This window comes from Dendrobates tinctorius, unplaced genomic scaffold (assembly GCF_039654945.1).
Source record: "Dendrobates tinctorius isolate UK_male_01 unplaced genomic scaffold, ASM3965494v1 ptg000051l, whole genome shotgun sequence".
Lineage (NCBI taxonomy): Eukaryota > Metazoa > Chordata > Amphibia > Anura > Dendrobatidae > Dendrobates > Dendrobates tinctorius.
The window spans coordinates 25,795,202-25,867,290 of record NW_027361719.1 but is presented as its reverse complement, the minus strand read 5'-3'; the positions used below and the strand labels follow the sequence as shown (position 1 = coordinate 25,867,290).

At 45.5% G+C, this 72,089-nt stretch overlaps 1 protein-coding gene across 2 annotated transcripts; it reads right to left on the bottom strand.

The window, feature by feature from the left end:
- Positions 1 to 14,426: 14,426 nt before the first annotated feature.
- Positions 14,427 to 70,850, bottom strand: LOC141091342 (retinol dehydrogenase 7-like). 2 transcript variants are annotated; one of them, XM_073576876.1, is made up of 5 exons: positions 70,665 to 70,850; positions 34,259 to 34,584; positions 26,595 to 26,853; positions 23,760 to 23,923; positions 14,427 to 14,726 (listed from the first exon to the last, which is right to left on the bottom strand). In XM_073576876.1, exons 2-5 carry the CDS (start codon positions 34,572 to 34,574, stop codon positions 14,509 to 14,511), a joined length of 957 nt encoding a protein of 318 aa, XP_073432977.1. In that variant the 5' UTR covers positions 34,575 to 34,584; positions 70,665 to 70,850; the 3' UTR covers positions 14,427 to 14,508. The 2 variants fall into 2 exon arrangements, with proteins under 2 accessions (XP_073432977.1, XP_073432976.1); XM_073576875.1 differs by having other exon boundaries at positions 70,671 to 70,850.
- Positions 70,851 to 72,089: the final 1,239 nt, after the last annotated feature.

The following is a 72,089-nucleotide window of genomic DNA, read 5'->3' as shown; positions in this document are numbered from 1 at the left end:
AGAATCAATGCTGTTCCCTGTTGCTGTTGGGGATGGAGTCATGTCTGTTGAGGAGGGTACATAGAAGGTGTAGGAGGAAACGGATAACTGTTGACTGGTGGTGGAAGCAGCTGTAGATCCCAGTACAAAGGTTTCACCATATGCAGGTGGGTCGCCCTCCCAGGGCTGTGGGATACTCAGTACCGGGCCGGCAACGCGGAGGGGAAGGTGTCAGAGCAGCGGTGACCCGGTCCGTGGCCCTGGGCGCCCAATGTAAAAAGGTGGATTGAATGGTGGAATGTAGTGGATTAAATGAATAGTTCGTGACTAGTGTTGAGCGATACCATCCGATATTGAGAAATATCAGATCGGATTGGATCGGACCGATACACAAAAAGTATCGGGTATCGCCGATTCCGATACCGGAAGTCCCATGCAAGTCTATGGGACAGAAATATCGGAAGTAAAAAAACCCTTTCTTTACTTGCACATCCAGTTCGGGAGGGGGGAAGAGTGTGGGCGGTGCATGGGCGGACACTGTGCGTGTCTGTATGTGCGGGCGGGGTCTGTACGGGCCTCTTGGGGGTCTGTGCGGGCCTGCCGGGACTCTGTGCGGGCCTGCCGGGGCTCTGTGCGGGCCTGCCGGGGCTCTGTGCAGGCCTGCCGGGGTACTGTGCGGGCCTGCCGGGGCTCTGTGTGGGCTGCCAGGGCTCTGTGCGGGCCTGCCGGGGCTCTGTGCGAGCCTGCCGGGGCTCTGTGCAGGCCTGCCGATGCTCTGTGCGGGCTGCCGGGGCTCTGTGAGGGCTGCCGGGGCTCTGTGCGGGCTGCCGGGGCTCTGTGCAGGCATCGTCCGATGGGACTACAAGTCCCATGGGGCGATGCCTGCTACAATGACAATGATTGACACATTAGCCAATGATGGGACAGTAGTAGTCCCATCATCCGGCAAATGTGTTGAATGTTAAAAAAAAACAAAAAACATACATACTACATACATACTACATATATACAACATTCATACAACATAAATACATACTACATACTACATACATACTTCATATATACTACATTCATACAGCATACATACATACTACATACATACTACATATATAATACATTCATACAACATACATACAACATGCTACATACATACAACATACATACTACATACATACTACATACAATACATTCATACAATACTTACATATAGACATACAGTACATTTAACATAGAGTACATACTCACCATCACTTGTGACTTTGTTCCCTGAAGCCAGTGTCATCTACAAAAAATATTAAAATAACAAACAACCGATATACTCCCTGATCTGCAGAAATCCATGAGTGTCCCACGACGATCTCCTGTGGAGAACAGCAGCATCAGCTGATGCCACCACTCTTTAGGGGCCCCAGGAATATAATGACGGGAGGTAGGTATCCTTCCGCACTGTATTTCTCCGCCACTGTAAAAAAATAGTCCCTAGTCTCACTTTTGGCATTGCTGTGTGAGAAAGTTCCCACGCAGCTTTTGCCATAAAGTGAAACCAGTGAACTATAGTAACCTCTCAGTGATGCAGTGCAAGAGATCATCGTGGGACACTCGTGGATTTCTGCGGATCAGGGAGTATATTGCTTGTTTGTTATTTTAATATTTTTTACAGTGAGAATGACACTGGCTTCGGGGAACAAAGTGACAAGTGATGGTGAGTATGTACTCTATGTTATATGTACTGTATGTCTATATGTATGTTTTGTATGAATGTATGAATGTATTGTATGTAGTATGTATGTAGTATGTACGTAGTATGTATGTAGCATGTTGTATGTATGTTGTATGAATGTAGTATATATGAAGTATGAATGTATGTTGTATGAATGTTGTATATATGTAGTATGTATGTAGTATGTATGTTGCATGTATGTTGTATGTATGTAGCATGTTGTATGTATGTTGTATGAATGTAGTATATATGAAGTATGAATGTAGTATGTATGTAGTATGAATGTATGTTGTATGAATGTAGTATATATTAAGTATGTATGTAGTATGTATGTATGTTGTATGAATGTAGTATATATGTATTATCCAAAATAGCAAATGCCTAATAGACAAAAACGCTTCAAAAGTAGTACATCCAAAACAAAAAAAGATGAAGCAATGTCTAAAAATTCAAGCTTTATTAGAACATGATTATAAAATATCTCAAGAAAAACATGTTACAGATAAAATGGAGGACATAACAAATAGTCGCACCTTGGGGTAAACAGCAATGCTACATCTATATGCAACGATAGAGATGCTCTTATAGAAGTTTTTTGCAAAAAAGAGCCATATGCATACAAGCCTAAATACAAATAAAAGCCTAAAGTAGGACCAAAACGGTACATAAGTATGCTGGATATAATTATACGGCTATTATATGCATATGAAAAAATAGGACAATAAAAGAGCCAAATTGAAGATAACTAAGTGCTGGGCTATATGGAATCAATATGTGCTTATGCAAAAAAGAAGTTATAAAACCCAGTACATATCTCCAAACAGATGGTAAAAAGAAGCGGCTGCTAGAGCATATTTACCTTGGGGTGCGGGCAGGAAACCCCATGTAGTATGAATGTATGTTGTATGAATGTAGTATATATTAAGTATGTATGTAGTATGTATGTATGTTGGATGAATGTAGTATATATGTAGTATGTATGTAGTATGTATGTTTTTTTTTTTTTACATTCAACACATTAGCCGGACGATGGGACTACTACTGTCCCATCATTGGCTAATGTGTCAATCACTGTCATTGTAGCAGGCATCGCCCGATGGGACTTGTAGTCCCATCGGACGATGCCTGCACAGACCCCTGACAGGCCCGCACAGAGCCCCAGCAGCCCGCACAGAGCCCCGGCATCCCGCACAGAGCCCCGGCAATCCCACACAGAGCCCCGGCAGACCCGCACAGAGCCCTGGCAGCCCGCACAGAGCCCCGGCAGGCCCGCACAGAGCCCCAGCAGGCCCGCACATAGCCCCAGCAGCCCGCACAGAGCCCCGGCAGGCCCACACAGAGCTCCGGCGGGCCCGCACAGACCCCCCGGCAGGCCCGCACAGAGCCCCAGCAGCCCGCACAGAGCCCCGGCAGCCCGCACAGAGCCCGGCAAACCCACACAGAGCCCCGGCAGACACGCACAGAGCCCTGGCAGCCCGCACAGAGCCCCGGCAGGCCCGCACAGAGCCCCAGCAGGCCCGCACATAGCCCCGGCAGCCCGCACAGAGCCCCGGCAAGCCCGCACAGAGCCCTGGCAGGCCCGCACAGACCGCGTATCATGATGCGCACAGACCGCGTATCATGATGACATCATTTCAGCAGCCAATCACAGCCACAACACTGGCTCATTGCATTATGGGAACTTCCGATTCCGGTATCCAATATTGTAAAAATATTGGTACTCGGTATCGGAATTCCAATACAGCGAATATTGGCCGATACCCGATATTTGCAGTATCGGAATGCTCAACACTATTCGTGACGCCACCTGTGGTGTTCGGCAATAGAGAGGTAAGCTGATGCTGCAGACAGATCCTCTGGGACTGATGGTGTGGTGCAGCAATGATGCTATAGCCCTCCACAGGCAGGGCTGTAGTCCCAGGGCAGAGTAGGAGAAGTGACACGTAGATGGTGTAGTGTCTGGCGCAAGGGATGTGGCAGTGCTGTGCAGGTTCTCACAGGAATGAGTGGGGGACACCAGGGCATGTAGTTCCAAAGCTTTACTCACAGTCTGTTGTACAAGCAGGTGCCTGCCTCTGTGCCATGTCCTCCGGGTCAGGGACCCAGTCAACCTCCAGGCCAGATGGAATACTCCTTTCCAACACTCCGCCAACATGTGCCTTTCTGAACATCTCCTCTTATAGCGCCTTTAAATGAAGTACTCCTAGTACTGAGTTAAACTGGAGTTCCTCCTGTCCGATGTTCCTATGAACTCTACTTGTACTGCAGACAGCTGTAGCCTGCTTTGGGGACTCCTTGCTACTAAGTCCCGGCTCACTATCCAGTTGCTGTTGTGCCCCCAAGTCTTGTGTGGGAATAAAGTGGTCACTACTTCTATTCCTCCGGTGTCTGCTGCAGGACCATTAATATCCATACAACCTCGGGGACCGGGCCCCAGCCTTGCGCTTAGAACTTCTAGGAAGGGTTCTCTTCTAACCCACTTCCTCTGTTCTCTTTTACTCCTCACATTCCGTACTGATCTTCCTCTCTATGGAGAGTCAGGCTTTTAGTCTATGTTGCTCTCTCCCTTTCCCGTGCCAGCAGACCCAGGTCACTGGGATCTGCTGCAGCACTTCCATCCATCTATCCCTCTCTCCGGGGATCTTCTTCTCACTCCTTCCTCAGCGACTGCTGACTGACCTCTTCCCCCCCAAACTCTTCCCTCTCGTTGTAAACTAACTCCACCCACCTCCCAGCACGTTTCGTGTTCCAAGCAGGGAGCCACCAAGGGGTGCTTTGCCAAGCAGGTAGCCGCCGAAGGTGCTTTGCTACACTACTTTGTGGTGTGGGGTGCAGGTGTTGGAGTGTGGTCAGGTGTCTCCACCTTACCTGGATGGTGGGGCACCACACCTCAGGAGGAGGTGCAGTACCTCTGTGGTGACTGAGCCTCAGGGGTGCCACATACCCCCCCATTAAACACAGCACGTCCACGGGCTGCAAGGTAAACACAGTTGACAATACAGGAACATACAAAATTTCATATTGCATAATAAACATGTCTTATACTAAACTTCCCAATGTGGGAGGCACTGTTTCTTGAACGTTGCAAACAACTTAACTGTGTATCTATATTTAAAGTTATGCTACCTAATTTTAACATGCTATGGAGGCAAATTCACTATCAGCTTGGGTAACATATTTTCTAACATCACATTTCTTTTCTTTGTTAGCTGTCACACTTTCTACTTTCTTAATGAGTGACAACCGTCAACACCTGGTTTGTCACCTGCATACTTTTAGTCAATTCTCACATCTTTATTCATGTATTGTAAAACATTCTCTATATTTCTTGCTCAATCGAACCCTGTAAAATCTTTTATTAATACTGTTACTACACATTATCACTTTCTAGTTTCTTGTTCAAAAATACTAAGCATTATTCATAAGTGCAAAGAGTAGACATTGGTCTGGCCATCATGTCTGTAAATGTCCTTATAACGAGGTAGTCCTTGTTCCAAGGGAAAGGTTCCAATGTAAATCCAAGAGAGAGCACCTAAAGAGTTGCAAACTATTTACAATTACAGTTCTGGATCACTCAGCGTCCATGATCTCCACAGTTCAAGTATGAAAAACGCTGCCAATAAAACCGGGCAACAACAGGATCAACAAATAAACATCATAATCAAAAATAGAAAAACTGGACACTTGCTAATACCCTCCTGGGCAACAAAAGTTAGTTTAAATCAAGGGTATGGCTAGTGATCCCCTCCTGGGTCTCTGAAAGCTGGTTTCTTGGGCTGCTTCCAGGGGAGATGCTCTGGGTGTCCTCCAGATGCGATTGCAGTGGTTGAAGATGCTGCCTGAGATACAGCAGGGGTGGTGACTGGAACAGTTGCTGGCGGCGTCTCGGCTACCAGTAATTCAGTGGGAGTAGTAGCTGGTACTAAGGGATGCTGTTCCTCGTTGGTGGGTTGTGCTGTCGCTACGATCCTTGGTCTAACATCGGGAGAGGTCGCGGCCTGTTGGCGTTGGTAGGAGGCCACGCGGGGGCTTTGTGGCCAAGGGATCCCATGATGCGTTTCAATGTCCCAAAGCAGCCTAGACTCTTCCAAGCCCCGAAGGTGTCGTATGGTGCGCAGTGTGCACCTGTTCCAATCGCACCCTCCTCAGCAGGGATTTCTTCCATTTCCCCATCTCCGTCAGCCTAGGGCCCGTGGATGACTCGTCCAACACCCCTATTTCAAGCTCTAGCAGTCCAGCCTCTGACAGTGAGAATTCAGAGGATAGCCCGTTAGGAGTGCCAGCATCTATACCTGGTGCCTCCCGGTGGTGCAGTCCCATTCCCGGTGCATGCACAGTGCAGCCCCAGGTGGCAGCGGTAGTGGTTGTAGTTGTCCAGTCTACGGGGGTCTCCTTTAGGACCTGCGCAGCCGCGTCAGGTCCAGACGGGACCTCCGCTTCCTCTACTTCAGCTCCCAAAGCTTCACACAGCGGCGGTGGTAATGGAGAGATTGCAGGGGACGCTGCCGGTGGTAATGCAGCGGTCGCAGGCTCTACAGGGTTTGCCTGGGGTAGATCCGGTGCAGCGGCGGCGGGTACCGGTGACTGGGGTACCACGGGAGTTGGCCCCTCCAAGGTGGGCTGCCACTTCTTCCTCCAGAGCGCCTCCTGCTTCAGCTGCAGTTTGCGAGTCAACAGGGCAATCTCCTGTTCCAGCTGTTGATAGTCCATTCTGGAAGCCGGGTCAGAGCCTTCAGCCATTGCGCCTGGGAGACTCAGCTCAACCTCCTCGTGCTCCGCAGGCCTCCTCCCTTCTTCCAATATGTCATTCTGGCGTTCTTCCTCCTTCCTGGGCTCTTTTCCCGCCACCGGCTTTCGCTCCTCCTTCTGGGGGCGGCGTCTTCTTCCCACTCCTCCATACCAAGCCAGTATGCGAACCCCTCGGGGGGTGGGCCATGTTGCTGTCGCATAGAAGTTCAGACAGGGGAGGCCCAGGACAGTTTGCGGTCTTTTCTTAGGACCACTCCTGTTGTCACGCCCTTCTTCACCGCACCAGCGGCCATTTTTAGCGTTCATTTTACTGTCTATTAAATGGGGTCTTCTGCATATTTTCAAAAGATTTGAGTCTTAGGCACACAGAACCCGATGGGATCGGGTCTCGTCATCCTGTTCGTGATGCCAAGTTGGGTTGCCCTCCCAGGGCTGTGGGGTACTCGGTACCAGGCCGGCAACGCGGAGGGGAAGGTGTCACAGCAGTGGTGACCCGGTCCATGGCCCTGGGTGCCCAATGTAAAAAGGGGGATTGAATGGTGGAATGCAGTGGATTAAATGAATAGTTTGTGACGCCACCTGTGGTGTTCGGCAATAGAGATGTAAGCTGACGCTGCAGACAGATCCTCTGGGACTGATGGTGTGGTGCAGCAATGATGTTATAGCCCTCCACAGGCAGGGCTGTAGTCCCAGGGCAGAGTAGGAGAAGTGACACGTAGATGGTGTAGTGTCTGGCGCAAGGGATGTGGCAGTGCTGTGCAGGTTCTCGCAGGAATGAGTGGAGGACACCAGGGCATGTAGTTCCAAAGCTTTACTCACAGTCTGTTGTACAAACAGGTGCCTGCCTCCGTGCCGTGTCTTCCGGGTCAGGGACCCAGTCAACCTCCAGGCCAGATGGAATACTCCTTTCCAACACTCCACCAACCTGTGCCTTTCTGAACGTCTCCTCTTATAGCGCCTTTAAATGAAGTACTCCTAGTACTGAGTTAAACTGGAGTTCCTCCTTTCCAATGTTCCTATGAACTCTACTTGTACGGCAGACAGCTGTAGCCTGCTTCGGGGACTCCTTGCTACTAAGTCCCAGCTCACTATCCAGTTGCTGTTGTGCCCCCAAGTCTTGTGTGGGAATAAAGTGGTCACTACTTCTATTCCTCCGGTGTCTGCTGCAGGACCATTAATATCCATACAACCTCGGGGACCGGGCCCCAGCCTTGCGCTTAGAACTTCTAGGAAGGGTTCTCTTCTAACCCACTTCCTCTGTTCTCTTTTACTCCTCACATTCCGTACTGATCTTCCTCTCTATGGAGAGTCAGGCTTTTAGTCTATATTGCTCTCTCTCTCCCTTTCCCGTGCCAGCAGACCCAGGTCACTGGGATCTGCTGCAGCACTTCCATCCATCTATCCCTCTCTCCAGGGATCTTCTTCTCTCTCCTTCCTCAGCAACTGCTGACTGACCTCTTCCCCCAAACTCTTCCCTCTCTTTGTAATGTAAACTAACTCCACCCACCTCCCAGCACGTTTCGTGTTCCAAGCAGGGAGCCACCAAGGGGTGCTTTGCTATACTCCAAGCAGGGAGCCGCCGAAGGTGCTTTGCTACACTACTTTGTGGTGTGGGGTGCAGGTGTTGGAGTGTGGTCAGGTGTCTCCACCTTACCTGGATGGTGGGGCACCACACCTCAGGAGGAGGTGCAGTACCTCTGTGGCGACTGAGCCTCAGGGGTGCCACACAGGTACGGACTGGAGCTGAAATTCAGCCCTGGCATCTGAAGTCACACAGGCCCATGTTGTCCCCATTCCCAAGCACCAGATGGGATATCTTACTAATATTACCCTACATGGAGGAAGGCAAGATTTGCTACAAGACCAATATTTCTAATGATACCTGTGGCCTACTGGGGTAAGTGATGTAGTCAGCAACTTGGTGCTCCATCACAACTCTTAAAAGCATGGGAGTCTTGAGAACACAGATTCTGCTAACAATGTAGCAGACAAAGCAGCCCACGACCAGCCAGGCCCTTCTGGCATTTGCCAGAATTGCCAGATGGCCAGTCCAGCCCTGACCATATGTCTTTGTTGTGAAGGTGCATCGTCGCTGCCTTTCAAAACATTCCTCACCCAATAGGTCATGAAACTTATGTATGGTCCCTGCCCCTGCTAAAGGTGTCTATGGTGCAGTGGAGCTCTTGCAGAGAGTGGGAATCCCTTTCTGTGAGAAATAATGGTGACTGTTATCACCAAGCGGACACTCCAGGATGGTCTCCTCATCATCATGAGTAAGATAAATGCTAAGGACTGAACAGGGCTATTCTGCTGCTTGACCAAAATTAACCCCTTCTCAACAACTACTGTACATGTACGGCGCAAGTCAGAAATGGATTTAAGGAGCCATCAGGTCATGGCTGCGTGTCGCAGCCAGGACTTGTCTCAAACAATTGTGATTTGTTACCCTGGTAAATGCCACTCTCAAACTAACAGCGACATTAAATTACATTTAGCATGTCAGCATTGGGACGCTTCGTTGCATGCACCCATCGGCCCGCCTGTGACCTGATCCCAGATCACTGATGGGTTCCTATGACAGCCAGCGATCTGCTGAAGACCCCCCGTGATTGCCAATATGAAGCTCCACTGAAAATCTGCCTATGGCCGTACTTCAAAGGAGATTGTAATTTTTGCTATATGGTTTCACAGTATTTGTTAGTCCCCTAAGGAGACTTGATGACCGCAGCATCAAGTCTCCTACGGGAGCTAACAAATACTGTAAAATTTTAAAAAAAGTTTTAACAAATATGAAAAAAAATTAAAATAAAATAAACGTTCGTCATCCCCTTTTCCCATATTTAAAAATAAAGATATTCAAAAAATAAAAATATAAGTTTTTTTGATCACCGCAATTCCACGAAAAATGCTGTAACAAGTGATTAAAGCATCACATCTGTCCTAAAATGGTATCAATAAAAACGTCTCTTCTTTTTTTTCACTACTAAACTAATTAAAAAAAAACAGGACATGGACATGTTTGGTATCGCCGTAATCGTACTGATGAGGAAAATCATATTGCAAGGTCATTCTTACCAAAAAATATACACTGTAAAAAATTCCCAAAAAACAATGTCAGAATTGCGTTTTTTGAACAATTTATTCTCATTTGGAGCTTTTCCCATTTTCCAGTACACTAAGTGGTAAAATGAATTCAAAAGTACAACTTGTTCCACAAAAAACAAGCCCCCATATATCTATATGAACAGAAAAATTTAAAAAAAATTATGACTCTGGGAGGAAGAAAAAAACAGAAGCGCAAAAATGGAAATTGGCCATGTTGCGAGGGGGTAAAGGGAATCACAGATTCAGTGTTGAAACCAAATACAGGTATGGCATGGACAAACATTTACAGAGAATACGTCAGCAGGTTTTTACTATGTAATCTGACAGCAGAATGAGGTAGGGACACAGACCCAGATTCCAGCGATGTATCACTTAGTTTACTTGGTTCAGCATCTATGAAATAATCACAGTTTTCTCTATTGCAGATTTAGCAGAGCTTAGAATGCTGAGCCCTGTATTACACTGCATACATCACTGACTGGCCGCTTTCTTTGTACAATGTATATTGACAGAAAAGTGCGTATCAGTGGGGAAGGGTGGGCATGGTTGGACTAGGACACAATAGGCCAACTTGTCCAATAGTGATAATTTCCACTAATAAACACTGATTGTATTGAAAATACGGCAAGTGACACATTGCTGGAATCAGGCTCTCTTCACCTACATCATGGTGCTCTCAGAATACATAGCAAACACCTGCTGATGGGTTAATTTAAGTGCACCTTTCCACCTACTTGTTTTCCATCTAACTCTACCTTTTTATGGCTCTATATAACAACAACTGTCAAAGAAAACGAGGGGGGGGGGGGTGTGGAGATAAAGGGAACATAAGTAGGTGGGAAGAAGCACTTAAATGTGTGTCCACAGCAAGTCATTCTGTGGTGACAGATCACTTGTTATACTGGCAAGAGTAAAGGGAGTATACAGCTGTTATATAGCTGTCTGAGTGAGCTGGTGATCTGGAGAAGATTGCTGGTGTCACAGTTCATCTTCAGATTGTAAATTCCATTGACTCTGTTGTATGACAGTGTTCACAAAGGTTTTTTGTCTCTTTCAAACTGCATGAACAGTTGCAGATTTCCAAAGTTTTGAGAGATTTTGATGTAATTTTTAAACTATTTCTTTTTACGCACCTTGTTGATGCATCATTCTGAGCTACATTAACCCCTTCACCCCCAAGGGTGGTTTGCACGTTCATGACCGGGCCAATTTTTACAATTCTGACCACTGTACCTTTATGAGGTCATAACTCTGGAACGCTTCCATGGATCCCGGTGATTCTGACATTGTTTTCTCGTGACGTATTGTACTTCATGTCAGTGGTAAAATTTCATTCAAATAACTTGCGTTTATTTGTGAAAAAAATGGAAATTTGGCAAAAATTTTGAAAATTTCGCAATTTTCCAACTTTGAATTTTTATGCCCTTAAATCACAGAGATACGGCACATCAAAAACTTGATAACTAACATTTCCCACATGTTTACTTTACATCAGCACAATTTTGGAACCAAAATTTTTTTTTGTTAGGAAGTTATAAGGGTTAAAAGTTGACCAGCGATTTTTCATTTTTACAACACCATTTTATTTTTAGGACCACATCACATTTGAAGCCACTTTGAGGGGTCTATATGATAGAAAATACCCAAAAGTGACACCATTCTAAAAACTGAACCCCTTAAGGTGCTCAAAACCACATTCAAGAAGTTTATTAACCCATTAGGTGCGTCACAGGAATTTTTTTGAATATTTAAAAAGAAATGAACATCTAACTTTTTTTCACAAAAAAAATACTTGAGGTTCAATTTTTTTTATTTTACCAAGGGTAACAGGAGAAATTGGACTGCAAAAGTTATTGTGCAATTTGTCCTGAGTACGCTGATACCTGATTTGTGGGGGGGAACGACTGTTTCGGTACATGGCAGAGCTCAGAATGGAAGGAGCGCCGTTTGACATTTTCAATGCAAAATTGGCTGGAATTCAGATCGGACGCCATGTCACGTTTGGAGAGTCCCTGATGTACCTAAACAGTGGAAACCCCCTACAAGTGACCCCATTTTGGAAACTAGACCCCCCAAGGAACTTATCTAGATATGTGGTGAGAACTTTGAACCCACAAGGGCTTTACAGAAGTTTATAACGTACAGCGGTACAATTAAAAAATCATATTTTTTCCACAAAAATGATCTTTTCACCCCAATTTTTATTTTCCCAAGGGTAACAGGACCCTAAAAGTTATTGTGCAATTTGTCCTGAGTACGCTGACACCCCACATGTGGGGGTAAACCACTATTTGGGCGCATGGCAGAGCTCGGAAGGGAGGCAGCGCCATTTGACGTTTTTGGCTGGAATTCAGATCGGACACCATGTTGCGATTGGAAAACCCCTGATGTACCTAAACAGTGGAAACCCCCCACAAATGACACCATTTTGGAAACTAGACCCCATAAGGAACTTATCTAGATGTGTGGTGAGAACTTTGAACCCCCAAGGGCTTCACAGAAGTTTATAATGCCCGGGCATGAAAATAAAAAAATCGTATTTTTTCCACAAACATGATCAATTAGTCCCCAATTTTTTCATTTTCCCAAGGGTAACAGGAGAAATTGGACCCCAAAAGTTGTTGTCCAATTTGTCATGAGTACGCTGACACCCCATATGTGGGAGAAAACTACTGTATGGACACACGTCGGGGCTCGGAAGGGAAGCAGTGACGTTTTGGAATGCAGACTTTGATGGAATGGTCTGCGGGTGACCCCATTTTGGACACTAGACCCCCCCACGGAACTTATCTAGATGTGTGGTGAGCACTTTGAACCCCCAAGTGCTTCACAGAAGTTTATAACGCTCGGACGTGAAAATAAAAAAATCATTTTTTTCCACAAAAATGATATTTTTGCCCCCAATTTTTTATTTTCCTAAGGGTAACAGGAGAAATTGGACCCCAAAAATTGTTTTGCAATTTGTCCTGAGTAGGCTGATACCCTACATGTGGGGGTAAAACACTGTTTGGGCGCATGGCAGAGCTTGGAAGGGAAGGAACGCCATATGACTTTTTCAACTCAGAATTGGCTGAAATTGAGATCAGACGCAATGTTGCATTTGGAGAGCCCCTGATGTGCCCAAACAGTGGAAACCCCCAATTCTAACTCCAACCCGAACCCCAACACACCCCTAACCCTAATCTCAGCACTAACCCTGACCCTAGCCCTAACCCAAGCCCTAACCCTAGCCCTAACGCTAACCCTAGCCCTAACCCTAACCCTAGCCCTAACCCTAACCCTAGCCCTAATGGAAAAATGGAAATAAATACATTTTTTTTTATTTTACTATTTTTCCCTAACTAAGGGGGTGATATCGGGGGGTTTGATTTACTATTAATGGCGGTTTTTATGTTTGGCGGCTGTCGCACGCTAAAAGACGCTTTTTATTGTAAAAATAGTTTTTGCATCACCACATATTGAGAGCTATAATTTTTCCGTATTTTGACCCACCGAGTCATGTGAGGTCTTATTTTTTGTGGGACAAGTTGACGTTTTTATTGGTACCATTTTCGGGCACGTGACATTTTTTGATCGCTTTTTATTCCGATTTTTGGGACGCAGAATGAACAAAAACCAGCGTTTCATGAATTTCTTTTGGGGGGGTGCGTTTACACCATTCCGTGTGCGGTAAAATTGATAAAGTGGTTTTATTCTTTGGGTCAGTACGGTTACAGCGATACCTCATTTAGGTCTTTTTTTATGTTTTGTCGGTTTTATGCAATGAAAACTATTTTATATAAAAAATAATTATTTTTGCATTGCTTTATTCTGCGAGCTATAACTTTTTTATTTTTTTGCTGATGATGCTGTCTGGCAGCTCGTTTTTTGCGGGACAAGATGACATTTTCAGCGGTACCATGGATATTTATATGCGTCTTTTTGATCGCGCGTTATTACACTTTTTGTTTGGCGGTATGATAATAAATCATTATTTTTTGCTTCGTTTTTTATTTTTATTTTTTAAGGGGTTCGCTAAAGGGGTTAACTAATGGGACAGTTTTATAGGGCAGGTCGTTACGGACGCGGCGATACCTAATATGTGTACTTTTATTGTTTTTTTTTTATTATTTTCAAAAAATGAATTTATTGGGGAATATTTTTTTTTTTTTACTAATTTATTTGGCGATTTTTTTTAATTTATTTTTACACTTTTTTTATTTTTTTTTTACATTATTACATAGTCCCAGGTGGGACATCACTGTCCTGTGACAGATCGCTGATCTGTCACATCACAGATCACTGTGACAGATCAGCAATCTGTCACAGGCAGTGCACAAGGCTTCCTCATGCCTGCGCTTTGCAGGCACTGAGGAAGCCAGCTTCCTCCAGGCCCCCGAAGGCCCCCGTCGCCATCTTGGATCTGGGGGCCTGGAGGAAAGGAGTCCCCCGCAGCAGCCCTGCACATTGCGCTGCCGTGGGGGGCTCAGGGAAGCACGGAGGGAGCCCCCTCCCTGCCGATGCTTCCCTTTAACTCCCGGTACACCGCGATCATGTTTGATCGCGGTGTGCAAGGGGTTAACGTGTCGGGGGCGGTCCGTGACCGCCCCTGACACATTGTGTCGGGTGTCAGCTGTGATAATCAGCTGACACCCGGCCGCGATCAGCGGCGCTCACCACGTGGGCGCCGCTGATCGCGGTAGACGTACTATCCCGTCCACGGTCATACGGGCCCGGGTACCATGGACGGGATAGTACGTCGGATGTCAGGAAGGGGTTAAAGAGCCCACTGAGTTTCAGAGAGCGCTTGCTTACCCAAGCAAAACACAATTTAAAAAAATGCAACTAAGTTAAATTGCAGTGAAATAATAGGACATTTGTGTATAGGGACATATTTATTATATCATTTCCGGATACATTTATTATGTAATGTGCTTTTAGAACAGAACAATCACGTTTAATGAGCTGGCGGATATTTAGGCACTCTTTGCTGGCTTAGGAAATTGAGTATCTACAAGAAAATCAGTAATCATTGCAGGAAAGTAAGAAAGGGGGAGGTAAAAGAGCTTGGCATCCCATCCAGCAGAATAACGCATCTTGGGGTGGACAGCAGTCAGCGCATGCTCCATGCAGTCTGTGACTAGAGACAAATTGGTGTTGGACGTCGACATAGCCAGATCAACTTTGCTACAATCTGAACAGAGAAATAGAAAACAAGATGTGTTACAAATATTACATTCAGAGCAGACAGAAAACTTTATTCTAAGGCAAACTATTATCTAAAACCAATCTACATGTCATCTGTGCACTTTGCGACTAAGGTCAACATTATATTGCTTGGCTGCCCTGTCTCTGAATTTATCATTTACTTTGTGGTATCGTTCAGTTTTTTTATGCATTGTAAAAGCTCAGATGACAGATAAAGATAGTAGGCACAGCTCCCCCATTAATATGCTCGGCTGCGTACGCTAGTATATATTAATTGGGAGAAAGGATATATGTGCTGCTAGACATCCCCAGCAACAAAGGAGAAGACATGTTGAAAGCCAACAATGCCAAACCTTTTATAATTTTAGTGCCAAGAGCTCAAAGACAGACGAAACCTTTGGAAAAGGTTTCCCTGCTTTATCTTGAAGGTGTTTAATTGATTGTCCCATTAAAATGGGCTTCTCAGAAACTGATGATGAACTGTCATTTCATCAGCCTGTTCCATCAAGAACATCAAGAACAAAGAGAAAATTTATTGACACGCTAATTAAATTACAATCCATATTTGTAAAAAATCTTGGCTGCAGCAATCAGGAAAATGCTGTGGAAATACAAGCGCGTCTCAATAAATTTGAATATCATCAAAAAGTTAATTTATTTCACTTCTTCAATACAAAAAAGTGAAAGTCATATATTAGATAGAGTCATTACAAACAGAGTGATATATTTCAAGTGTTTATTTCTGTTAATGTTGATGATTATGGCCAATGAAAACCCAAAAGTCATTATCTCAGTAAATTAGAATACCTTATAACATCAGCTTGAAAAATTATTCTAAATTCCAAAATGTTGACCTAATGGCATGTATGTTCAGTAAGAGCGCTCAATACTTGGTTGAGGCTCTTTTTGCATCAATTACTGCATCAATGCGGCGTGGCATGGAGGCGATGATCCTGTGGCACTGCTGAGGTGTTATGGAAGCCCAGGTTGCTTTGGTAGCAGCCTTCAGCTCATCTGCATTGTTGGGTCTGGTGTCTCTCATCTTCCTCTTGAGTCTCTATGGGGTTAAGGTCAGGCGAGTTTGCAGATTTTAGAACAGACCCATGGGGACCCAACCAACATGAGAGAGTTAAGAATCCGGTTGTTCAGTCGGATGCAGGGGTAGGGGGAGACCATCACCCAGTATATGAATGTCCTCCAAGAGTTACACACGCCCATCAAAAGAAAAGACGGCGTAGGGGTAGGACCTGTTGACATTACACTACGCGACCTGTTGGTGACTGGACTGCGGGACCCATTAATAAAGCAGGCATTACGGGAGCAGATTAGAATGAATCCACGTATAGAATTTTCCGAGGTGGGAAGTCAAGCACACGCTCGAGAACAGGAGCAGGGAATGGTGGTCCTTGTGGGGAAGGTCCGGAGTGTGGAGGCTTCCCTGAACGCAGTTGCGGAGCCTCAATGGGTAGAGGAAATGAAGCAGGAGTTGAAGAACATCCAGGGTGAGTTGGCTGAAGTGAAAAGAAGGACTGAGTCTGGGACTGGACGGCCTAGTTTCAACCCTGGTCCCTGGGGACCCCGCCCCACCTGGGGCAAACAGACCTCGCAGACCCGGTACTATGAGTGTGGGGAGCCGGGCCACTTCGCCCGAGAGTGTCTGCGGCGTGGGAGATACCCATCCCAGCGGCCATTGAACTAGAGGGCTCCGGGCTGCTGTGACGCCGCTCGGAGCCAGAAACCACGATTAGGGGTGGTGGAAGTCCCGAAGATTTGGTCGCAAAGTGTCCGGTGGTATGGGCAGAAGTCGAGGGCTGTGCCGTCCGGTGCCTGGTGGATACGGGGTCACAAGTAACAACTATGCCTGTAACTTATTTCTAGCAGAATTTCCCTGAGGCAGCGAGACCCCAGTGGGGGCCCATGATCAGACTGGTAGCCGCCAACCAACTACCGGTCCCTGTTGCCGGGGTGAAGTGGGTACAGGTGACGCTGTGCGGTAAATTCCTCGGCCGCAGAGGAGTGGTTCTGACCCATGGAGAAACTGATAAACAGCACCCAGTCATTCTGGGCATGAACAAACTGCGAGAGTTCGGCAACCTACTCCTCAATGATCCCACGCATGAGACCTTGAAATAGTGGGGTTCCCGCACGGCCCAAGGACAGGTATTCCAGCAGTTGGTGCGTGAAGCACGAGTCCTCCAGGATTGCCAGGAGGGTGAGGCCCTGGGCAAAGTCATCGTGCCAGCGGCTCCCCTGCTTGTACTGCCCCCTGGACAGACAGTGGTGGCCATGCCCATCCGAGCCCTGATACCATTGGAAGGCATGGAGATGCAGGTGGAGCCATGCTACTCAGAGCGCTTACCCCCTGGCATACTGGTGGCTCGCTCCCTGACCACAGTGCAGAAGGGGACTGTCCTGGTGCGCTGCATCAACTTTGAAGACCAAGACATCACCCTGAAGCCCCAGACAGAATTGGCCAAGCTAGTAAGGCCTTTTGAAGAAGTACTACTGGCCCCTGCAGTTCAATTGAGAGTGCAATCCGAGGACCCCTGGGCAGTAACTATCTGTACTCTACAGGCTACCGAAATTTCAACTCAGAAAAAGGGTCGAATCATCCTGGAACAAATGCGAGCCGATCTCTCCGGACTAACTGCAGCCCAGCTCTCTTAGATAAAAACACAGCTCGGACAGTACCACGAGGTATTTGCTAGTCATGAGGAAGATTTTGGATGTACCACCGCCATCATCCATGGAATTCCCACGGCAGGAGCAGCCCCATTCGTGAACGATATCGACAGATTCCTCCACAACTCTACCAAGAGGTGAAAACTTTGCTGGCCCAAATGCTACGAAAGGGAGTGATTCAAGAAAGCCAAAGCCCCTGGGCGGCTCCTATTGTGTTGGTCTGCAAAAAGGATGGCACCTTACGATTCTGAGTGGACTATCGAAAGCTGAATGCTTGCACTATCAAAGACTCGTACCCACTACCCCGATTAGAAGAATCCTTGTCCACCTTGGGGAAGGCGACATACTTTTCTACTTTGGACCTGGCCAGTGGGCACTGGCAGGTAACCATGTCAGAAGAAGACAGGGAAAAGACGGCGTTCATACTTCCTATGGGGCTATTTGAGTTTAATCGAATGCCATTTGGACTGGCCAACGCCCCGGGGACCTTTCAGTGGTTGGTGGAGCGGTGTCTGGGAGATCTCAATTTTGAGGCCACGTTGATATACCTGGATAATATCATCATCTATGCTGCCACTTTTCAGGACCACCTGAAGTGGTTGGGGCAGGTACTCGGACCGCTGCAAAAGTACGGGTTGAAGGTAAAACCCCAAAAATGCCATCTATTTCACACCCAGATCGAATATCTGGTTCATGTCGTCTCAGCGGAGGGCGTAAGGCTGTCCCGGGAAAAGGTTGCTGTCATTCAGGGATGGCCTACCCCCGAGACGATAAGAGACGTGCGGGCCTTCCTGGGGTTGGCCGGATACTACCGTTGTTTCGTAAAGAATTTTGCATGCCGGGCTCGAGCCCTGTACGACCTGCTGAAGGGGGCTCCCGCTGGGGCAAATGGACGAAAAATCCAGTGGTGACAACCTCAAGAAGAGGCCTTCCAAGACCTTAAGGCTGCGCTCTCAGATGCTCCGGTGTTAGCTTATGTGGATTTCTCGCAACCGTTCATCATGCACACTGACGGGAGTCTTCACGGGCTGGGGGCTGTGTTGTCATAAGTTCAAGACGGCCGGGAGAGAGTGATCGTGTATGGAAGCCGCTCACTCCATGATTCCGAGCGCAAACCTGACAATTACAGCTCCTTTAAGCTCGAGCTCCTCGCAGTAGTGTGGGCCATGATGGAGCGGTTCACAGAGTACCTGGTGGGCTCCGAGGTAGTGGTGCGGACCGACAATAACCCGCTGGCCCATTTGGAAAATGCCAAACTGGGAGCTCTGGAACAAAGATGGGTGGCCCGGATGGCAAAATTCAACTATAAAATTATCTATAAAAGAGGGGCCGAGAATGTACACGCTGATGCTCTCTCCAGGATTCGACATACAACCCCAGGGAAAAGTCGAGACGACGAATTAGAAGGGGAAGAGATACCGTTCGCCCTCACTGCTGCCGTGCTTACAGCTGCCTCCCAGGAAGTACCTCTCATGGAGACCCTAAGGGGCATGCTGGAACAATCCCGTGATAAGTGGATCCAACAACAGCACTAAGACGAAGAAATTGGGCTTCTCCGGAAATGGGTAACCGCTGGCAAACTGCCCACTGACTCACAAAGACAGACTTTGACTCAGGACATGTCGCTGATGTTACGACAATGGGAGAGTCTGGTTATCCGAAAGGGACTATTGTATCGTAAAATGACTTCACGAACAACATCTATGACGAGTTGGCAGGTAGTTGCGCCCGGAGCCCAACTTAACGAACTGGCTCGAGAAGCCCACGAAAAAGAGGCTAATTTTGAAGCTCAAAAGACCTTGCAATGGTTACAACAGAAAATTTACCATCCACACTTGCATGCTGTTGTGGACGAGACTTGCCGGACCTGTCACCTATGCGAATTAGCTAAACCGCCCGCACAGCAAGCACCAGTACAAACAATCGTGACCTCAGCGCCCCTTGAGCTTCTGACGGTGGATTACCTGACCATTGGTCCCGCATTCCAGGGGTATGAACCCTGCCTCGTCATGGTAGACCATTTCACTAAGTTCGCTGTGGTCACCCCCACTCGAGACCAGACAGCGGAGTCGGCCGCCTCCGCAATTTGCAGAAACTTTATACAAGTTTATGGATGCCCTCAACATTCTGATCAAGGAGAATGTTTTTTGGGAAAAATAATGGAGGAACTACACCGTCTCTATGGTATTGACAAATTCCGGACCACGCTATACCACCCGCAGGGAAACGGGGCCTGCTAGCGATTTAATCTGACATTAATTCAAATGTTGCATACTCTGCAGAGTGTCAAGAAGGCCTGTTGGCCCGAATATGTCCCTGAACTAGTATGGGTCTATAACAATCGAGTACATCGAGTTACCTGCTATACCCCTTACTCCCTGTTGTTCGGACGCGAGGGCAAGGTGATCACGGAGGAAGAGTTGGACCCAGAGGAACCTCAGCCGAGGACTGGGGTATCATCATGGGTTCGAAATCACCGGCACAGGCTGCAAACTCTTCATCGAATCGTACATACCAAATTTCAAGACTTAGAACACCCAGGAAAGAGTTCATCTCTACGTCCTGACCTCCAAAGTGGAGACCGATTACTCGTACTAGACCAACGTCCCCAGAACAAATTAGAGCCACGCTGGGAAGAGGGTCCCTATCGGGTCCTACGCCGTATAAACCCCGAAGGACCTGTGTACGAAATACGACCTGAGAAAGATGAAACGCTGCCTACCCGCATGGTGCATCGGATTATGCTACGCCCCTGTATTTCCTCCAACCCAAAGCAACCTGAACCTGCTCCTCAGGTCTCTGAACCATTGCCCGTGTTCTGGGACTCGGACGACAAAGAAGACTTCCCCATAATAACCAGGGGCTCTCTACTCAATGACAAACCAACTGACACAATTAGCCCTCCCGAACCAGCTAGCCCACCACCGGCCACCACCCCAGAAGACACCACCCTCGGAGAACTAAGACGCTCCGAGCGGTCAACAGCCGGCAAACCCTATGAACGATACAAACAGGACCAGTTCATATGGCAACGAAAACTGACACCTCCGCAGACCACCCCAAGTATACTGAGGCCCTCGCCCGAGGACTGGCGAGCTTACAGGATGGGAGAGTGTAGGGAGGAGGACCCCCACAGAGTGTCCAGGCCAGAACCAAGGGGACAGCCATCTGAGTTCCTAAGGAAACAGTACCTGGGGAACAGAGGAGGGTAGTGAACTGTTGAGTGTGACAGGACAGCAAGGGGAGGGGCGAGTAGAAAAGGGACAGGGAGCGCGCAGAGGAGTCAGTTGGTGATACGTCAGACACGGAGCAGGAGACGGAGGGGGCGTGAGAGAACGGGAAGGACACTGACAGTTGAGAGAAGAGACCAGCAGCAGAGGGTAGATACGCAGTGGCCCTCAGGAAAGAGGCGCCGAGCTTACCGACAGGGGACTGCCTCTTCACCCCAATCCCGGGTTACGATCTGCCCCCGGTCATCCTCGGCCGTTACTGCTGAGCTCGAGCCCTCCACGGCCTGTCTGCTCCCTCTCCTGGCTGCTGCCATCCCCCTTCAGCTCGCGGTTGCGGCCTGCTCGCTGCTAACAGCGGACACTGCCGTTTCACTTCAGCCCGTGGTTGCGGCCTGTCTATCACCGCTCACAGCCACCTTCACCCCGCTGCAGTCAGCAGTTGGGGCCTGTTCCTCATCAACAGAGACACTCTGCACACAGCCTCAGGTTGTGCGCGTGGCCAGTAAGCCGCCAGTCTTGAGCACTGCGACACAACCCTGCTTGGGGACAGGAGTCCCATTGAACTCGCTAACAAGCGTAACCCCGCTGTTACAACAGGGGGTTACTTCATCTCAGGACTCCATCAGGGCCTGTTGTGCCCCAACTCCTCCTGGGCGCTGGAACGCCCGAAGACTACTCCAAATCTTCAGCAGCTGGGCCCAGCAGCTGCAACGCCAAGGCAGCCTCATCAAAGACGCCACAGCAGCCTCATCAAAGACGTCAAAGCAGCTTCATCCGCAACGCAGCACCAACAGAGACGCTGAGGGACGTCAGGACGGATAATTGACATTATAGAGTATAAGGACCCATAGATGGCCATACCGTGGCCCCATAGTAACCGGCCTCGGCCGGGTTAGTCGTGGTCTTTTCAAATAGTGTTTGGTTGTTCTGTGTCCCTGCGAGGACAACTGTTGTTACCCCTTTTTGGTTGCTTAGTATAGCCCTAGCGGCTTCAAATGATAAAAGTTTGCTTTTCAAAGTTCAACAAGTCTCGCGTCTCGTCACTGCATCCTGTGAACCTGCTGTTACCTATACCTACAGACGCACTCTAAAATATCCTGGTAGACGGCTGCGCTGACTTTGGTCTTGATAAAACACAGTGGACCTACACCAGCAGATGACATGGCACCCCAAACCATCACTGGTTGTGGAAACTTAACACTAGACCTCAAGCAGCTTGGATTGTGGCCTCTTCACTCTTCCTCCAGACTCTGGGACCTTGATTTCCAAATGAAATGAAAAATTTACTTTCATTTGAAAACAACACCTTGGACCACTGAACAACAGTCCAGTTCTTTTTCTCCTTGGCCCAGGTAAGACGCTTCTGGCATTGTCTATTGGTCATGAGTGGCTTGACACAAGGAATGGGACAATTGTAGCCCATGTCCTGGATACGTCTGTGGGTGGTGGCTCTTGAAGCAATGACTCCAGCAGCAGTCCACTCTGTTATGAGAGGGTCACCGAGGAGGAAAACAAGACCAAGCTAAGTTACAGAAAACCAGAGAGGTTGGTAACTACGTGGATTGCAGACCCCTGATCCTAAGAATACAACTAACAGCAGCCATGGAGCATACCTACGATGATTCTAGATGCCTTGTCACAGCCGAAGGACTAAATAAGCCTAAAGCAAGAAAAGGGGAAATCTAAACCTGCCCCAGAGCAGACCCCAAAGGAATAGACAGCCCCCACACATGTATTGACGGTGAGACAAGATGAAAACACGAACACAGGTAGGAAAATAGGCTGAGCAAATAATGAGGCCCACACTAGCTAGAAAGGACAGGAAAGGAAAGATACTGTCTGCAATCACGCCAAAAAACCCTGTAAAAATGTCCAACACTTTTGATAGCAAAAATACCCTGAAGTCACTAGACTTCTCCCACTATATCAGCACTCTGGCATATTCTGAGAACAGAGCAAAAAGAGGCCAATCTAATATGGGACAAAAAGCTAACTGGCACATACAGTAACATAAGACTGGAAATTCAGCACAGCCCCAGCCGGGGCTGGCTGACCACACAAAAAACTGAATAGACCAGACCAAGACAAATGTGAACATTAGCAGAGAACACTTAGCTTGAGAAGACAGGAACTGAGCTGGAAACTAAGACCTCAGGAGCCAGAAAAAAATCACCAGCATGGGAATAGGGAGTCGGCTGTCTTAAATCCAGTCTGAGACTCCAGATGTCCACTCCTCTTCCTCATTGTCAGGTGGCAGGTCTCTGTTAATTAGATCAGCTTCACTACCTCCTGCCACCACTAGAGGGAGCCCGGAAAGAGAACTCACAACTCCTCTGTCAGCGCAACCAGCTCCCTCACCAGAAACCAGAGGCAGACCAGAAAATGAGTTCACAACACCACTCCTTGTGAATCTCCACCAAACTTTTGTGTGGCCTTTTCTTAACAATCCTTTCAAGGCTGCGGTTATCCCGGTTTCTTGTACACCTTTTTCTACCACACTTTTTCCTTCCACTCAACTTTCCATTAATATGCTTGGATACAGCACTCTGTGAACAGCCACCTTCTTTAGCAATGACCTTTTGTGACTTACCCTCTTTATGGAGAATGTCAATGACTGCCTTCTTGTAATCTGTCAAGTCAGCAGTCTTCTGCATGATTGTGGAACCTACTGAAACAGACTAAGGGACTTTTTTAAAACTCTTAGGAAGCCTTTGCAGGTGTTTTTTTGTTAATTATTCTAATTTACTGAGACAATGACTTTTGGGTTTTCATTGGCTGAAAGCCATAATCATCAACATTAAAAGAAATAAACACTTAAAATAGATCATTGTTTGTAATGACTCTAGATAATATTTAAGTTTCACATTTTGTATTGAAGAACTGAGATAAACTAACTTTTTGATGATATTCTAATTTTGTGAGAAGCACTTGTACATAAAGGAATGATAACCATGTTGACATTCTGACTGAGTGACTAAACTTTTTTCCTCTCTCCAAATCTGATCAAAATAATCGGTCCATTTTTCTCATATGTGAGAAAAACTGATATCTGAATGAGCCCCAAAAGATGATTAAAAATCTCTAAGTTCTCAGGACAATATACCCACATCTTTCATAGTATTGCTGCCCATAGCTCCTACGGATTTCTTCTGGTGCTTGGGTCCAGGCTTTTTGGGCGCTCTCCTTCATCAGTTTAGCATCTGTTACTTGCGTTGAAAAGAATCCAGGTTCTATAATACAGACCTTCACACCAAATGGATTCATCTCGCGGCTAGAAGATATAAATTCAGTCAGAAAGGATTCATGCACAATGGAATATTTTTCCATTATTAAGGTTCTTTTTTTTTTTTTCAAAAAGGCTGTCATAGAGATGCAAAAGGCATGAAAGAATTTATGTGTCATCCATCTGAAAGTGAATTAATTTTTTTATTGCCATCCATATGATGCATTCGTTCTGGTTGAGAATTTCTCCAACATACATCCCCTATGTTACCAACCTGAACATGCATTCTTATATATGACAAATACATAAGCATATGTTACAGTTTTTCTACTGGTTTAGGGCTCATGCAGGCATCCATGCAAATCAGTTCGAGCATGGACCAGTAATGCATGGACTGGCCAGGGTGAACATAACAGTCTCATAGAAATATATGAAGCTGTCACGCTTGAGTCAAAGCAACAGCCAGTCCATACATTTCGATATGAGGTTGGCCGATTTGCACAAAAGTCTGCTTGAGCCCTCAGTCCTGCATTTATCATTTCAGATAAACTGATCAGCCAGTAGGTTAAAACCACTGACAGGGGAAGTGAATAACATTGATTACAATGGCACCAATCAATTGATGGGATACATTAGGCAGGAAGTTTTAAAGATAATTTGCTATCTTACATAATCTGTCAGGTCCCTTGTGCCCCCAGAACCACCAGCTGTTGTGATTGCATGTATAAATACCCCGCCTAACAGTCCCTGCATCACATTACAAAAAAAAAAAAAAAGTATTTCTAAAGTCCGTTTATGACATGTAAATGAGGGTTTTGACTAGTCGATGGGCCGTTAGTGTTCCCAGAATAGTTGGCCCACTTTACTTAGATGTTATAACACCCCTGTGGTCATGATAACATAACTTACAAGTGCCGGCGTCACCGCTAGTGCTACACTGACCTCCGCATAGCCTCACTGCATTCATCCTCTGAAGCAAAGTGTACGAGTCCCGACTTCAGAGAGGCGCACTGCACATGATCAGAAGTTTTCTGCACACCCTATCATGTGCAGTGCACCTCTCTGAAGCCGGGACGCATACACTCTGCTTCAGAGGATGAATGCAGTGAGGGGAAGAATGCACGAGAAAGTATTGCACTCGAGATGACACTGGCACTTGTAATTTATGTTATCACACCCACAGGGGCATGAAAACATAAAAATGGTCTGACTAGTCTTGGTACACTAACGCCCCATCGACTAGTCAAAGATCTCACTTATATATCATAAACAGATTTTATGATATACTTTTTCTAAAGATATTTTTATTAATGTAATGTAATAATGGGACTGTTAGGCAGGGTGTTTACATATGCAGACACAACTGGTGGTTCTGGGGACATGTAGGACCTGGCAGGTTCCCTTTAATAACAACATAAGTGGGAAAGTGTAAGGATCTGCTAGACTTTGAAAAGGGCTAAGTTGTGATAGCTAGAAGACTGAATAAGAGCATTTCCAAAGTGGTTGTTCTCAGTATACAGTGACTAGTACACCAGAAATAGTCCAAGGAAGGAAAACCAATAACATTACAGCACAGTCATGAATGACCAAAACTTCTTCATGCTCAAGTAGAGTCAACATCGGTCAAAACTCTATAAATAACTAATGCTGGGTATGGAAAAAAGATATCTTAACTAGAGATGGGCGAACTCGAACACTAAAGTTTGGCGTGTGTACCGAACACCTACTGTTCACCAGGAAATCCGTGTTACTGTTCGGATTTGGCCCCTTGAGCACAGATGTTTGTTGCGCTGTTGTGTGCATCACAATGCGTCAAACACTGATCGGCGCTAGAATCATTACTGCCGGTCAGACAGGTGCGGTTCCCACACTGTCAAATGACAGCGTGAGCCCACAGCTGTGATCGGAGGTATAAAGTTTACCTACGGTCACTGGCATCGGCTGATGGAACTACTGCTCCCATCAGCCTATGCCTGCTGCCGCTAATAACAGAAAGTGCAGGTAGTGGTTGATGGGAGTATTCATCAGTCAGCGCCTGCGCTCTAAATAAATAATTTTTAAAAAAGTGGCATGGGTTCCCCTGTATTTTTGATAAATAGTAGGAGTGCCCACTCTCTGCCAAACTCCTTACATGCTGCAGTTGCTATTGACCATGAAATCCAAGGTCACGTCCACACGTTGCGTATTTGGTGAGTTTCTTACCACTATATTTGTAAGCCAAAACCAGGAGAGGAACAGTCAGAGGAAAGGTATAATAGAAACAAGTCACCACTTCTGTATTTATCACCCACTCCTGGTTTTGGCTTACAAATACTGATGTAAAATATTCACCAAATATTCAAAGTGTGCTCATTGCCTGTAGGGTCAACCAAACTCACTTCCTGTGACTAGGTATGTACTTTTGGAAGAAGGATTGGGCCATTTAAATATATATGGGTGATCCCTCTGTTTTATGGAGAGATAAACTGCTGCCAGATCTGTTTGGCAGGTGCTTTTTCCTTTCTCCCCACTGAAAACATATGAATGAATTGCCGAGAGCTAATGTGTATTTAGAAGTTGGAAGAGATAGCTGTTCGGGTGACAGTTAACACATGAATCAAAGAAAAGTCTTCACCCAAAAAATGGCTTAGCTGGCTTCCTTTAAAATCTGTCCTAGTTTGAAAATAAGATTGTGATTACACAAAAGCAATATAATAAAGAACAATAAAGCATCTCTCACCGAAGACTATCGGAGAATGATTCCACGCCATATTTTGACATGCAGTATGCCCCTCCGCAGATGGTAAATCTACCGGCGATGCTTGCAACATTCACAACACGTCCACGAGCTCTTCGAATTAAAGGCAGCATCTTAAGAGTGACATCCACAACACCCAACAGATTTACATTCAGGATTTTAGAAAAATCTTCTTTAGTTAGCCATTCATTTGGGGCAGTTGGCACAGAAATTCCGGCATTGTTTATCACACCCCATAGACCTAGGAAGGGAAACAATATAATGGATAGCTGAAAACCTCACATATTGGGGCATACTTATGAAAAGTGACAACGTTTGCGCTGTTTAAATCTTAAAGCACTACTCCAAAAAAATTTTTTCAGCACATAGGTGGCGCTTTAAATGTAAGCCCCCTGCTCCCCTTCCGACAACTTCACCTTTTACCGATGCCGCTATGCTCAAGCGGCATCATCTTATGCCTGTAACTTCTGGTTGGCCAGAAGTCAGAAGTTACGTAACAAGAGCTCAATGCAAGTCTATGAGACCCAGAACGAGGCTCTCTTAGAGATATATTGAAAAGTGACCTTCGTCGCACTCCATGTAACCTGTTATGAATGGGTCACCGAGGAGGAGAGCGCAATAGGCTATGCCACCAGAATACCAGAGAGGTTGGTCGCTTAGCGGATTGCAGACCCTTGATCTTAACAACACAACTAGCAGTAGCCTTTGAGCGTTCCTACGTTGCCCTAGACGCTTCGTCACAGCTGGAGGACTAACTAAGCCTAAAGACAGAAAGGTGAAATCTAAACTGCCCCAGAGCAGATCCCCAAAGGAATAGACAGCCCCCAAACATATATTGTCGGTGAGACAAGATGAAGCACAAACACAGACAGAAAATAATCTGAGCAAATGATGGGGCCCACACTGACTAGATAGGACAGGACAGAAAAGGCACTGTCTGCAATCACGCAAAAACCCTAACAATTCCAAAACGACTGATGTACAAAAATACTGAGGTTTGCACAAACCTCGCCCCCACTATATCAGCACTCAGGTGTGAACTGGCGGCTAGAAACAGGCTAATACAGCAGGGGACTGAGCAAACAAACACAAGATACAAAAATACAGGGCAGGAGCCAGCAGCCCCAGGGGGAGTAAGCTGACCCCTGACAGCAAGGCAAAATCAGATGCAAAGGGTTTAGCAAATGACACTTAGCTGAAAAATGCAGGATCAGGTAGGAGACAGAAATCCTCAATAAGCAAAGAAAGGAGTATCACCGGCAGCCACTGAGAGAAGTCTGCTCGCTTATGTAGTCCCAGTCACTACCCCCACTCCTCCAATTATCCTCTGCAGCTGTTGGGTTAACATCATGTTGACCAGCTCCACTACCAGCAGTATCCACCAGAGGGAGCCTTGCCTCAAAAGTCAGATTAAGAGGGTTCACAACAGTAACCCTGGAGCTGCCGGCAGGTCACTTTTCGCCGGAGACCGACTGGAGTGACGCTGGAAAAGGATGAAGGTAATGGTAGGTGAGTATGAGACAGGAGGCAGGGGAATTACATATAAAGCACCACTCCAGCTGTGCAATAAAATAAAACGCCAGAGTGGTGATTTAAGCACGTTAAACACATTAGATGGAGGTCGGTCAAATGAATGTTCAGTTAGTCAATTGGCCGGCCACCATATAGGCTGGCTATCTAATATAAAGGAGCACTCCATTTGGCCTAGCCTTCTAAGGCTTAAGGCTCGTAGTCTTAGTTTTTGACATATTTATGATTCTGGTACTTGCACATTCATAACATTTTGTCCAAAAGTAAGAAATGGTGGATATAAACCAAAAGTTATTTCTTTTGTTAACTCCTTCCAGATATGGCGATTTTCATTTTTTTTATCAGTTTTTTTTTTTCCTCCAATTCTTCAAAGGCCCATAACTTTTTTATTTTTCCATTCAAAAGGCCATATGAGTGCTTGTTTTTTGTGGGATGAGTCATAGTTCTGAATGACACCAATCATTTTACCATTTAATATACCGGATAGTGGGGAAAAAAACTCCAAACATGTTAAAATTAGTCAGAAAACACAATTCTGCAATAATTTTTGGATTTCATTTTTACGACCTTCACTGTAGTAAGAATGATCTGCAAACACGAGACTTTGGGTCACTACCATTTCGGCTATATATATTTAATTACTTTTCTCATTTATATAGTGCCTTTAATTCCACAGCGCTTTACAGACATTATCTATCAAACCTGTACAGCTTTTTTATTTATTTAAGTGGTGAAAAAAAATGCAGAATTTCTTTACGAAAAATTATTACTTATGTTGCCATTTTCCATGATTCATAACATTTGCATTTTTACTTTGAATGAGTTTTGTGACATCTTGCTTTTTGAGTGGTGAGCTGACATGTTCAGTGATATCATTTTGGTGAAGATACGTTTCGATTGCTTATTATTGCATTTTTTTGCAATTCCGCGGCAACCAAAAAAATGTAATTTTGGCATTTCAATTTTTTCTCAATGACTTTTACAGCTCAAATCAATACATTTTACATTTTCACAGATTGGACTTTTACAGACTCAGTATGTTTATTTTCAATTTTAAAATTTTTATTTTTAATGTGATAAAAGGAAGTGATTTAACTTTTTGTATTATTTTTGTACTTTATTTTTTAGTTCTCTTAAGGGGATTTGATCCAGTACCATCACTTATGTTATACACTACAATACCAGAGTATTGCAGTATGTAGTGAAAATCACAGTCTGCTATGAAACTGAGCTATAGGCCAGGGTCACACTTGTGAGAAACTCGCACGAGTCTCGCGTCTCAATACCCGGCACTGCCGCCGGCACTTGGACCAGAAGCTCAGCTGCATAGAAATACATGCAGCCACACACTCCGGTCCCGAGTGCCGGTGGCAGTCCCGGGTATTGAGAGGCGAGACTCGTGCGAGTTTCTCACAAGTGTGACCCCGGCCATAGGCTGGAGTCACACTAGCGATTATAAAATCGGCCCGATTTTGATGCAGGAGAGTTGGACGAGTGTAATGCAAGTGTCATGTATTTTTCATGCGAGTACAATCCGATTTTTACACTTAGCATCCGATTTACATCCGAATGCAGTGTGATTGCTATCGGGCTGCAATGCAATTTTAACATGAGCTTTTACATAGAGAAATTCTCTAAGTCATTTACACATCATTTTCAAAGGAAATACTCTTCAAAAGATATATAGATAAACAGATAGTTTAAAAGCCGGCAAATCATCTGCCGTGTACAGTATAATTACAGAGTGACAAGTTAGAATAGAAGATAGAGATATCTACACATACTGTAGAATAGATGTATATATACAGCTCTGGCAAAAATTAAGAGACCACTGCATAGTTTTATAAAAATCAGCTTCTCTACATGTCTGACAGCCATTCCATTCCAGTGTCAGTTGAATTCCAATCAGAGTACACCTCATTCTACTTAATGTGCTACTGATTAGGCCTCTTTCACACTTCTGTTTTTGACAATCAGTCAAGATCCGCCAATTTTGAAAAAAAACGGATCCGCCATTTTTCTTTGCGTATCCGTTTTTTCCCCATTGACTTTCATTATTGGCGGATCCTGACTAATTGCCGTCCGTTGCATCCGTTTTTTTGAGGATCTGCCGCAATGTTAGTGTCCGTCAACATCCTCAAAGATTTCCAAATGGAGCTTGCAACGTTTTTTTTGGCGGCGGATCCTCCAGACACTAAATTAACCCGAAAATCTGTCTGGGTGCCGGACAAAAAAAACCTCTCTCTCTCTCTCTCTCCCTCTCTCTCTCTCTCCTTCCCAGCCAGCGGTTCCTTTAAATTTCCTCATTTTCAGGATCCGTCCAAAAACGGATCCTGTGCCATCCGTTCACATCAGTTAAGAACGGATCCGCTTGTCTGCCTTTTTGGCGGATTTTAACTGATGCAAATAACTGAAGTGTGAAAGAGGCCTTAGGTGATCACCTGAACCAAATCTTATTTAATGAAGGAAAATATAAAAAACCCTACTGTGCTGTTCACAATCCTCTTGCAATATGACAAGCTGGATGGCAAAACAAGTGCTAGTAATATCCCAAAAGTAATAGGAATGAAAAAATAACTTTTAACCATGCCAAAGGAGTTGAAAAGAAAAGTCTTAAGTGAGGAAAAGAAGGGCTCAATTCTGGCTTTACTAGCAGAGGGATACAGTGAGAGTCATGTTGCCTCCATCCTTAAAATTTCTAAGATGGCAGTCCATTACAACAAGGTCAAGCAGCAGACATGGGGGACAACAAAGCTACAGACCGGCATAGGGCGAAAATGACTCTCCACCGACCAGGATGACCGTCATCTTATTCGAACGTCACTTTGCCCAACACCTGGTTGTCTAATGGTTAGACAGAGACCTGGAGAGGTGTACAAGCCACAGTGTCTTTCACTCACTGTGAAATTTGGTGGAGGATCGGTGATGATCTGGGGATGCTTCAGCAAGGCTGGAATTGGTCAGGTTAATCTTTGTGAAGGACATATGAATCAAGCCGCATGCAAGGTTATCCTGGAAAACAGTTGATTCCTTCTGCTCAGGCAATGTTCCTCAACTCTGAGGCTGGTTTTTCCAGCAGGACAATGCTCCATGCCACACAGCTAGGTCAAAGTGTGGATGAAAGACCACCACATAAAATCCCTGTCATGGCCAGCACAATCTCCAGACCTGAACCCCACGGAAAACCTCTGGAATGTAATCAAGAGGAAGATGGATAGTCACAAGCCATCAATCAAAGAAGAACTGCTTAAATTTTTGTACCAGGAGTGGTATAAGGTCACCCAAAAGCAGTGTGAAAGACCGGTGGAAAGCATGCCAAGACGCATGAAGGCTGTGATTAAAAATCAAGGTTATTCCACAAAATATTGATTTCTGAACTCTTCCTAAGTTAAACATTAGTATTTTTTGTTTCTAAATGATTATGAACTTGTTTTCTTAGCATTATTTAAGGTCTGAAAGCGCTGCATTTTTTTGATATTTTGACCATTTCTCATTTTCTGAAAATAATTACAAAATTTAGTGCTTGGAAATTCAGAGACATATTGTCAGTAGTTTATAGAATAAAAGAGCAATTTACATTTTACTCAAAAATATACCTATAAAGAGAAAAATCAGACAAACTGAAAATTTTGCAGTGGTCTCTCAATTTTTTACAGAGCTGTATATATGTCAGTGACACACACATATATATGTATTTAAAAGGGCAGCACGGTGGCTCAGGGTTCGAATCCCACCAAGGACAACATCTGCAAAGTGTTTGTATGGTCTCCCCGTGTTTGCGTGGGTTTCCTCCCACACTCCAAAGACATACTGATAGGGAATTTAGATAGTGAGCCCCATTGGGGACAGTGATGAAAATGTGTGCAAACTGTAAAGCGCTGCGGAATATGTTAGCGCTATATAAAAATAAAGATTATTATTAAATTGCATAGATAGATAGAAGAAAAGCCAGTAATTCATCTGCCCTGTTCTGTAAAATCACTGCAGGAGCCGTCAGGATAGAAGAGATGGATTACATACAGTAAATACGTATAGAATAGGTAGATATATAGATGTCAGTGACAAATACAATTAGTACAGTGTGTGTGCAGCTTACTGTACATGTATTTAATTATTAAAAGATTATTTTTGGGGAAAAAATGGCGTGGGTTCCTGCACAAATATCGTAACCAGCAGAGGGAAAGCTGACAACAGGGGACAGATGTTATGATTGAGTCACCGTAGGAGGCAAAAGCAGAAATACAAGCTAAGTCCAGAAAACCAGAGAAGTTGGCAACTATCAGATTGCAGACCCCTGAACCTATCAACACAACTAGCAGTAGCCGTGGGGGGTTCCTACGATGCCCTAGACCCCTCGATCACAGCCGGAGAAATACATAGGCCTAAAGAAAGAAAGGGGAAATCTAAAACTGCCCCAGAGCAGACCCCAAAGCAATAGGCAGCCCCCAACATATAATGACGGTGAAGCAAGATGAAAATACTAACACAGACAGAAAGATAGACTGAGCAAAGACGGGGCCCCAAAACTATCTAGATAGGAAAGGAAGGCTGCTGTCTGCCATCTGCCAAAACCCTATCAAAGACAAAAGCCAACCAGCTGATATGAAAAAGGCCCTGAAGCAGCTAGGCTTCAAAAACTGAATCAGCACTCAGGTATTTTCAGAAGATAGAGCTAAATGAATTCAGCACACCCCAGCAGGGAATGGCAAAATCCAGAAAAACAAAGCAAAAACAAAATCAAAGCACAAAAGCAAAAGGCTGAGCAGCAAACTTAGCTTTGGAGGAGCAGGAATTCAGACTCCAAGGATCCCACAGAGAAATCACCCGCAGGGCAGAAGGGCGTCGGCAGCATTATATCCAGTCCGTAACTCCACTCAGCCAGTCACAATCATCAGCCTCAGGTGTTTGACAATCAGGCTCACTACCTTTCTTTACCAGAAGAGGGAGTTCCTCGGGCCTCAGTAATGAAGGGGAAAATGAACTCACAACAGACAGATGTTTATAGCCTGGGAAGGGGTTAATACCCAAGGAGCTTCCCAGGCAATTAGTATCAGCTCACAACTGTATACTTAGCTTTTAGCGGCTATTAAAATGGGGGACCCCCAAAAAATGATGTGGGGTCCTCCTATAATTAATAACCAGCAAAGGCTATGCAGACAGCTGCAGGCTGATATTTATAGCCTAGGAAGGGGCCATGGATACTGCCCCCTGGCTAAAAACAACAGCTCTCACATGATGGCCACTACCAATGCCGACATCGGAGAATTCTCACAATGAGCGTTATGAGGATTCAGAAGTCTGAAGTTACATAGACTTTAACCTCAACCCCATTTTCGATCAGTATGGTGGTAGTATCAATACTGTATATGCTGGTAATATTTGGTTATGGTTTGTTGGTATTTGTCTGTAATATCACAATGTTATTATTTTGATATTATAATTATTTAATCTTATATATCAATATTATTGGTGCTATTACAAATATTGGCTTTATAGTAAATCTTGATTTCCTCCAGGCATGGTAATATTAGTAATATATCCCATCTGGTGCTCGAGGGTGACGACAGCACGTTCCTGTGTGATTTCAAATGCCAGAGCTGAATTTCAGTCAAGGACCGTCCCCTGGAGGCAGCTGAAGACTGAACCACACAGCAATCAACTGCCAGGAAAGGTTCAGGTTCAGTTCATAACCCTGCATCAAAGACAGGAAGCCAACATTGGATGTAACAATGTTGGTAACGGATTAAAATCATAAAGGAACAAAATTTATTTTTATTTTTTTTAAGTCATATAATTCACGCATAATTGTGATTTTTGTTCAGTTTCACTTAAATAACTTTACTTAGTTGCTTTCCCAGTTTCCATGTCATGAAGCATTTTGCACCATAAAATAGGTGGACTTTCGTTCATAAATATGCCTCGTTGTAGCTTATGACATTGTTGTTTTTCATATTTTGTATTTCATATTTTTTATGCAATGTATTAGACTCAAATTGTCATCAGTTCAATACTGTAGAGCTTTTTGTTATTTCTAGAAATGCGTGCTTTTGAATGTTACTTTCAATGCCAAGTAAAGGATTTTGAAAAAAGACTTTAAAAAAATCTTACAATCTCACCTTTATCTCTTACAATAGAAGAAACCCATACAGCTGCAGCATTCACACTCTGACTGTCAGTAACATCAAGGATGACGGTCTTCAGCCTACTGGATGTCTCCTTCTTCAGATTTTCAGCTCCTTTCTGCGTAAGACAAGCTGCAAGTACATTCATGCCACGTTTGTCCAGCTGCTTGGCAGCCAAGTTTCCAAATCCAGAGTCACATCCTGTGATCAGCACATACTTATCTGTGAGATTCGGGAGAATCAAACGTCTTTGGTTCCACCTGAAGAGATAGATCAAGACCAAAGCCACGGGAAACAGAAGACACCACATGACACAGGTCCTAAAAAGAAAAAATCAAGGTCATTAATCAGTTGGGTATCATTCAATGACAGCAAAAACTTTTTTCTTATTAGAAATATAGGACCTCATTTATCAAAACTGTTTATAAACTGAGACATCTACAGTAAAATAGCACCCGAAACCCATGAGAAAGAGACATGGGAACGTAGCTGCCAAACCACCAAAAACAATTAAATAAAGGCTAGAACACAATACAGAATTTGGCAGTTAAAAGGTTGTGGTTTATATTTTTTTGGGGTACCAAAGAATATTATTAAGCACTTCATAAAAGCTCCATAAAATTCAATACCAATAAATAACATATTAAAACTTATTAAAGTCGAAATATTCACCCAGAATTAGCTGGACAACCACCCACAGATAAACACCGCAACAAACCCACATATTTACAAGAATTAAAAAGGCGGCATGAAGCTCCTCTTCACAATCCTGCAGTAAATTGCTCAGGTAGCCAGTGCTCAGGGGGTTAAATACATGCACTGAGCCCGCCAAGTTACCCCACAGCCAATGAGAATCTTACTAACAGGCAGACTTTTTACACACAACCCTGTAAAGAAACCTAACAGAATCACATTAAACCATTTAACCCCTTGAAGAGACAGTAAGAAGAGAGGAAGAAAAATGCTACTCAGAACAGAGGGATAGAAACCATGAGGAAAGATAGCAAGAATGAGAGGAAAAAATGGGGAGAAAGGTGGAGGGCAGCACAATCCCATGGGTCCCTTCTATAAGGCATCACAGGGGCTTATCGTTACGAAGTGTGAGGAATAGTGTTGAGCATTCCGATACTGCAAATATCGGGTATCGGCCAATATTCGCTGTATCGGAATTCCGATACCGAGTACTGATATTTTTACAATATCGGATACCGGAATTGGAAGTTCCTATAATGCAATGAGCCAGTTTTGTGGCTGTGATTGGCTGCTGAAATGATGTCATCATGGTGCGCGGTCTGTGCGCATCATGATGTGCGGTCTGTGCGGGCCTGCCGAGGCTCTGTGCGGGTCTGCCGGGGCTGGCTGCCGGGGGTCTGTGCGGGCTGCCGGGGGTCTGTACGGGCCTGCCGGGGGTCTGTGCAGGCATCGTCCGATGGGACTACAAGTCCCATCGGGCGATGCCTGCTACAATGACAGTGATTGACACATTAGCCAATGATGGGACAGTGGTAGACCCATCATCCGGCTAATGTGTTGAATGTAAAAAAAAAAAAAATACTACATACATACTACATATATACAACATTCATACAACATACATACATACTTCATATATACTACATTCATACAACATACATACATACTACATACAAACTACATGTATACTACATTCATAAAACATACATACATACATACTATATTCATACAACATACATACATACTACATACATACTACATATATACTACATTCATACAACATACATACATACATACATACTACATTCATACAACATACATACATGCTACATACATACTACATATATACTACATTCATACAACATACATACATATATACTACATTCATACAACATACATACATACTACATACATACTACATACATACTACATATATACTACATTCATACAACATACATACATACTACATATATACTACATTCATACACCATACATACTACATATATACTACATTCATACATACTACATACATACTACATATATACATACTACATACATACTTCATATATACTACATTCATACAACATACATACATACTACATACATACTTCATATATATTACATTCATACAACATACATACATACTACATACATACTTCATATATACTACATTCATACAACATACATACATACTACATACATACTACATATATACTACATACTACATTCATACAACATACATACATACTACATACATACTTCATATATACTACATTCATACAACATACATTCATACTACATTCATACAACATACATACAACATACATACAACATACATACAACATACATACAACATGCTACAGACATACAACATATATACTACATACAATACATTCATACAATACATACATATAGACATACAGTACATATAACAGAGTACATACTCACCATCACTTGTCACTTTGATCCCCGAAGCCAGTGTCATTCTCACTGTAAAAAATACTAAAATAACAAACAACCGATATACTCCCTGATCTGCAGAAATCCACACGTGTCTCACGACGATCTCCTGCACTGCATCACTGAGAGGTTACTAAAGTTCACTGGTCTCCCTTTATGGCAAAAGCTGCGTGGGAACTTTCTCACACAGCAATGCCAAAAGTGAGACTAGGGACTATTTTTTTACAGTGGCGGAGGAATACAGTGCGGTAGGATACCTGTTATGAATGGGTCACCGAGGAGGAACAACAAAAATCTAAGTCCCAGAAAACCAGAGAGGTTGGTCACTATGCAGATTGCAGATCCCTGATCTTATCCACACAACTAATATTATCAGTGGAGCATTCCTACGTTGTTCCTAGACGCTTCATCACCACTGGAGGACTACATAAACCTAAGAAAGAAAAGGGAAAACTAACTGCCCCAGAGCAGACCCCAAAGGAAAAGACAGCCCCCACACATGTATTGACGGTGAAGCAAGATGAAAACACATACACAGGCAGGAAAATAGGCTGAGCAAACGATGGGGCCAGACTAACTAGAAAGGACAGGAAAGGAAAGCCACTGTCTGCAATCTGCCAAAAAACCCTACCAAAAATAATGTCCAACACGTCTGATAGCAAAATTAACCCTGAAGTCACTAGACTTCTCCCACTATATCAGCACTCTGAAATATTCTGAAACAGAGCAAAAAGAGGCCAATCTAATAGGGGACAAAAAGGCAAATTGGTAAATACAGATAAATAGGAGTGGAAGTTCAGCATAGCCCCAGCAGGGGCAAGCTGACCACACAAGAAACTGAATTGACCATCAAGCACAAGTGTGAACATTAGCAAAAAACAAACTTAACTTTAAGAAGACTGGAAGAGAGCTGAAGTCCAAGACCTGAGAAGCAGACTGAATCACCAGCAGCAGGATAGGGCGTCGGCTGTCTTATATCCAGTCTGATACTCCAGAGATCCAATCGTTATCCTTCTCATCAGGTGGCAGATCACTACCACTTAAACCAACCTCACTACCTCCTGTCACCACCAGAGGGAGAACGGAAGGAGAACTCTCAACTGGTGGAGCAGAAAATGAGCTCATAACAGATACCTAACTCCCGTCATTGTATTCCTGGGGCCCCTAGAGAGCGGTCGCATCAGCTGATGCTGCTGTTCTCCACGGGAGATCGTCGTGGGACACTCGTGGATTTCTGCAGATCAGGGAGTATATTGTTTGCTTGTTATTTTAATATTTTTTATAGATGACACTGGCTTCGGAGAACAAAGTGACAAGTGATGGTGAGTATGTACTCTATGTTATATGTACTGTATGTCTATATGTATGTATTGTATGAATGTATTGTATGTAGTATGTATGTTGTATATCTGTAGCATGTTTTATGTATGTTGTATATATGTAGTATGTATGTATGTATGTATGTATGTTGTATGAATGTAGTATATATGAAGTATGTATGTAGTATGTAGTATGTATGTATGTATGTTGTATGAATGTAGTATAGATGTAGTATGAATGTATGTTATATGAATGTAGTATATATGTAGTATGTATTGTGAGAATCATGTGGGAATAGTGGATGAGGGCAGGTATATCTCGCCCAGATTCCTTTCCTATGTGGCCTAGTCTGGTCAGTATCGCACCTGCTTACTAATGGATAATGGGAGGTGGATATAAAAGGATGCCAGGTGATTGTGTGAGTGTCTCAGCCTGGGAACACAGAGAGCTTGTCTGTGTGAGAGACACACACGTGAGTGAAAGCAGTGCCCACTGCAACTGTGGTTTGGCTGGACGGGAGAAGCCCGCCAGTTGGTAGTTAGGTTGTCCATTGTTTAGTTAGTGCCGGACAGGCAAGGATTTGTTTTATGTTTTATTTCCTTTTGCATTGCTTTCACTATTAATAAACCTGACCCAGGGTCAGTTACACCCGAATCCCAGCTCTGCGCCTGAGTTTCATGCGGAACGCACGTGACCTTTGACCCCAGCAAAGCCGATCCTGGAGTGTTTTATCACATTGTGGTGGAGAACGCGGGCATCACGTTGCAAGCATGAGCATGGAGGACGTGGTGAAAGCGCTGGTACAGTCCACCGCCGTCCAGCAAGAAGCTAATCGGGTGATGATGGCCCAGCTGAAGGAGTTGGTGGACATGACAGCTACCGATCGTTCGATTCTCCAGCAGGTGGCGCAGCGCCTGGCAAGCCTACAGGAGGTTAATCTGGAAGCTGAGTCGAGAGTGATTCATGTGAGTCGGTATTGGCAGAAGATGACGACCGAAGATGACGTCGAGGCATACCTGACCTTCTTTGAACGGACGGCGGTGCGAGAAAAATGGCCGAAGGCACGATGGGCCGGCCTGATTGCCCCGTTTCTTTCCGGTGAGGCCCAAAAGGCATATCATGACTTGGAACCTGAAGCTGCGCAGGACTTTGACAAATTGAAATCCGAGATCTTGGCCCGGCTGGGAGTGACGACCGCTGTCCGTGCACAGAGAGTGCATTAATGGACTTATCAGCCGGATAAACCACCGCGGTCCCAGATGTTCGACCTGATCCACGTGACGAAGAAGTGGCTACAACCCGAGGTGTTAACAGCGCCAGAGATAATCCAGAGAGTCGTCATGGACAAGTACCTGAGAGCTCTACCGCCAGCCCTGAGGAAGTGGGTAAGCCATGGAAATCCTACGACGGCAGATCAACTGGTGGATCTGGTTGAACGTTACTCCGTGGCAGAAGGACTCCGAGACGACGCTACCCCACCTCGTTCTTCATCGTCTCCACGTGGAACCTGTAAGACTGTTCCAGGGAGTAGGGGAGATGGAAAAATCCCTAAGACAGTGGGGGAGGAAAACGGGACTGCCCGCACTGCGAGGCCGAGAGTAACGAACTATGGTCTAAGCAAGGGGCCCGTTAGGTGTTTCCGCTGCCAAGAGATAGGACATATTGCTGCGAACTGTCCGGTCACTACTGAACCCATGCAGTGCGACGTCACAGACTCTAAAAACCGCATGTCTATGGTTGCACGGGTAGTGAGTGTGAATGCCGGTCAAAAGGATGTGGAAAAACACTTGTGTGATTTAACTGTTGATGGCAAAAATGTGGTGGCATTGTTAGACTCGGGAAGTGTGGTGACTCTGGTGAAGGCCAGTCTGGTGTCAGCCCCGACTGGACCATCAGACAAATTTTCTGTAACATGTGTGCATGGAGACACCTGTTCCTACCTCACCACGGTCATATGCATTACTACTTCCTATGGGTCTGTGCAACATAAAGTGGGACTCGTCCCGGCGTTATTGCATGATGTTATCCTGGGCCGGGATTTTCCCCACTTCTGGCAATTGTGGGAGAATCAGTTGATGCCCTCGGGTAATAGTGTACATGATTCTTCTCCCAGGGCGCGTGTGGGTCCCGAACCCCTGGAAGAGGTCTCCCCGGAAGACTCTGGGGAAGAGTCTGCGGGAAATGACCTGAAGTTCCCGTTTTCAGTCATGGCGGGTGATACGGAGGAGACCGGGGAAGAGGAGGAGGCCGACAGCCGTCCACCTCCCCGTTTGCCAGATTTAGAAGTTCAGAAAGATGACTTCCAAAGCGAGCAAATAAAGGATCCTACCCTTTCTCAGGCTAGGACAAATGTAAAAGTGATAAATGGGGTACCCGTAGAACCTGGCTCTAGGCTGGCATATCCTTACATGGTTCTGGAGAATGATTTACTCTATCAGATAGAGAAAAAGGGGGAAGATACGGTGCAACTATTAGTCGTGCCAAAACCCTACCGGCGGCAGGTGCTGGACCTGGCCCACGGACATGTGATGGGAGGTCACCTGGGAGACCAGAAAACCACCGAAAGGATATTACACTGTTTTGTTTGGCCAGGCATGCATCACGATATTTGTGTATATTGTGAGTCTTGTCCTGACTGCCAAGCCTCTGCACCTAAGCCCCGGTTCTGTAGTCCTTTGGTACCCCTACCTATTATTGAAGTCCCGTTTGAGAGGATTGGGATGGATTTAGTTGGGCCCCTTCCACGGTCTGCATGTGGACACCAACATATCCTGGTCATCTTGGATTATGCCACTGGTTACCCAGAGGCCATCCCTTTGCGTAACACGGCCACCAAGACGATTGCCAAGGAACTGGTGCATGTGTTTAGTCGGGTCGGTATACCGAAACAGATACTCACCGACCAGGGGACCCCCTTTATGTCCAGGGTAATGAAGGAGCTCTGCCGGTTGTTACAAATCGAACCGTTACGCACATCCGTGTATCACCCTCAAACAGACGGGTTGGTCGAACGGTTCAATAAAACTCTGAAGCAGATGCTGAGAAAGGTGATAGACAAGGATGGGAAGAACTGGGACTATTTACTTCCGTATTTGCTTTTTGCCATCAGGGAAGTACCCCAGTCTTCCACGGGATTCTCGCCTTTCGAGTTATTGTACGCCCGACGTCCTCGCGGACTATTAGACATTGCAAAAGAAACCTGGGAGGGTCAGGTCACTCCGTTTAAAACAGTGATAGATCACGTCACACAAATGCAGGAGCGTATTGCGGCTGTTATGCCTATCGTCAAAGAACACATGATACAGGCCCAAGGAGCCCAAAAAAGAATCTATGATAGGGGCGCCAAGATCCGTACGTTTGCACCCGTAGATAGGGTGTTGATCCTGGTCCCCACGGTGGACAGTAAGTTCCTGGCAAAGTGGCAGGGCCCCTTTGAGATCAAGGAAAGAGTTGGTGAAGTAAATTACAAAGTATACCAGGCAGGTAAACGGAAACCTGAACAGATTTATCATGTAAATCTGATAAAGCCCTGGAAGGATCGGTCTGCCTTGTCAGCGGAGCTGGCCCGTCCCGTCTGCTCACATACCGTACCGGAGGTATGGGTTGCAGAGACTCTCTCGGAGCGGCAAAAGACTGAGGTCAGGCAGTTTTTACTTCACAACCAAAAGTTTTTCTCAGAAAAACTCGGGCAGACTACGCTAATGAAACATGACATCGTAACGGAACCTGGTGTCACTGTTCACGTGAAACCCTACAGAATTCCGGAAGCGCGCCGTGAAGCCGTTTCCCGAGAAGTGAAGGCAATGTTAGAGTTAGATGTCATTGAGGAATCGCACAGTGCTTGGTCCAGCCCGATTGTGTTAATTCCTAAACCGGACGGCACAATCCGGTTCTGCAATGACTTCAGGAAACTGAATGCGGTCTCAAAATTTGATGCCTACCCTATGCCCCGGGTCGATGAGTTAATAGATCGGTTAGGTAAAGCCCGATATATTACGACCCTAGACCTAACAAAGGGGTATTGGCAGATCCCTCTGGCGGAGGCTGCCAGAGAAAAGACGGCATTTGCTACGCCGGAGGGTCTATTTCAGTATGTTTATATGCCGTTTGGACTGCACGGAGCACCGGTGACCTTCCAGAGACTGATGGATCGAGTCCTGAGGCCACATAGGCAGTACGCTTCGGCCTATTTGGACGACATTGTCATTTACAGCTTGGACTGGGAGACTCATCTCCAGAAAGTACAAGCTGTGATTGACGACCTGTGGGAGGCAGGTCTAACTGCGAACCCCAAGAAATGTCACGTCGGGCTAGAAGAAGCCCGGTATTTGGGGTATGTAATTGGGAGGGGTGTTGTTAAACCCCAGGTTGATAAGATTCAGGCGGTTCAGGACTGGCCACAACCTGTCAACAAGAAGCAGGTGCAAGCCTTCCTGGGGATCGCCGGCTATTATCGCCGGTTCATACCCAATTTTGCAGCCATCGCTACCCCCCTGACGGATCTTACAAAAGGGAAAGACTCCGTCATGATTAAATGGAGTTTAGCGGCTGAAGAAGCCTTCCATGGCCTAAAACGGGCACTTTGCTCTCAGCCCGTACTGGTGACTCCGGACTTCCGCAGCGAGTTTGTGGTACAAACGGATGCCTCTGATACCGGTATCGGGGCCGTACTCTCACAAGTGAGGGACGGAGTGGAACACCCAGTCCTCTATCTCAGCAGGAAGCTGAATAAACACGAGCAAAGGTATGCAGTCGTGGAAAAAGAGTGCCTAGCCATTAAGTGGGCTCTAGAGGCCCTCAAATATTACCTGGTGGGCCGAAAGTTCAGGCTGATCACTGACCATGCCCCTCTCAAGTGGATGCACTTGAACAAGGAACGGAATAGCCGGGTGACCCGGTGGTTCCTTGCTCTGCAGGCCTACACTTTTACGGTGGAGCACCGCCCAGGGGTACGGATGGGGAATGCAGATGCCCTGTCCCGAGTGCACTGTTTGGCGGGTGTCATTGCTCGACCGGAGTGGTCTGAGCAGAGGGGGGGGATATGTGAGAATCATGTGGGAATAGTGGATGAGGGCAGGTATATCTCGCCCAGATTCCTTTCCTATGTGGCCTAGTCTGGTCAGTATCGCACCTGCTTACTAATGGATAATGGGAGGTGGATATAAAAGGATGCCAGGTGGTTGTGTGAGTGTCTCAGCCTGGGAACACAGAGAGCTTGTCTGTGTGAGAGACACACACGTGAGTGAAAGCAGTGCCCACTGCAACTGTGGTTTGGCTGGACGGGAGAAGCCCGCCAGTTGGTAGTTAGGTTGTCCATTGTTTAGTTAGTGCCGGACAGGCAAGGATTTGTTTTATGTTTTATTTCCTTTTGCATTGCTTTCACTATTAATAAACCTGACCCAGGGTCAGTTACACCCGAATCCCAGCTCTGCGCCTGAGTTTCATGCGGAACACACGTGACCTTTGACCCCAGCAAAGCCGATCCTGGAGTGTTTTATCACAGTATGTATGAATGCAGTAAATGTGTAGTATGTATGTAGTATGTATGTATGTAGTATATATGTATGTATGTAGTATGAATGTAGTATATATGAAGTATGTATGTAGTATGTATGTATGTTGTATGAATGTAGTATATATGAAGTATGTATGTAGTATGTAGTATGTATGTATGTTGTATGAATGTAGTATGTATGTAGTATGTATGTTGTATGAATGTAGTATGTAGTATGAATGTAGTATATATGTAGTATGTATGTAGTATGTATGTATGTTGATTATATATGAAGTATGTAGTATGTATGTTGTATGTATGTATTATGTAGTATCTATGTTGTATGAATGTAGCATATATGTAGTATTTTTTTTTTTTTTTTTTTACATTCAACACAGCCGGATGATGGGACTACTACTGTCCCATCATTGGCTAATGTGTCAATCATTGTCATTGTAGCAGGCATAGCCCGATGGGACTTGTAGTCCCATCGGACGATGCCTGCACAGAACCCCGGCAGTCCGCACAGAGCCCCGGCAGGCCCGCACAGAGCCCCGGCAGCCCGCACAGAGCCCCGGCAGGCCCGCACAGACCCCCGGCAGGCCCGCACAGACCCCCGGCAAGCCCGCACAGACCCCCCGGCAGGCCCGCACAGACCCCCCGGCAGGCCCGTATAGACCCCGCCCGCACACACAGACACGCACAGTGTCCACCCACGCACCGCCCACACTCTTCCCTCCTCCCGAACTGGATGTGGAAGGAAAGAAAGGGGCTTTTTTACTTCCGATATTTCTGTCCCATAGACTTGCATGGGACTTCCGGTATCGGAATCGGCGATACCCGATACTTTTTGGGTATCGGTCCGATCCAATCCGATCAGATATTTCTCAATATTGGATGGTATCGCTCAACACTAGTGAGGACATTTTTAATGCTGCATAGAACTCAGTGTAAGGCTACTTTCACATTTCAGGTTTTTAGCATCAGGAACGATGTGGTGAAATTTGTAAAAACCGGATGTGGCGCTGGATGCCACAGGAAACGGCTTTTTTCCCATAGACTTTCATTATTGCCGCATTGCGCCGGATGGCCATGCATCGCGTCCGGCTTTTGCCAGAACAGGCAAAAAGTGTGTGTCCGGCGTCTGGAAAAAAGTTTCATGTAACGTTTTTTGCCTGCGTTGAAAAACCGTTTTTTTTTATAATGGTTTTTGCCGGATTCCGGCGCCTGATCCGTTTTTTTTGTCTGAGCATGCTCTAAAAAGTATCAAATCATGAAAACACCTGCCAATCCCCCCCCACATAGGAAAGGTATAGGGCTTGATTCATCCATTCTCACTAAAGACACCAGAGGAGCAAGACTGCTGTCAGGAACACCGCACTGAACTTGCTCACTGAGCCAGTGCACGTGTCCTGAGTAAAGCAAACTGTGCTCAAAGATACCTGTGGAGCAGGCAGCAGCCGAGTAGATGCGTACTTCAGAACAGCAGGACCTGAAGCACGTGACTGCTAGGGGCATGGCCTAAACTCCAGAGAGCTAGAAGCTGCAAGAGAACTCCTAGCAGGGTAACTGCGAGACAAAGTTACCAAGGGGCATAGACAGGAAGGATAGTCAGGACGTAGCCAAGGAGTCATACACAGAGATAGCTGCAAGGTACAAGAGGGACAAGCAGAGAGTAGCCAGATCATAGGCAATGAGTCATACACAGAGAGGGTAGCTCAGTACAGAATCAACAGGCAAACTCACAAAGGGAAACAGAACCGGGTCAGAACCATATAAACAAGCTATAACAATGAACAGGCACACAGGGGTCAGCACACTCGGCCAAAGGCAAAAGTATAACTGGTAGGGATTGGAGCTTCCCAGGGGTTTAAGAAGCTCTCCCAGAACCAAAAAGAGGCCACAATCATTAACCCTAGGTGTGCAGGTCAAAACCTGCACTGAGCTCCAGACATTAACCCCTGACGTGCAGCTCAAAAACCTGCACTGGGATCATGACAGTACCCCCCTCTCAACGGGGGGGCCATTGGGCCCCCAGGCTTCCCCGGGTACTTGGCATGGAAAGCCCGAACCAGGCGATCTGCATGTACAGAGCGAGCAGGGACCCATGGGCACTCCTCTGGTCCATATCCCTTCCAGTGGACCAGGTACTGCAAAGAGCGGCGCACCCGTCGAGAGTCCACAATATGTCCGACCTCATACTCCAATTGACCCTCCACCAGCATTGGAGGAACAACAGGCTCGGAGTCCTCTTTGACAGACCCTATGGATTTCAACAGAGATTTATGGAACACATTGGATATTTTTAAGGAGGCGGGGAGACGCAACCTATATGCCACTAGGTTGATTATCTCAATAATCTCGTACGGACCAATGAACTTTGGTCCAAACTTAGCTGATGGTTCCTTTAAGTTGATGTTACGTGTGGAAAGACAAACCTTCTCTCCCACCTGAAACATGTCTCCCGAGGCTCTCTTTTTGTCAGCAAAATATTTGTACCTCCCCTGGGCCCGAGAGATATTATGCTGGACTTCAGCCCAGAGGTTTTTTAACCGTTGAATGGACCCCTCTACCCTTGGACAACCAGAATCCACCCGTGAAAACACCCCAAAATGCAGATTAAACCCATAGTTAATCAGGAATGGGGACATGTTGGTGGACTGACTCACCAGGTTGTTAAAAGCGAATTCCGCCAACGGTAAAGCATCACACCAATCCTCCTGTCTGGCGGAGGTCAGACACCTGAGAATTTGTTCCAGGGATTGATTGGTGCGTTCTGTCTGACCATTACTCTCTGGGTGATATGCCGACGAGAAGGAGAGTGAGATGCCCAATTTCATATAGAACGCCCTCCAAAATTTGGCCACAAACTGCACACCTCTGTCAGACACAACATTCAGGGGTACCCCATGCAATCGGACCACATGCTGCACAAACAACCTTGACAATGTTTCTGCTGAGGGTAATGCTGCCAATGGAATGAAATGGACCTGTTTAGAAAACCTATCCACCACCACCCAGATCACGGTATTGCCCCTGGAAGGTGGAAGGCCGGTAATGAAATCCATGGAAAGATGAGTCCACGGCTTATCAGGAACCGGTAAAGGTATGAGTTCCCCAGCCGGGCGGTTATGCGAGCTTTTGGAACGGGCACACACGCCACAAGCAGAAACAAATTTCTTGACATCAGACCTTAGTGAAGGCCACCAAAAACCCCTGGCTACTGCCTCTCTAGTGGCCGTGATACCTGGATGAGCACTTAGCCTAGACTCATGAAACTCCTGCAGAAGTCTAGGCCGCAATGAATTTGGAACAAACAGTTTATCCCCTGGCCTGGTTGCCGGAGCTAGGGCCTGAGCCCTTAGAATTTCTTGTTCCAACTCAGTTGAGACCCCCGCCACTACCACCCCTGGGTGAAGAATGGAGGACGGCGGCTCAGGGGGTGACACTGAGTAAAACTTCTGGACAGGGCATCCGCTTTAACATTTTTTGGACCCCGGTCGAAAAGTAATGGAGAACTGAAATCGTGAAAAAAAAAGTGACCAACGGGCTTGTCTAGGAGTAAGCCTCTTAGCAGATTCAAGGTATGCCAAATTTTTGTGATCTGTGATAACCGTGATAGGGTGAGCCGCCCCTTCCAAAAAGTGCCTCCATTCCTCAAACGCCAGCTTGACCGCAAGAAGTTCTCTATTGCCTACATCATAGTTTTTCTCAGCTGAAGAGAACTTCTTGGAGAAGAAGGCACAGGGTTTGAGATTGGTAAGGGTGGCCGGACCCTGGGACAGCACAGCCCCCACCCCCACTTCAGAAGCATCCACCTCCACAATGAACGGTCTGGACGGGTCTGGTTGTACCAACACCGGGGCAGACATGAAACATTTCTTAATAGCTGAGAAGGACTCCTTAGCGAGTACAGACCAATTTTTTACATCAGCGCCCTTCCGGGTAAGATCCGTGAGTGGTTTAACCACTTGTGAGAAACCTTTAATGAATCTTCGATAATAGTTCGCAAATCCTAAGAAGCGCTGGAGCCCCTTGAGATCTCGAGGCTGAACCCAGTCAGCGATCGCCAGCACCTTTTTAGGATCCATACGAAACCCCTCACAGGACACAATCAACCCCAAAAAAGACAGTTCCTGTACAAAAAACGAACATTTTTCCAATTTAGCGAACAATTGGTTCTCCCTGAGTCTCTGGAGAACTGTCTGTAGAGGTTGCAAGTGAGATTGGCTGTCTGGGGAATACACCAAAATGTCATCCAAATAAATAATAACAAAATGGCCTATCAGGTCACAAAACACAACATTGATGAAATTCTGGAAAATAGCGGGTGCATTAGTTAACCCAAACGGCATTACCAGGTTTTCAAAGAGTCCTTCTGATGTGAGGAACGCAGTTTTCCACTCGTCCCCTTCCCAAACACTTATCAGATTGTAGGCACCCGGAGATCTAACTTGGAGAACCATTGGGCCCCAGCTAACTGGTTACATAAGTCTGGGATGAGGGGAAGCGGGTAAGTGTTCCTAACCGTTATCTTGTTCAGTTCCCGAAAGTCGAGGCATGGCCGCAAACCACCATCTTTCTTCTTCACAAAGACGAATCCTGCTGCCACAGGTGACACAGAAGGCCTGATATGCCCTTTGCGGAGACTCTCAGTGTGCTCCTTCATGGCTTGGCACTCAGGCCTGGACAAATTGAACAATCGAGCCTTAGGTAACTTGGCTCCGGGTACTAAATCAATGGCACAATCATAGGGTCTATGTGGTGGCAGCGCCTCAGCCTCACTTTCGGAAAAAACATCTTCGAAATCCTTCAGGTACTCCGGAATACCTTCCAGACCGACAGACGACACAGATATGGATTTAACAGCGTTAACAAGATGTCCCAGGTTACCACACTTATCCTTGAATCCCCATTGAGTGATCTCCCCTGTAACCCAATCAATGGTAGGATTATGGCATTGAATCCAAGGCATCCCCAGTACCAGTCCTGCAGGCAAGTTATCTAGCACAAGACAACTTAGTTTTTCCACATTAGTGGAACCCACTTTTAGAGAAAAAAGTTCAGACCTGCAACAGATATCGTCCTGGGTATGAGGGGATGAGTCAATTGCCACAAGTTTAACAGGATCCTGAAGCCTGACTGTCCCTATCTTATTAAGAGGCATCAATCAGGTTCACAGCAGAGCCACAGTCAACAAAGGCGGTAGTCTGAACCGGACCATTATCAAGTTCCAGTTCCTCCTGCAGCACCATTTTTGCACGTGAGGAAAATTGTACCTGAAGGTCAGGGTAGCCTCCTCGACTACTACCCAGACCTAGTCATTTCCCGCCATCTTGGAGGATGACGGACAGGAGGGGCAGTCCTTCTTCAAGTGTCCAGGTTCCCCACAATAGAAGCACAACTGCTTCTCCCGACAGCGTCTTCTTTCTTTTTCCTCACAGGTGACAGCGCTCACCTCTATAGCCACAGGAAGATTCCGGGTCTCATCTCCACTGAAGAATAATGGTGTTTCCAGTTGCATAACGCCTCTAGCCCGCAGTCTGCGATCCATGCGAACTGCTTGGGTCATGGCATCCTCCAGGGAGTCAGGCGGAGGATGGAGTGCCAAGGCATCCTTCAGACATTCACACAGGCCTCTACGGAACAGCCCCCGAAGGGCGGCATCACTCCAAGAAATCTCGGCTGCCCAACGTCTGAATTCAGTACAGAACCACTCGGCCGAGTGCTCCCCCTGACAGACACTCATCACCTTGTCCTCAGCCAAACGCACTCTATCAGGCTCATCATAAATAAGCCCTAAGGCCTCAAAAGACGTGTCCACAGACATTCTCTCCGGGGCAGAAGAGAAAAGTGAAAATGCCCAGGCTTGTGGGGACCTCCTAAGCAGGGACATAACCACCCCCACCCTCTGTTTCTCATCCCCAGAGGAGCGGGGTCTCAAAGAGAAAAAGAGCTTACAGCCCTCCTTAAATGCTCTGAATTCATCTTTATTACCAGAAAACATATCTGGCAATTTAACCAGGGATTCGGGTGGGACTAAAATGACATCTCTATTCCCCACCTGCTGGAAGCCTGCGGAAAGTACCCCCTGAACTGAGTCCTCAACCTGCTGTTGGGACTGGGCCAGAGCTTGGTGTTCCAAACTAAGCTTCTGCAGCGACTGAGTAAAGCATTTCACCTGCTCTGATAAAGCACACATTGGGTCCATGCTGCAGAAGTGAGGAGAAAAAAAAAAAACATTCAAGGCCAGTTATAATGTCAGGAACACCGCACTGAACTTGCTCACTGAGCCAGTGCGCGTGTCCTGAGTAAAGCGAACTGTGCTCAAAGATACCTGTGGAGCAGGCAGCAGCCGAGTAGATGCGTACTTCAGAACAGCAGGACCTGAAGCACGTGACTGCTAGGGGCGTGGCCTAAACTCCAGAGAGCTAGAAGCTGCAAGAGAACTCCTAGCAGGGTAACTGTGAGACAAAGTTACCAAGGGGCATAGACGGGAAGGATAGTCAGGACGTAGCCAATGAGTCATACACAGAGAGAGCTGCAAGGTACAAGAGGGACGAGCAGAGAGTATTCAGATCACAGGCAATGAGTCATATACAGAGATGGTAATGCAGTACAGAATCAACAGGCAAACTCACAACGGGAAACAAAACTGGGTCAGAACCATATAAACAAGCTATAACAACGAACCGGCACAGGCACACAGAGGTCAGCACACTCGGCCAAAGGCAAAAGTATAACTGGCAGGGATTGGAGCTTCCCAGGGGTTTAAGAAGCTCTCCCAGAACCAAAAAGAGGCCACAATCATTAACCCCAGGTGTGCAGGTCAAAACCTGCACTGAGCTCCAGACATTAACCCCTGACGTGCAGCTCAAAAACCTGCACTGGGATCATGACAACTGCCTTCTAGCCACCCACTGGATTTGCCAGCCACCCACTGGATTTGCCAGCCACCCACCGGATTTTCCAGCCACCCACCGGATTTGCCAGCCACACAGCGGCTTTGACATCCATCCAGCAAGAGTTTCAGTGTGAGTTTCAGCGTTTCCACGCAAGCACTCCTTTTTTTGTTTTTCATTATGTTATAGTCTATATATATATATAATTGCCTTAAATTGTCTGTCATCCACTTCCGTCTGGATGTTCCCGAATCCCACAATCCACCGCGCCGACCGCCATAATGAAATACCCAAGTGATGGGTATTTGAATATGGCACCCGCTGGTGGTACCAGGTCCTTCCACAGTACCACCAGTGGGACATCGCCAGGACCCCCCAGCGCCACCGGACCCCATGCCGCCGCCGACGGACCCCCCCCGCCAGATCCGCCGCTGCCTGCCCACCCACCCCCATCACAGCTGGCAGGAAAGACCGCGGTCTTTCCTGCCAGCTGGCCACCGCCAGGACCCTCCCGCCGCTAGACCTGCCGCCGCTGAACCCCCGCACCGCCGCCGCTGCTGGCCACGCCGCCGGACCCCCCACCAGACCCGCCGCTGCCTGCCCACCATGTACATACACACACACACACACGTACACACATATGTACTCAAACATGTACTCACACACACACATGTACACACACACACACACCTCACACACACTTCCCTCCTGATGCGATAGCATCGGGCACACCTCCAGTATTTAAATAGAGAGCTGTCTAGCTCCTTTTTTGTTTTAAACCAGCTTAAAAAAAATATTTAACTTAAAAAAAAAATTTATTAAACATTATTCCAAAACCTTGCCATCTGAAGTATGTTTTCACCAAGGTAACCTTAAAATTTTGGGATATGTCTCGCTAGAAAGCACCTGAGGTGGTTATTTAATGTTGTGCTCTAGATAGGTGTTTGAGGTTTTATTTTTCAAAACCATGGTCTAAACAAATGGTTAATGGTGTTCTTACATTGTACAAGTGTTTTTAAAAACTTACAGCTGTGGTCAGAAGTGTGGGCAGGGATTTAAATTGTGCAATGTAGTTTGCAAGGTACTACTTGGTTGGGTTTGGAAATTTCTTGGGAAATACTGTAGGGAGAGGTAATTAGCAAGGGGTGTGTTAGTATAAAGCTGTTAGAATTTTTTTGGGGGGCATAGCGGTATTTTTTTTTTGGGGGGGTCAGGGTGGAAATCAAAATAGTTTTTTTTCTTTGTTTGTTTTAAAAATCCTCGTAGCACACATAAAAAATATTTACTAAATCCAGTTTATTTCTTGCAGGAAGTTGCCCAGGCCACCACTGCCAGGATCCAGCGGGAACCCAGTCACTGCCACCCATAATAGGACCCAGCGGGAATCCAGTCACTGCCACCCATAATGTAAGTATTAAGGCCTGAAAGCTTAAACTATGCTTTGTGTAGTAGCTAACAACTCTTTGTTCTTGCAGATTTTTGGCCAGAGATGTCTTCTTCTGGGAGCCCTCCCTCACATTGGCAGCGAGCTGAGGTAAATATTTTTAAAGGTTTTTTGTCATAACATTCTTGGTACACATAACCCTATATATGCATTCTTGTTTAATAGGAAGCTGAACAAGATGGTGTTCCAGAAGGAGATGGACAGGGTGGAGAAATCCCTGCAGCGGGCTCACAGAGTGTAAGTATCTTTACATGCATCGCATAAACAGATCCTCATACACGTCACTGTACACCAGAAACATGCCAACATCAAAGCACATCATTTTACTTTTTGTTATTTAATTAAAGGCTTCTGATTGTGGTGCTCGATCCAGAGTTCCTCCAAGCGCCTCCCAGAGTCGTCAGCAACACCATCGCGTCGGTCACCCTCGAGTAAGTTTTTTTTTTTTTTTGTAAAGGTTTGTACTTTATGTTGATGATTTGAGTGTAATGTTTTTCTTTTTTGTCTTTAAACAGGGTTCACAGCATACTCACGATTCTGACGGTGAGGAGGTGGGTATCGATGTAGACCTCCTCATCGATCAAGTACGAGAGCGTGAGCCACTCTGGAATATGGCTGACCGCTTCCATGCTAATGTCCAAGTAACTCGACGACTCTGGGAGGAAGTTTGCCAGGCAGTGGTGTATAATTGGGAGGAACTCCATCCTCGAGCCCAGACTGAAAAGCGTAAGTATTCACAGTTCAGTAATGTTTCAGAATTTGTGCTTTCACTTTTCAGGGAAAAAAGTTCAGTTGCGGTGGCGGTCAATGCGGGATCGCTTCAAGAAGGAGTTTAACAAGGAGATGCAGGCCCCTAGTGGATCAGGAGGACGGAGGAGCCGCTACAAATACGCACGAGCCCTGACGTTCCTCCGATAGACAATGTTGACAAGAAGGTAACTATTCCTACCAGAATTTACTAAGTAAAAAGGTTTACATGTGTAACCTTTTTTTTTTTAGCCAGGGCTAATCAATAGCATGATATTAATGACAATTTTTTTTCTTTTTTCCACAGCACCTTCACCAGCACTCGGGAGCCTGCGTTCTGGAGCGATCCCACAGGATCAGGCGCACAAGCGCAGGCACAAGGAAGCCTTGTGTAGTGCCTGTGACAGATCGCTGCTCTGTCACAGTGATCTGTGATGTGACCGATCAGCGATCTGTCACATGACAGTTATGTCCCCCCTGGGACAATGTAATAAAGTTATAAAAAAGTGTAAAAATAATTTTTTTAAAAAAAATCGCTAAATAAATTAAAAAAAAAAAATATTCCCAAATTAATTCATTTTTTGGAAATAAAAAAAAAAACAATAAAAGTACACATATTTGGTATCGCCGCGTTCGTAACGGCCCGCCCTATAAAACTGTCCCATTAGTTAACCCTTTTAGCGAACCCCTTAAAAAATAAAAATAAAAAACGAAGCAAAAAATAATGATTTATTATCATACCGACTAAAAAAAGGTGCAATAACGCGCGATCAAAAAGACGCATATAAATATCCATGGTACCGCTGAAAATGTCATCTTGTCCCGCAAAAAACGAGCCACCATACAGCATCATCAGCAAAAAAATAAAAAGGTTATAGCTCACAGAATAAAGTGAATCAAAAATAATTATTTTTTATATAAAATTGTTTTCATTGCATAAAAGCGCCAAAACATAAAAAAAGACCTAAATGAGGTATTGTTGTAACCATACTGACCTGAAGAATAAAAGGGCTTTATCAATTTTACCTCAGGCGGAACGGTGTAAACGCACCCCCCAAAAGAATTTCATGAAACGCTGGTTTTTGTTCATTCTGCGTCACAAAAATAGGAATAAAAAGCGATCAAAAGATGTCACGTGCCCAAAAATGGTACCAATAAAAACGTCAACTCGTCCCGCAAAAAATAAAACCTCACATGACTTGGTGGGTCAAAATATGAAAAAATTATAGCTCTCAATATGTGGTGATGCAAAAACTATTTTTACAATAAAAAGCGTCTTTTAGCGTGTGACAGCTGCCAAACATAAAAACTGCCATAAATAGTAAATCAAACCCCCCGTTATCACCCCCTTAGTTAGGGAAAAATAATAAAATTAAAAGAAAATGTATTTATTTCCATTTTCCTATTAGGGTTAGGGCTAGAGCTAGGGTTAGGGCTAGAGTTAGGGCTGAGATTAGGGTTAGGGGTGTGTTGGGGTTAGGGTTGGAGTTATAATTGGGGGGTTTCCACTGTTTGGGCACATCAGGTGCTCTCCAAATGCAACATGGCGTCTGATCTCAATTCCAGCCAATTCTGCGTTGAAAAAGTCAAATGGTGCTCCTTCCCTTCCAAGCTCTGCCATGCGCTCAAACAGTGGTTTACCCCCACATATGAGGTATCAGCCTACTCAGGACAAATTGCAAAACAACTTTTGGGGTCCAATTTCTCCTGTTACCCTTAGGAAAGTAAAAAATTGGGGGCAAAAATATCATTTTTGTGGAAAAAAATGATTTTTTTACTTTCACGCTTCTGTGAAGCACTTGGGGGTTCAAAGTGCTCAACACACATCTAGATAAGTTCCGTGGGGGGTCTACTTTCCAAAATGGTGTCATTTGTGGGGGGTTTCCACTGTTTTGGTACATCAGGGGTTTTCCAATCGCGACATGGTGTCCGATCTCAATTCCAGCCAAAAAAGTCAAATGGCGCTGCTTGCCTTCTGAGCTCTGCCATGTGCCCAAATAGTCGCTTACACCCACATATGGGGTATCAGCGTACTCAGGACAAATTGTACAACAACTTTTAGTGTCCTGTTAACCTTGGGAAAATAAAAATTGGGGGTGAAAAGATCATTTTTGTGGAAAAAATATGATTTTTTAATTGTACCGCTGTACGTTATAAACTTCTGTGAAGCCCTTGTGGGTTCAAAGTTCTCACCACATATCTAGATAAGTTCCTTGGGGGGGTCTAGTTTCCAAAATGGGGTCACTTGTGGGGGTTTCCACTGTTTAGGTACATCAGGGGCTCTCCAAACGTGACATGGCGTCCGATCTGAATTCCAGCCAATTTTGCATTGAAAAAGTAAAAAAGTCCTTCCCTTCTGAACTCTGCCATGCGCCGAAACAGTAGTTCCCCTCCACATATCAGATAACAGCGTACTCAGGACAAACTGCACAATAACTTTTGCAGTCCAATTTCTCCTGTTACCCTTGGTAAAATAAAAGAAATTGAACCTGAAGTATTTTTTGGGGGAAAAAAAGTTAAATGTTCTTTTTTTTAAATATTCAAAAAAATTCCTGTGACGCACCTGAAGGGTTAATAAACTTCTTGAATGTGGTTTTGAGCACCTTAAGGGGTGCAGTTTTTAGAATGGTGTCACTTTTGGGTATTTTCTATCATATAGACCCCTCAAAGTGGCTTCAAATGTGATGTGGTCCGTAAAATTAAAATGGTGTTGCAAAAATGAGAAATCGCTGGTCAACTTTTAACCCTTATAACTTCCTAACAAAAAAAATTTTGGTTCCAAAATTGTGCTGATGTAAAGTAAACATGTGGGAAATGTTATTTATTAAGTTTTTTGTGTGCCATATATCTGTGATTTAAGGGCATAAAAATTCAAAGTTGGAAAATTGAGAAATTTTAAAAATTTTCACCAAATTTCCATTTTTTTCACAAATAAACGCAAGTTATTTGAATTAAATTTTACCACTAACATGAAGTACAATATGTCATGAGAAAACAATGTCAGAATCACCGGGTTCCATGTAAGCATTTCAGAGTTATTACCTCATAAAGGGACAGTGGTCAGAATTGTAAAAATTGGCCCGGGAGTTAACGTGCAAACCACCCTTGGTGGTGAAGGGGGTTAAACTTTAAGTGCCACAAACCCATGTAGCCCCCACTCTAATTGCTGTGGGGGCTGTCCAGGAGTGGGTGAAAAGTGCAGAAGTGGTGACGTATTTCTATTTTACTTTTCCTCTGATTGTTCCACTCCTGGTTTTAGCTTACAAATACTGAGGTAAACTTCTGACCAAATATTGATAGTGTGACCATAGCCTTAAACAAGGAAACCTTATACTTACTTACACATTCCTGTCACTGCCAGAAGTTTCTGTACTTTCCCCCAAAATGGCAGGATATCCTTTCAGCCAGAATGGGTTGGCAGCGTGCCAACTTCTGCTGACCCTTCCCACAGTGAGATATGAGCAAAACACATTAGAAATATGCCATTTGAATTCTGCTGTATCCAGGGGCAAGCACCTAATATTTTAAAGTGTATTTCCAAAGTGAATTGGTGTCCACAATGGAGACAAAAAATACACCCAATCAGGACACTAACAAATTTGTAAATGAATGACATCATACACTTTTACATGGGGTGGTTTTAGGCTTAGTAATACCATTCTTGCCTTAAGGCTCCAATCTCCTTTACACTAAATCTGGTGATATGGACAGGTTTTACCAAAAGTCTTATGAGTATGGGTGCCTTCGACTGTCCCTCAATCGATGATGTCAGGGGAAGGTAAGGATCTGGCATGTCTGATTTCGGACTGCTAATCCTTTTGTTTCCTAAGAGATTAGCCACCACCACAGATGGCTGCCAGCTATTTCATTGATAATAGCCTATTTTAGCATCACCGTTCAATATCAGAGTTTTTAGGCTACTTAAATCATAAAGATCCAAATGATCCCTTTGTGGGGGGAGATGCCTGCTTTGCTAGCGTAATATCAGACAACAAGGGAGTGAGCAAAAATAATCTATATATTGTTTAGAACATGCACACTTTGTGACGTACGGTAGACAGGTGCATTTACATTTCGGAAATCTGGAGATTTTACACTTCTCTTGTAAAGAAAATAGAAAGTATATCTTGTCTGTCTCAAATGCCAGGAGCAATGTATTTTGGGAAGTGCATTATGCTACATCTCAGATTACATAGCATTAATCTACTAACAGATTTCCTTTAAGGGATCACGGAAAGCATGCGGAAATTTCAAAATTCAGCATTACTCATGAAGAGACAATGGGGCTAAGTAAATAAGACTGGCAATGTGCATGCCCAGACTTCAGGAAGGGCTCACAGGCGCTTTTGAGCAGAGGCGAGTGCTAGAAATGCTTCTCCAGTTGAGGATGCCCCTTTTGCAGAAGTTGACAGTCCGGCATATCCTCATCCAGCCCACGCTCTTCCCCATCTATGCTCATTTTGTTGGAGCATCTTAAAACTGTCATGAAACTGCTGAAATTCGCAAAATTCTTGCGCAATTCCTCATTGTGTAAAAATGTGTGATTTTTCAATGCCTGTTCATCGAGTGAAATGATCTTTTGTGTAGTGTATTATGTTATCATTCTCAAAGGTGCAAACTATGAGAGAACTATGGCAGCATATGTGCACTGAGCTAGTACAGATTGCTTTGGTTTGCCTATGTAAACAGTCATTCAAACAACTGCCTATCGGTAAAAGATTACCAATCAGAGATCATATCATATCTACAGTCGATCCGTGTAAATTGACCTTGTTCCCTTTAAAGGGAATCTGTCGGTAAGATCAGCCCTCAAAAACTACGTATTTGGGCATACAGGTATTTAAATGTAAATCCATAAACATCTTTTCATCTTCCATCTGTTGCTGTGTGATTAGCATTTTAACTTATAGGTCACAAATAGGCTTTAAGTGCTCTTGACGTAGCAGAGCACTTAACAATTCTGTTTCCTAAGGTCGTTTCCCCTATCAGTACCAGCCTCTTTAGCTTGATTGATAGCTCAATGTCTGATTTCCTTGTAGATTCCCGATATCATACATACAGTTAGCTATCAATCTCTCACTCTCTCATTTTGATTGAATGTTTGGAGAAAATTCTGCTAAGTTGGCAAATTTGAATTTGGAATGATCCGCTCATCAATCTGTTCAACCTCGTTTAGCTAGTTTGTGAAGAAATGATTCAGCAAAAATGCATTGTGATGTCCATTCTTCTGATAAAAGTCAGCAGTCACTCTGTTCAAACTTCTGAATCCTGAGAGTATGCAGTGCGCACCAGTACTGCCAGTGAGAGTGGGCAGTTAACATATTTCCAGCCAGTTTCTACTAGATGTACCTGGCTTACAAATGAATGGTGAGAAGCCGAGCACATCTAGTCAGTACATGATTGCATGCATGCAAATTACATAATTGCACGTGACTGTCACCTCTCAATGACAATACCAAAAAAACTAAGTGCCAACTGCACACTGTCAGGATTCAGAAGTTTGCAGTCACATAGACTGACAGCGGTGTTTAAGCAGAAGATCGGTCAACCCCTTTAAACTAAAGATCCTCAAACACACTTGACTGTTGGCCGATCCCGCTGATATCGAAGGGTTCAGCTGACAGTCTAATGTGTACGAGGGCGCAGGCCAACTGATGGTCGGCAGAGATGTCTATCTCACATGTGTTGTTTCAGATGGATGTTTGCGTTGTTTTTCCTGAGATGAGCCACCGACTGACAGCAGCTTTCTCAAAGAGAACACAGGAATGCCAATAGAGGACTCCTTTTTATGGGAGAGTCAGCTGAGATAGCTGAGGACCAGTTAATGCTTCGGTTGATCATACTCATCTAACATGCATGGCCAGATTAAATGTGGTAAGCCAAGCTAAGGCCTCCTTTACACATCCTGTTGATTCCTATATAGGAAAGTCCAGCACTGGTGAGATCATTGGTCTGTGTCCGCATGCCATCCGTATGTACGTATATGGCATCCATGTGTCTGTGTGCTGTCCGTGGTCCTTGTGTCCGTATTTCAGATCCATGTGCCATCCATATCTCCGTGTGATATGTACCGGTGCCTGGGTAAAGCAGTACAGCTGATCCCAGGCGCCAGCTGAAGGAAGCTCTCATCATTGTCTCCTGCTCCTGCTGAGATCAGCGCGACCAGGAGACAATGATGGGAGTTGTATTCAGCAGCAGCTGTGTAACTCCTGTGTTAAATAAAGAATTAAATAAAAAAATGGCATGGACTCCCGTGCAATTTTATTAAACAGTAGAGGGAAAGCCCACAGCTGGGGGCTGATGTTAATAATTTTGGATAAGGGACTATACCTCATAAGGTTTCCAGGCTAATAATAACAGCTCCCAGCTGTTTGCTTAGCATTTTCTGGTAAATTTATGGGGGATCCCAGAAAAAAGTGATGTAGGGTACCATTATAAATTCAAACCAGCAAAGGCTAAACAGACAGCTGTGGGTTGATATTAATAGCCTGAGAAGGGGTCAGAGATATTGCCACCCCCAGGCTACCAACATCAGTCCTCAGCCACCCAAGAAAAAAACTGACATGTCTGTGGGTTTTTCATACGGACACACGGTCCGTGTGAAAAACCTGACGTGCACATGAATACAATGTGTGTGTGTATGTCCGTATTTGCTGTCCTTAAAAAACAGACGTGTATTAAAGTATACAGATATCTGAGCAATTTCTATCCAATCAGACTAAAATTGGTGTTTGTGCATGATCACTTCATCTGATTGAAATTTGCCTAATGAAGTGGGCATTCAAACAAAGTTCAAGTTGGGAGACATGGAGTCAGTCCAGGCTTTGTGGCCCATATGCAGGCAGTGAAATTAGCCCATCTTGTCCTGGCCTAGAATGGTTCAGAAATATGTGTGTAATGACGCCTAAATCACATCTAGTCAGTTCAATAGTCTACAAACATAAGTGAAAAAATAATCTTTTGATCTAGGTTTATGTGGACAAGTTGAATATTTTCAGCAGAAGTTTCTGCGGAATATACCCAACGTGTGCACATACCCTAAAGGCTACATTCCTACGATGAGTGTTTGGAAAGTTTTTTTTATATTACAGATTTTCTACAATAATTTCAAAAGTACACTGAATGATCTGTGACATAAAAGATAAAATCACCATCCCTATGACTCAAAGAAAAAGTATGTGAGGGAATCCTCTGTTTTAAAGTGTTTTTTAAACCCTTTCACGCCATAGCCCTTTTTCGTTTTTGCATTTCTGTTTTTCACTCGCCTTCTTCCTAGAGCCATAACTTTTTTATTTTTCAGTCAATATGGCCAAGTGAGGGCTTGTTTTTTGCAGGATGAGTTGTACTTTTAAACAACACCATTTTTTTATCATATCGTGTACTGGAAAATGGGAACAAAAATTCCAAGTACGGTGAAATTGCAAAAAAAGTGCAATTCCACAACTGCTTTTTGGATTTTTTTTAAAAATGTTCACCAAATGCCAAAACTGATCTGGCATTATGATTCTCTGGGTCATTACCAGTTCATAGACAACAAACATGTGTAGGTTCTTTTTTATTTCAGTGGTGAAAAAAAATTCAAACTTTGGTAAAAAAAAAAAGCGCCATTTTCCAAAACCCATAGGATCTCCATTTTTAGTGATGTGGGGCTGGTTGATGGCTTATTTTTTGTGCGCAGAGCTGACATTTTTAATTATACCATTTTGGTACAGATAAGATCTTTTGATTGCCCGTTATTGCATTTTAGTGCAATGTTGAGGCAACCAAAAACATAATTCTGGCGTTTTGATTTTTTTTCTCACTAAGCCATTCAGCGATCAGGTTAATACTTTTTATATCTTGATAGATCGGGCGATTCTGAACGCGACAATACAAAATATGTGCATTTTTTTAATTGTTTTATCTTGAATGGGGTGAAAGGGAGGTATTTCAGGGTACATTCCCATGGTCAGTAAACGCTGCCGGTTTGACGCGGTGTACATCCGCAGCGTCCAACCCGTACCGGCCGGATGTTACAGCATAGTGGATGGGATTTTAAGAAATCCCATGCCCTCTATGCATGCACCGAAGCGAGCGGATCACCTGCGGAGACGGACATGCGTTCTTTACAGACCGCAGCATGTCAATTTATCTTGTGGAGACGCGAGTCTCCGCAAAATAAATGTCACCCTTATAATGTATTGGATGCGGTGATTCTACACGGTTCAGTGATCACATGCGGAATCACCTGAGTTCAATAGCCGGCAGCGCTTTGGACATAGTGGACATGTGCTGCGTCCAAAGCGCTGCCAAACACTAAACGTCTGCACCAGAGGCGTAGCTATGGTTTTGGTTCGTGGGGCGAAACTTCTGAGTGGGCCCCTAACCAGAGAACCTCAGCAGATGACTGCGCTGTTGCCAAAAATAATCTATATAATATATATATGTAAATATTCCATTATTGTGGTGTCAGCGCGGCCCCCCAGTGCACACCGCAATAATGGAAGAGAGAGCGTCACATGACGCTCCCTCTCCCATCATTACCCTCTTCCTCTGCATGATGACGTCACTTCATCGCATCCCCGCTGTGTGCCGGTCTGACTGCAGCGCAGCTCCTGACATCAGAGCAGAGCCGCTGCTGAAATCAGCGTGGGAGCGAGGAGGAGAGGTGAGTATAGCTTTTTTTTATTTATATAGTGAGTCCTAGTTGCATGATTATGATACCCTGTATGGGGGGGAGGCGGCAGCATGATACCCGTATGAGGGGGCAGCATGATACCCTGCATGAGGGGGGCAGCATGATACCCCGTATATGGGGGGCAGCATGATACCCCGTATGAGGGAGAACAGCATGATACCCTATGAGGGGGGCTGCATTATATTCTGAAGGGGCTACATTATATTCTTTGGGGGGGCTGTATTATACCATATGAAGGGGGCTACATTATAGAGAAAGAAAGAACAGAGAGAGAGAGAAATAACAGAGAAAGAAAGAACAGAGAGAGATAAAGAGAGGAAAGAAAGAACAGAGAGAGAGAGAAAGAACAGAGAGAAAGGAAGAAAGAACAGAGAGAAAGAGGGGAAAGAAAGAAAGAACAGAGAGAGAAAGAAAGATTAGAGACAAAGAAAGAACAGAGAGAGAGTGTTAGGCGTCGGATACCTGCGGCTACACAGCAGTAGTCCCGAGCTTCACATACTGCTTTGCAGCAAGTTACATAGTAACATAGTTATTAAGGTTGAAGGGTGACTTTAAGTCCATCTAGTTCAACCCATATCCTATCCTAACCTGCCCTAACGTGTTGATCCAGAGCAAGGCAAAAAAAACCCATGTGGCAAACAGTAAGCTTCACATTGGGGAAAAAAATTCCTTCCCGACTCCACATACGGCTAAGTCCCTCTGCCGCTCCTCTGAGCATGCTCATGAGACGATCTCCCATTGGAGGTCGGGAGTCACGTGCTCAGGTCCTTCTCCTGATCTGATTGGTCCATCTCAGAGATCTGGATGGTCCCGGCAGCGCACGGCTATAAAAGGGCCGCATGGCCGTTCGGCCATGCGCTAGTATAGGCTATTCTTGCTAGATGTGTGAATGGTGCAATTGCACTGAGTCCAGTGGCTGAGCATGTCAAAGATGCCTTATCCACCATGGAGGTTCCCATCAGCCTGGAAGAGTTGATAGCGATCTCCACCCGTATAGACCTCCATTTTACGGAGCGCGGGCTGGAGCGCACTCAATCCAGACAGAAGTTTAGGTCGACTCCTGGCTTCTCCGAATTGCTGGAGCCTCCTGATCTGGAAGTTTTACCTCTTGAACCCATGGACGTGTCCCGTACCGGTCTGAAATCACGTCCGGCACAGGGTCCCACTTGCTGCTACCTGTGTCGACAGTCGGACCACCTGACTAATAGGTGTCCGCAGCGGTCGAAAAAATGTTCATCTCCGGTGGCAGTTGGTGGAGATCTACCTAATATGAAAATATTCTCCTCCAAACCAGTATTCCGAGGGACGTTTGATAGCGGGGCTTCCTCCTGGGAGGTAGAGGTCACAGTGGACTCTAGGGCAGAGGGAAACTTTATGTCCTCAGCCTTTGCCCAAAAGCACGCCATTCCACTGGTGCCACTTCCTCACCCTGTGACTGTTAGGGTGGTTAAAGGATCTACCTTACAGTCTCAGATTACCCACCAGACAGCACCCCCTGGGGTTCTCAATCTCCCCGTCTCATCGCGAGATGTTGTCCCTGCTCATCATGCCTAAGGGCATCGACCAGGTGCTTCTCGGACTCCTCTGGTTACGTTGCCATTCTCCCCATATTGAGTGGTCCTGAGGGAGTATACTGGGCTGGAGCAAGGACTGTGTGGGAAGGTGCATGGGGGGCAGTGTTCAAGTAGCCTCTGTGGAGGTGCCAGCGGATCATTCCGCACCCCTCACTGGGAATCTGAAGCTCATGACTCCTGTCGTCCTTGAACCAGTGCCGCCGAGCAAAACCTTTGTTCCGCCTCACCTCCGGTCCAAGGTTCTCACGTGGGCACACACGTCAAGGGTGGGTGGTCACTTTGGTTACAAGCGTACCACAAAACTCCTGGCTAGCTCTTATTGGTGGCCGCACAGGGCTCAGGACACTAAAAAATATATTCAGGCATGCGCCTCCTGTGCTCGGAGTAGATCCTCTAAACAGAGGTCGGCTGGGTTACCGTGTCCCTTGCCGGTGGCAGACCGGGCAATGGAGGTCCGCGACGGTCTGGGTCACACCCCACATGTCACTCAAATCTCTGTAGTGAGAATGAAGATGCCCACCGACACACTTCGGCGCCCCACTCCAACTTCGGCTACTGGCAACTTAGCCATCCCCGATGCCTTCCACGTGCCTTCTCTCGGACCAATTCACATGTCCCGGTTTTTCAAGTCATCTGCTGGGGCATCAGGCTGGTCTGCGGACGAGCCTGAGGATTACGCCTCTGTGGGTCATAAGGTGGTACGTGGCAAAAAATTTTGCCAGGAAGGGAGGGAGGCCCTAGGAGGGGGGTTAATGTTAGGCATCGGATTCCTGCGGCTACACAGCAGGAGTCCAGAGCCTCACATACTGCTTCGCAGCAAGTTACTCCTGAGGCTATAAAAGGGCCGCATGGCCGTTCGGCCATGCGCTAGTATAGTCTATTCTTGCTAGATGTGTGAATGGTGCAATTTCACTGAGTCCAGTGAAGTCTAACTGGCTCAGTGTATACTTGTATGTTTTTGTTACAGCGCCTCTGTGAGTTTAACAGTGTCTGCTCCGCGCTCATCGGGTGATGTTGAACCCGAGCGCATTATACTGCCATATAGCATGTCTGCCATTGTTTAGCAGCGGTTTTTAACACCTACTGCACGGTGGACCCCGAGCGGCGAACACACTTTATTATTTATTTATTTAGTGCGTTCCGCCGTTCCTAAGAGAGAGAAAGAAAGAACGATTCTATAAAGTTACTATAGCAGCCCGGCTCCCATTGTAGTGCCCACCTGAGCCTCCCGATGCAGGACATATCATGATCCGCTCAAATGGCCGACATACCCGAGCCCAAGGCAATCCCGCTGTCCGCGCTGTCGGAGGAGACACAGTGATGGATCTGAAGCATTCCCTGAAGTGCTTCCATGGTTCCGTCACAAACTCCCGAAATTACCTCATTTCCGGTCAGCTTCCAGCACATCACTTCCGGTGGAGCGTCACGAATTTTAAAGTGCTCCTCGGGGCTCTGCTGTGTACTCCTGTGTCCGTGGGAAAAGTAAGCTCCCGTCCGGGGCAGACTCTCTCAAAATCGAGACGGTTGGGAGGTGTGAATGCTCCCCACCATACACCTTGTACACGCATAATTCCGCACACCTCATACACACACGGTTCCGCTTTCTAGGCCTCGTATGCACACGGCTCTGCTCCGTACACCTTGTACACACGCTGCCATGCTCTGTACACCTTGTACACATATGGCTCCATTCCGTAAACCTTGTACACATGCGGCTTTGCTCCATGCACCTCGTACATACTCCGTTCCGCTCTGTACACATCGTACACGCGCGGCTCCGCTCCGTACACTTCGTACACACGTGGCTCCACTCCTTACACCTCGTACACACGCCATTCCGCTCTGTACAACTCATACACACGCGGCTCCGCTCCATACACCTCGTACACATGCGGCTCCGTACACTTTGTACACACACAGCTCTGCTCTGTACACCTCGCTCATACACAAATGGCTCCGCTCCGCACACCTCGTACACACACGGCTGCACTCCATACACCTCGTACACATACGGCTCTGCTACGTACACCTCGTGCACACATGGCTGCACTCCATGCACCTCGTACACACATAGCTCTGCTCCGTACACCTCGTACACACACGGCTTCGTACCCCTCGTACACACACGGATCCGCTCCGTACACCTTGTGTACACACATCTCTGCTATATGCACCCTGTAAACCCCTCCTGACCCCACACAAACTTTCCCTCATCCAGCACCATGACAACCAGCACAGCAGAGTCCTGCATACACTGAGGCCCCTGATCATGTGACCCCTGACTCCTCCCCTCCTGTGACCTCATCACAGGTCCTGTGGCAGAGAAGAGAACATAGCGTAGAAGAGAGCAAAATGATCGATTCTCACTGCTCTGCCGCAGATACAGTTACAAATCAACGTTACAAACTTTGCTTTTCTTTTTTTTTTTTTTTTTCTCTCTGGGTTTTTTTCCTTGAGGTTTTTTTTTTTCCGTCTTGCATCTATGTTGTCAAGGTTGGATCAATCAGTGGGTGTGTTCCTGAACTTGGTCCACACCCTAAATAAAGTTTCTGAGACTGGGAGAAAAGGTTGCTACTATATATAAGTGTAACTGAATTTTATACTATTAGGATTTGTGCTGTGTTTTTATGATACCTGATGAAGGATATACACTGTATCCGAACACGTTGTATCTCTTTTTTAACCTATGAAATAAAAAAATATGGAATATCATCTTTGGATGTGAGTCCTGGGAAGCGCTGCCGTTTATGGGCTGGATGTTCCTTTCTTGATTTACTCATCCTGTGTGAGCCTGAACCTGGCTCTTTCACTTGGATCCACCCGAGGCAAGCTGCAAGCCCTGTCTTCTGGGAAGTATCCCAAAAGGAAGGATTTTTGAGGATACATAATCTAAAGCTATATTAGTCTTCTATCAGGTGAGTGCATAAAATTGTGCACCCTTTAAAGACTACAATATTGTGTTTACGCACTTACGGCGCCGCAAATTGTCTGTTCTTCTCTCCCAAACAGGTTTTTTTTTGCAGATACAGTTACAGCAGCGTAGCCCGGGTGGGCCCCCTCAGAGCGCAGGGCCCGGGGCCACTGCCCCCTCTGCCCCCCGGTAGTTACGCTACTGGTCTGCACAAACCCTTAAACTTTTAAAAACATTTTTACTTTTCACTTGCTTCAATAGTCTCCATGACAGACTAGAAGCTTTGATAATCCAATACAGATCGCCTGTGTGTAGCAAAAATGCTCACTTGCTATGAGCGCCGACCACCGAGTGGCGCTCATAGCAATCCAGCAATGACAACCACAGAGGTCTGCTGGAGACCTCTGGTTGTCATGCCGACCCATCGGTGACCAGCAATCATGGGGTGTGATTTCTGATGCCCTTTCAGTAAGCGCGAGTTAAATGCCGCTGTCAGAGATTGACAACGGCATTTAACAGGTTAAAGGGAATCTATCACCCCTTTTTTGAGATATCATATAATGATATCATTCAATTGTGTGTCACATAAGGATTCTCTTAGTACTTTTGCTTCCCCCTGACCCCGCACCTTTCATGCATAAATACCTTTTTTATATTGGTTCAGATGTATGTAAATTGCTGCGGTACGGTCCGATGGGCGGGGCTTATTCGCCTGCTCCCCCCTCCCTGTCTTGCTCTACGCATTTCTTCTTTCTTCTTCCTGCATTCACATATTGTTTCAGCGCTTGCGCATTGCAAAGGCCTCCGGCGCTTGCGCAGTATGCTTTGCCAAACTGTGGGCAAAGCATATAATCGTTACTGCGCATGCGCCGGTATTTTTCCCTGCGTCTATGACCTGGAAGTCTTCATATGCATATGAAGGTTGGTCGTTAAGATGATGATCCAGGTCCAGCAAAATGGAGTCTGACCAGTGTCGGACTGGGGTGCTAGGGGCCCACCTGTAATATTGATTGTGGGAGGGCCCACTTTTCACCTGCATAAAATATTACACTAACCTTGTTCACAAGTTTACCTATATCTCTATATAATAATAAACTGGGTAGTTTGGTTAATGAATGATGAGATGCTGCTTTTTTTGTACAGAGTGAATCAAGTGAACTATGCCAAGTACTGCGCATGCAGTGGGGCTGCGGGCCCATATCTGCACAGGGGCCCACCGGGGGATTCCCCTGCTACCCTATGGGCCAGTCCGAGCCTGAGTCTAACAGTAGAGCAGTGTAAGACATACCTATGTTCAGAACTGCAGCCAAAGCCAGTTGACCCTAGGAGGCTGGAGCACAGTAATATAACCAGGTCTACCTTATGATATCAGGATAATAATAATAATAATAATAATAATAATAATAATAATAATAATAAATTTTATTTTTATAGCGCCGACATATTCCGCAGCACTTTACATTTCAGAGGGGATTTGTACAGACAATAGACATTACAGCATAACAATAATCACATACAGTAGATTATAACAAATACCAAGAGGAGTGAGGGCCCTGCTCGCAAGCTTACAGTCTATGAGGAAAGAGGTAGACACGAAAGGTGGGTGGTAACAGTTGCCCTGATTGTATGGACCAGCCATAATGTTAAGTGTGTAACAGTACAGACACAGAGGGCTAATGGATGCATAAAGCATGTGGGAACATGATGCTGGGAACCTGGTTATGGTAAAACTTTTGGCTCTGCCACACAGGAATAGGTTAGGTTAATGTGTTGAGGCGATAGGCCAGTCTGAATAAATGCGTTTTCAGGACACGCTGAAAATTGTGGGGATTGGGGACTAATCGTATTGACCTGGGAAGTGCATTCCAAAGAATTGGCGTGGCACGTGTAAAGTCTTGGAGACGGGATTGGGAGGTTCTGACTATTGAGGATACTAACCTCAGGTCATCAGCAGAACGGAGGGCGCGGGTAGGGTGGTATACTGAAACAAGGGAGGAGATGTAGGGTGGTGCTGAGCCATGGAGGGCTTTGTGGGTGAGGGTAATAAGTTTATACTGAATTCTGGAGTGGATGGGTAGCCAGTGTAATGACTGGCACAAGGTAGAGGCATCGGTGTAACGATTGGTGAGGAATATGATCCTGGCTGCAGCATTCAAGACAGATTGGAGAGGGGAGAGTTTTGTAAGAGGGAGGCCGATTAGAAGAGAGTTACAATAGTCGAGACGAGAATGAATAAGAGAAACAGTAAGAGTTTTTGCAGAGTCAAAAGTAAGAAAAGGTCGAATTCTAGAAATGTTTTTGAGGTGCAGATGACAAGAGCGAGCCAGTGATCGAATGTGGGGGGCAAAGGAAAGCTCGGAATCAAGTATGACCCCAAGACAGCGGGCATGTTGCTGGGGAGTAATAGTGGAACCACAGACGGAAATGGCAATGTCGGGTGTAGGTACATTAGTAGCGGGAGGAAACACAAGGAGTTCAGTCTTTGACAGGTTCAGTTTCAGATATAGTGAGGACATGATATTAGACACAGCGTTTAGACAATCGCCAGTGTTTTCTAGAAAGGCTGGCGTGATGTCAGGAGAAGAAGCATATAATTGGGTGTCATCAGCATAGAGATGGTACTGGAAACCAAATCTACTGATTGTTTGACCAATAGGGGCAGTGTACAAGGAGAAGAGGAGGGGGCCTAGAACCGATCCTTGAGGAACCCCAACAGTAAGGGGAAGGTGAGAGGAGGAGGAACCGGCAAAAGAAACAGTAAAGGAGCGGTCGGAGAGATAGGAGGAGAACCAGGAGAGAACGGTGTCCTTGAGGCCAATGGAATGGAGCATAGTGAGGAGGAGCTGATGATCCACAGTGTCGAATGCTGCAGAGAGATCCAAGAGAATTAGCATGGAGTAATGACCATTTGATTTAGCTGTTAGCAGATCATTAGAGACTTTAGTGAGGGCAGTTTCAGTGGAGTGTAAAGAGCGGAAACCGGATTGGAGAGGGTCGAGAACAGAGTTTTCTGAGAGATAGCGGATAAGACGGGAGTGGACCAGGCGTTCCAGGAGTTTAGAGATGAAGGGAAGATTAGAGACAGGTCTATAGTTAGCGGCACAGTTTTGGTCGAGGGATGGTTTTTTAAGTAGTGGATGTATGATGGCATGCTTAAATGAGGAGGGAAAAATACCAGAAGAGAGAGAGAGGTTAAATATTTTAGTTAGGTGAGGGGTGACAGCAGGGGAAAGGGACTGGAGGAGATGTGACGGAAATGGGTCACTGGTGCAAGTAGTTGGGCGAGAAGATGCAAGGAGCCTGCTTACTTCTTCTTCTGTGACTGGTTCAAAATCAGAGAGTGAGTTAGATGCAGTGGGGGAGGGAGGACAGTGCATGGTATGAGGGGATTTGGAGATAATTTCCTGTCGGATCTGGTCAATTTTTTCTTTGAAGTAATTGGCCAGATCGTCAGCTCGGAGCTCCGTGGTTGGGGCCTGTACTCTTGGATTGAGTAGAGAATGAAAAGTGTCAAAGAGACGTTTCGGTTTATTGGACAGTGAGATGATGAGGGTGTTGAAATAGGTTTGTTTGGAGAGGTGAAGGGCAGTGTTGTATGTTCTAAGCATAAACTTAAAATGGATGAAATCTTCGTGTCGATTGGATTTTCTCCACAGACGTTCGGCGCACCTGGAGCACCGCTGCAGGAAACGTGTTTGCACCGTGTGCCAGGGTTGTCGCCGTCTGCGTTGTGGTGTTCTATTTATAGGGGGTGCAAATTCATCCAGGGCACTTTGAAGTGTTTCATTGTAATGCTTCAATGCAGAATCAGGACATGAGAGGGAGGAGATAGGGGCCAATGAAGACTGCAAGTTCTTCAGAAGTTTCTGGGTGTTAATGGCCTGTATGTTTCTATAAGTCTGGACAGTGGGGGTGAACTGAGCAGCCTGGCAGTTCTTTATAGAGAATGAAAGAAGATTGTGGTCAGAGAGCGGGAGAGGGGAGTTTGCAAAATCATCCACTGCACAAAGCCGAGAGAAGACCAAGTCGAGGGAGTTTCCGTCTTCATGCGTTGGAGAATTAGTAAGCTGCGAAAGGCCAAATGAGGAGGTTAGAGATAAAAGGTGAGTAGCAGATGGGGAGAGGGGAAGAGCAATGGGGATGTTGAAATCTCCCATGATGAGGGTAGGGATGTCACAGGAGAGAAAATGTGGAAGCCAAGTGGCAAAATGATCCAGGAACTGATGGGAGGGGCCGGGAGGACGATACACCACCGCCACTCGCATGGAGAAGGGGGTGTAGAGTCTGACGGCATGGACCTCAAAAGAAGGGAAGACAAGTGAGGGTACTTGAGGGATAACCTGAAAGGTACATTTTGGTGATAGGAGCAGACCAACGCCTCCACCAGCTCTATTGTCTGATCTTGGGGTATGAGAGAAGTGTAGCCCCCCGTATGAAAGAGCAGCAGCAGCGGTAGTATCTGACTGCTGGATCCAGGTTTCAGTAAGAGCCAGGAGGTTAAGAGAATTAGAAAGGAAGAAGTCATGAATGAAGGAGAGTTTGTTACACACTGAGCGAGAATTCCAAAGTGCACAATTAAGAGAGACAGATGGCATGCAGGGAATATTAATAAGATTAGAGGGGTTTCTGAGTGTAGCAGTGGGGGGGTTTGACTTTCTATAACATGGGGGACCAGGGTTGGGAGCAATGTCTCCTGCAACTAGGAGAAGGAGGATAGAAAGAGTGAGCAGATGGTTAAGTGATTTGTGAGAGCGTCTCTGGTGTTGAATGGTGGGACTGGCTGGATCTGTGCAAGGATAATCAAATAATACAGATTTATAGTAATCACTTAAGTCAATATAAATTATTTCTTTACTAAATCTATATGCATAAATAAAGCTAGCAATGCATTTTCTTACTTGTACCTTGCAACAGGCAGTCCAAGGGAGGAATTGATGTGAAGCTGCACTCAGTGTGCAGAAATGTCTCATGATAGGGGACAAATGTCACAGGCTGTTGACAGCCATGGACTTTATGACTATTATCAGATGTCCCTCCTTCTGCGGATTTGGAAAGATCCAATTCAAGAAAAACAATGCAAGAATGAGGCACTGTGTGACTTTCTGTGTTACTGAGTAACCACTCCTCTCCAGTGCAAAGGCTGAGAGGCGGCGTACACTGAGAGCAGACAGGAAGAACCAGCCCCACTAAGATGAAAAACCCCAGAGCTGTGAAAACATGCTCAAAGGCACACATACTGTGCTGCTTCCACGGTGCCACATGTGCTGGCCTTCTAAAGAATTTAGGGTGGATTCACAACAGAGCGTGTTTTGGCAAGCGAATCATTCAGAAATAGATGGTAAAATTCTTCCTTTATCATTCCCATTCCATATGAATTACATTTTCAACAATGCAACATGTACAGTAAAACCATCCCTGGAAGTATTGTGATTCCTAACTTTAAGTATGGTAGTTTAACCCCTTACCTACAATGGGCGTAATATTCCGTCCATGTGACCCTGGACCTAATTACCATGGACGGAATATTACTTCACAGCGATCAGCGGCGCCCACGTGGTGAGTGCCACTGATCGCGGCCGGGTGTCAGCTGATTATCACAGCTGACACCCGGCACCATGTGTCAGGGGTGGGCATGGACCGCCCCCGACACGTAAACCCCTTGCACACTGCGATCAAACACGATCGCGGTGTACCGGGGGTTAAAGGGAAGCATCGGCAGGGAGGGGGCTCACTCCGTGCTTCCCTGAGCCCCCCACGGCAGCGCAATGTGCAGCGCTGCTGCGGGGGGCTCCTTTCCTGCAGGTCCCCGGATCCAATATGGCGGCGGGGACCTCCGGATCAGCGATCTGTCACAAGACAGTTATGTCCCCCCTGGGACATTGTAATAAAGTAAAAAAAAAAAAAAAAAAAGTGTAAAAATAATTTTAAAAAAATCGCTAAATAAATAAAAAAAAAAAAAATTCCCCAATAAATTCATTTTTTGGAAATAAAAAAACAAAACAATAAAAGTACACATATTTGGTATCGCCGCGTCCATAACGACCCGCCCTATAAAACTGTCCCAATAGTTAACCCCTTAAGCGAACCCCATAAAAAATAAAAATAAAAAACGAAGCAAAAAATAATGATTTATTATCATACTGCCGAACAAAAAGTGCAATAACGCACGATTAAAAAGACGCATATAAATATCCATGGTACCGCTGAAAACGTCAGCTTGTCCCGCAAAAAACGAGCTGCCATACAGCATCATCTGCAAAAAAATAAAAAAGTTATAGCTCGCAGAATAAAGTGATGCAAAAATAATTATTTTTTATATAAAA

Coding starts and splice junctions, on each gene's coding strand:
- LOC141091342 (XM_073576876.1), bottom strand. CDS start 34,574: ATGTGGTGTCTTCTGTTTCCCGTGGCTTTGGTCTTGATCTATCTCTTC. Junction 26,854..34,258: donor TTCTATTGTAAGAGATAAAG/GTGAGATTGTAA, acceptor TTCCCTTCCTAG/GTCTATGGGGTGTGATAAAC. Junction 23,924..26,594: donor TCATTCTCCGATAGTCTTCG/GTGAGAGATGCT, acceptor TATATCTTCTAG/CCGCGAGATGAATCCATTTG.